This window comes from Schistocerca gregaria, chromosome 4 (assembly GCF_023897955.1).
Source record: "Schistocerca gregaria isolate iqSchGreg1 chromosome 4, iqSchGreg1.2, whole genome shotgun sequence".
Classification (NCBI taxonomy): domain Eukaryota; kingdom Metazoa; phylum Arthropoda; class Insecta; order Orthoptera; family Acrididae; genus Schistocerca; species Schistocerca gregaria.
Genome location: NC_064923.1, coordinates 732,567,724 through 732,639,812, shown reverse-complemented (window position 1 = coordinate 732,639,812; position 72,089 = coordinate 732,567,724). Strand labels below are relative to the sequence as shown.

Here is a 72,089-nt window from a genome sequence, read left to right as displayed (position 1 = left end):
TTTACGATCGAATATTACAAGACATGTCTTCTTGGAAGCGTTGGTGTAGCTCCACACATGGTGCGCCAGGTAATTTTTGTTTTGCAAGGCTATGAGAGCCATACTGCACTGTAACTGAAAGTAGGACTGCCTCGTCACGACGACAAACGGTAATCTGTGGGGTGGAATCAGAACCCGCCCATACTCACACTGTTTGCTGGAGTGGTTAAGTGTGTGGCAGTCTGTAAATAGTTGGTGTGTATGTGCAGAATAGTTTGATGAACCGTTTTTCATAGATTTTTATGTGGTGAGAGAGTATGAATGTTTCACTGCACACTATGTGTGCTAATATATTGTCTGCATACCATATGAAAATACACTGGACTCGCATTCGGGAGGACGACGGTTTAATCCTGTCTCCCGCCATTCTGATTTAGGTTTTCCGTGATTTCCCTAAAGCGCTTCAGGCAAATGCTGGGATGGTTCCTTTGAAAGGGCATGGCCGATTTCCTTCCCCATCCTTCCCTCACCCAAGCTTGCGCTCCGTCTCTAATGACCTCGTTGTCAACGGGACGTTAAACACTAATGTCCTCCTCCTCCTCCTCCTCCTCCTCTATATGAAGAACTATTGTGTGTGTGTGTGTGTGTGTGTGTGTGTGTGTGTGGTTTTACTCTTTTCCCCTGCTGCAGATAGTCACCGTTCCTCATATATGTGGATCAGAAACCGTTGATTAAATAATGGGTAAATTGAAATAACTATATATTTTATAACCAGAGTGATCAAATCTAATGTACGTATTGTATAAAAGCGTATACAGAGACAAAATGGGAAATGTATTTTAGATCTTATATGTCCTAGTCATAAGTTCTCTGAAGAAAATGCTTTGGAAGTAAGAACTACAAAAATACTGAAAATAGTTGTATATTAGAAAAATATTGCTTTGTATAAGAAAACCCACAGTTTGTGTAAAAAATAGCAAAAAATTACTACAAAAATTATTATAATAGAAAAGTATGCCATTTGTATATCAAATAGCCTTGTAAATAAAAATTTTATTAAAGAAATTACAGTAAAAAAACTATTGTAAATAAAAGATAAAACCGTTAAGAAAAAATGTTAGTAAACCATAAGTAACTTTTTATATCATTGTTATAATTTAAAAACACTTTTGCACAGAATGTTAATTAACTTACGCTGGGTGAGTCATAATAAACTTGTACCACAAATATTGTGGAAATGGAAAGAGTTATTGATGTGTGTTTTTCACAGTATGGGTTGGCAGTGAGGGGCTGACATTAATAGCCAATCAACAGATTGTAATAAAACTTAGAAAGTGTATTTTTTGTACAATTATACAATTTTTTTAAAATAAGAATGCCTAAGAGTAGGGTAATTAAGTGGTGTTTGTTGTAGCATCTAGTGTGAATCGTTCACAAGATATCGTACTTTGAAAAGTTCTCACACTGACACTTGTACAATATCTGTGGTAGCACACACTAAAGAACAGTGTGAGTGCATACACTAGTTATGTGGATTCTGGCCAGTAACGCGAGACAATTGACAATCACAGGTAGTGTTCAGAATGACCACCAGCAGCATATATATATATATATATATATATATATAATTAAACAAATTGATTGTGTACTATGGCCATATTTCATTTTTATGAGTTTTTTGCAGCGAATAAATTGTTTTCCACTTTTGAGCCAGTAGTGTCGTGAACTTATGTCTGGTGTCCTTGGTCATATTCATCTTCTTCCGCCATAAGTATTTATCTCTTGACCATGTGTATAACAGTTCATAATCGGGCTTCTTCTTCGGATGCAGGCCGCTTTTTGACCTGTCATTGAGGTGATGTGCGGAAGAAAACTTTCGTGGTTTTGCACAAAAGTAAACGAAGTTTCAGACTTAGTACTTTCATAGGATTATTATCCAGACAACACATTGACTCACAAGAAAAAGTCTTCTCTCCATGAGGACTAAAGACAGACTCTCCCTATTAATTGACAAAAATCTGAATGGAGTTTTTTTTATCATTTATTATTCCTCTACTGGTGTAGGAAAATATATCTTTATCGACGCTTACAGGGGCCACCCAGATAATTATTATCATTGGTTTTAAATTTTTGTCATAGCTTGTTGAGGCTTTTCCTTATGTACCTATACAATTTCCCCCACACTGTGCGGTGACATGCAATGGAGGTGAATAGTTTTTTGTATACACTTGTACAGCTTAAATTTAAGTTGTGCCTCAAGAGGTATAATAACCTGTATTTGTCAGCGTATTTCTCTTTGTATCTTTGGGCTGCATATGTCAGCTTGTTTCAGTTATACATTATCTTATAGGAAAACTCACAACTTACATATGGAATGATAATTTACCAAGTATTTACATGAGGGCGCTCCAAGAGAGGTTACTTGTCTCTTTGGCAACATTGCTAGTCTCTATGCACATGCGCGCTATATATGTTTGTTGACTGCCCAACAACCGTTAAATGTTCCACATATTATTGGGTATGGTCGTCCGCACTTCCACTCGAACTTTTAGTGTCATTTTCACTCTGATTGCCGTACTATCCGTCGAATAATTTGCTGTGGCGTCGTATTCCATTGTGAGTGCGGTGCATGTGCGTTTACTCTCCAAGAACTGATGCTGTGGCAGACAGTTCTACATCTTCATCTACATCCATACTCTGCAAGCCACCTGACGGCCCGGTAAGGATCTTCTCCATCGTATTCACATTTTCAGTGGGGTGAATACCGCACATCAACACCCGACGACAAGATAAGTGATGCTTGCACAATTGCTGTTTGCTGATTAATATATCAGACGTTGTGTAGCATGCTATCACCATAATTGATTCGTTGCACTATTGCACATGCGTTTGGATACCACTATCTATTTCGTTGTTCACTTTGGTGTGAGAATTGTTTTTAGTCCTTGAAGTTTTTTCCCTTTGTGTTAGTTTTTCAATTTCATCTTTAACATATGGCTCGATATACACATAAAATTCATATAAACATTTTGACATAACAATGCATATTACAGTGGCTTATATTTAAAGCTGACATTCCGTCTCCAATTACAGTTAATGGTAAGTACAGCTCAGTTTTTAACATCAAAAAATTCCTTTGTACATAAATACGAGTAACTAATTTACATTCCTTTACATCATGTTACTAAATGTGCATTTAACACATCTGCATTTTATTTTCCAGTCATGCATACATCAGTTGTGAGAGTTGAATATTTTCCTAGGATACGGGCTGCCAACTTAACTACACTTTGGCACTGCCACCTGTCTTGGAGAGGGAATACGGAATACTATTTTACTGGTTTATAGATTCCTAAGAAAATGCTATTCATCCTTTCTTTAATCACTTATCAGGGAACTCCCTTTTCATGGAACTGAAATGTATTAACGATCATGTACCATATACCATTGTGTTGCTTATAATTGTTTATGTGTAGCTTCATGTTCGTAACGCAAAAGTTTCTGCATTATGTCACGCTTACCTCTTTACAATTATAGGGAAATGTCGTTTACATTCACATATGATACGATATGAATTGATTAGTTTTATTTGAGGTCACATGTCTCCATGTTTATGTGCATTTTATAGTCAGTAGGTACAGGTAAATGTTTTGTCGTTGTACTATGACGATGTATATTCTTATTCTTCATTTGCTTGATGACCAAAATATCCACATAGACACAATAATAACTAAATCACTCCCTTGTGCTGCGGCCCATTTTTTTTCATTTGGTACTTACTGCAGCTGTCGTAATCTCTTCTGCACCGTGTCGATGCCTGGTCACTGCAATATAAAAAAAACCTTTTAACTAACTTAAAAACTAATTTTTTTCATAGCTCATAGGCCATGCACGTACTTGGTCATCACATTCGTTTGTAGATGCTTTTCATATTTCATTCTTATTTGTTTATATATTTATTTACTTACATTTTTATTCCTTTTATTCATTTACCCTGCAAAGAAAGTTACTTTGACATCTCCTATGGTATCTTATCCTTTTGTTAGCTAACACGTCCTGTATGTTTCATTGTAATGATTTCTTTGAATTCTGGTTACAATGTATATATTTTAGTATTGACGCAACTTTGTATGTTGATAAAAATTGTATTGTTTAATTCCCTGATAGTAAACATAGTTGTTACGTGTTGTTATTTATTTTGAAATTGGGCTTGATATTTGTGCAGCTATGCGTTTCTATTTGGTTGTGCTGCGAGTTAGCCTTGCACAAGGTCAAATATCTTCCCTAGTACTGATGTAAAGATGCATTGTTGAGCATGCACAGCTGAGTCGTACGCTGCTCCAGTTTGCATTTTGCTTCTTGTTAAGCTGTGTTTTTACACTTCTTTCCAGTCAAATGTTTTTCTTTGCTTACAAATCAAGGCAATTACTTAAGTCTATACATATTTCATTCAAAAATACCCATAAAAATTTTTTTTGCTTGTCTCACTACTCATGAAAAGCTTTTCGTCTTTGTGAGGGTGGAAACCTTTGTCTCTCCTCGTTTTTTCATATACCAACCTATATGTTCCAGGATAAGGTATTTTTCAATAATACATGGCCCTGAGTAGAGCAATTGCCATTTTTTGTGCAACTTACCAATCTTGTCGATTTGGGATGTGTTCTCAAGAGGACTCATTACCCTTCAAAAAAATGTGTAACTCGTTTTAACTTTTTGTTGTATATTCACTTCCTGTATTCTGCACTATTCTCCAGTAATATTATTGCTTGTTTGATTTTATCCTGTAAAGTTAACTCTATAGTAGGTAATTTTGGTATGGGGGATTCCCATTCATCAGTTTGCATTGTGTTAAACATAAGTTCATTAGGAGTGAAACCTGTGGAAGAATGGGGGAGATTGTTTACTATTTGCATAAATGGAGTCATGTATTCCGTCCATAGTGAATGTTTATTATAAGCATAAATCCTTATAAATCTATGGAATTCTTTAAACACCCTCTCCACGGGATTTGTCTCTGGGTGGAAAAAACTTACCAAGATGTGTTTAATGCCCTGTGTGTTCATGAATTGATTCCATTTTCTTCCTATGAAATAGGCTGCATTGTCTGTTAATATGACTTTGGGTTTCCCTACTCTTTGTAAATAATCCTCTTCGATTCTCCTTATGAAGATACTGGCTGTAGTGGTTTTGATGGTATAAAATTTGATGTATTTTGTGAAAATATCATAAAGAGCTATTATGTATTTGACACCACCTTTTGCTCAAGGATATGGCCTTGCCATATCGAGAGACACCGTTTCCAGTGGAGCTTTGGTTAGTATGGGGTGTAGTTCTGTAAACTTCGACATATTGGATGGTTTTGTTCTTTGGCAAACAGCATACTTTTTTTAATATTTGTGAAAAAATGTCGTTGTAAATTAGGAAAGTAATACACTTTGGAAATCTTGTCTGTACATTTTGTTACTCCATAGTGTCCCCCTACTTCATGTGTGTGTGTTTGATAAATTTGTCGATATATTCCTCTGGAAGGCATACACAACAATGGTTAGAATTTTTATGCTTCCTCTTGAACAAAACACCTTTGTATAACTGATACCATTTAGTCTTCAGTGTAACAGTATACATGTTAAGAGAAAAGATAATGATTTGTGATCACAATAGACTTTAGTGTTTTTACTGCAAAGAAAATACTCATATTTCTTAAACCGCTAAACTTTCCAGTTCTGATACAGAATATGATCTTTCCGCCTCTGATAAAGTTCTACTGGCAAAGCTAATGAATTTGGGTATGGTTTTTTCTTCTTCTTGTTGTATCTGGAACAAACATGTCCCCAGCCCTGAGACAAGGCATTCCTGCTTAAACAAACGTCTTTGGAAATGTCAGGATGACCCAAAATGTTTTCTGATATTAATGCATTTTTAATTTTGGTAAAGTCCTCCTGGCATCTCTCATCCCATAACCAAGGCTTATTCTTTCTCAACAGTTTAAGTAGGGCATCGCTATTCATAAGCTGCTGTGGTATAAATTTTCAGAAAAAGGAAGTTAGTCCTAGATATACTTTCAATTGTTTTCTGATCTTTGGCGGTGGGCTATTATGTATGGCATTTAATTTCATTGTGTCTGGTAATATACCCTGTTCTGATATGATATCTCCTAAAAATTTCACTTGTTCCTTGGCAAAGTTAGACTTCTGTAGATTTGCTGTTACTCCATACTTTGTAAATCTCTGAAATACCTTTTCTATTATACTGATGCATCCTGCCAAAGTTGATGTGGCTATTAACATATCGTTAACATAAATGGTAACTTTACTGAGCAATTGTGATCCTAAGACCTTGTCCAAAGCTGATATAAATACTCCTGTGCTAATATTTACGCCAAATGGTAGAACTTCAAATTCATAAGTCCTGCCATTGCAGACAAATGCTGTATATTTTCTGCTCTCCTCATGTAACTTCATTTGCCAGTAGGATTTTTTAAGGCCGAGGGTGCTGAAATATTTGGTGTTATGAAATTCTGGTAATTGTTCATCGAAATTATCTGGTTTTGTTCTTACTGGTACTAGGATTTTGTTTATGCCTCTAGCATCTAAAACTAGTCGTACTGATCCATCAGGTTTGCTAACTGGTACTATTGGGCTGCAATATGGTGAAAATGGTGGCTGTGTGATACCCCATTCGACAATTGTATTGATTTCCTGCTAAACTGCTTCATGCTTTGCCCATGGTATGGGGTAAGACATAATACAAAATGTTTCGTGAGGATGGACATTACATTTACGTTCATAATATTTGATTACTCCTGGATTCTTATTAAAAACACTTGCATATTTAAAAAGTAAGTCAAAAAGCTGTTGTCGTTGTGTAGCATCTAGAATATTTGATTTGTTCAATTTTTGTTCTAATTCCTGGTCAACTTCAGTGTCGTTCTCGTGTTCTATATCACATTTGTTCAACAAATACACGGTGGGACATGAATACTGTACAGTGACATGGGGTTCTCAGTTTACTTTGTCATACCTCTCTGGTGTGGTAATCAGGCTGAATCTATGGTCCTTCACAAAGAAATGGCACTTACCATTTCTTATATCTACACTCCTGGAAATGGAAAAAAGAACACATTGACACCGGTGTGTCAGACCCACCATACTTGCTCCGGACACTGCGAGAGGGCTGTACAAGCAATGATCACACGCACGGCACAGCGGACACACCAGGAACCGCGGTGTTGGCCGTCGAATGGCGCTAGCTACGCAGCATTTGTGCACCGCCGCCGTCAGTGTCAGCCAGTTTGCCGTGGCATACGGAGCTCCATAGCAGTCAACACTGGTAGCATGCCGCGACAGCGTGGACGTGAACCGTATGTGCAGTTGACGGACTTTGAGCGAGGGCGTATAGTGGGCATGCGGGAGGCCGGGTGGACGTACCGCCGAATTGCTCAACACGTGGGGCGTGAGGTCTCCACAGCACATCGATGTTGTCGCCAGTGGTCGGCGGAAGGTGCACGTACCCGTCGACCTGGGACCGAACTGCAGCGACGCACGTATGCACGCCAAGACCGTAGGATCCTACACAGTGCCGTAGGGGACCGCACCGCCACTTCCCAGCAAATTAGGGACACTGTTGCTCCTGGGGTATCGGCGAGGACCATTCGGAACCGTCTCCATGAAGCTGGGCTACGGTCCCGCACACCGTTAGGCCGTCTTCCGCTCACTCCCCAACATCGTGCAGCCCGCCTCCAGTGTTATCGCGACAGGCGTGAATGGAGAGACGAATGGAGACGTGTCGTCTTCAGCGATGAGAGTCGCTTCTGCCTTGGTGCCAATAATGGTCGTTTGCGTGTTTGGCGCCGTGCAGGTGAGCGCCACAATCAGGACTGCATACGACCGAGACACACAGGGCCAACACCCGGCATCATGGTGTGGGGAGTGATCTCCTACACTGGCCGTACACCTCTGGTGATCGTCGAGGGGTTTCGGGTTTCGCTGAATAGGTCAGGAGTTCACTACACTCAGCTGGCGGCTACACGGGTAGCGGAGGCTGTGTGGCGTGGACTGGGCGGTTTTTTAGGTTAGAAGGCCTCGGGAAAGTGCGGGATGGGCTGCAATGTCAAAGGGTGCTTGGCAATTACAGGACGTGCTTGGATCAAGGAACAGTCGGAATTATAGTTGTAAATTGTTGTAGTTGCGCTGGAAAAGTCCCTGAGCTTCAAGCGCTAATAGAAAGCACAGAAGCTGATATTGTCATAGGTACAGAAAGCTGGTTGAAGCCTGAAATAAGTTCTGCAGAATTTTTTACGAAGTCTCAGACGGTGTTCAGGAAAGATAGATTAGGCAGAATTGGTGGTGGAGTGTTTGTGTCTGTCAGTAGTGGTTTATCTTGTAGTGAAGTCGAAGTAGATACTCCGTGCGAATTGGTGTCGGTGGAGGTTATACTAAACAGCCGAATTAAGTTAATAATTGGCTCCTTCTACCGACCCCCAGACTCCGATGATACAGTTGCGGAACAGTTCAGAGAAAGTTTGAGTCTCGTAACAAATAAATACCCCACTCATACGGTTATAGTTGGTGGGGACTTCAACCTACCCTCGATATGTTGGCAAAAATACTTGTTCAAAACCGGTGGTAGGCAGAAAACGTCTTCCGAGATTGTCCTAAATGCATTCTCCGAAAATTATTTCGAGCAGTTAGTCCACGAACCCACGCGAATTGTAAATGGTTGCGAAAACACACTTGACCTCTTGGCCACAAACAATCCAGAGCTGATAGAGAGCATCATGACTGATACAGGGATTAGTGATCACAAGGTCATTGTAGCTAGGCTCAATACCATTTCTTCCAAATCCATCAGAAACAAACACAAAATAATTTTATTTAAAAAAGCGGATAAAGTGCCACTAGAAGCCTTCCTAAAAGACAATTTCCATTCCTTCCGAACTGACTACGCGAATGTAGGCGAGATGTGGCTCAAATTCAAAGATATAGTAGCAACAGCAATTGAGGTATTCATACCTCATAAATTGGTAAGAGATGGAACGGATCCCCCGTGGAACACAAAAAAGGTCCGAACCCTGTTGCAGAGGCAACGGAAAAAGCATGCGAAGTTCAGAAGAACGCGAAATCCCGAAGATGGGCTAAAATTTACAGAAGCGCGAAATTTGGCACGTACTTCGATGCGAGATGCCTTTAATAGGTTCCACAACGAAACATTGTCTCGAAATTTGGTAGAAAATCCGAAGAAATTCTGGTCGTATGTAAAGTACACAAGCGGCAAGACACAGTCAATACCTTCGCTGCGCATTGCCGATGGTACTGTTATCGACGACTGTGCCGCTAAAGCGGAGTTATTGAACGCAGTTTTCCGAAATTCCTTCACCAAGGAAGACGAATGGAATATTCCAGAATTTGAAACACGAACATCTGCTAGCATGAGTTTCTTAGAAGTAGAAACCTTAGGGGTTGCGAAGCAACTCAAATGGCTTGATACGGGCAAGTCTTCAGGTCCAGATTGTATACCGATTAGGTTCCTTTCAGATTACGCTGATACTATAGCTCCCTACTTAGCATTCATATACAACCGCTCGCTCACCGATAGATCTGTACCTACAGATTGGAAAATTGCGCAGGTCGCACCAGTGTTCAAGAAGGGTAGTAGGAGTAATCCATTTAACTACAGACCTATATCATTGACGTCGGTTTGCAGTAGGGTTTTGGAGCATATACTGTATTCAAACATTATGAATCACCTCGAAGGGAACGATCTATTGACACGTAATCAGCATGGCTTCAGAGAACATCGCTCTTGTGCAACGCAGCTAGCTCTTTATTCGCACGAAGTAATGGCCGCTATTGACAGGGGATCTCAAGTTGATTCCGTATTTCTAGATTTCCGGAAAGCTTTTGACACCGTTCCTCACAAGTGACTTCTAATCAAGCTGCGGAGCTATGGGGTATCGTTTCAGTTGTGCGACTGGATTCGTGATTTCCTGTCAGGAAGGTCGCAGTTCGTAGTAATAGACGGCAAATCATCGAGTAAAACTGAAGTGATATCAGGTGTTCCCCAGGGAAGCGTCCTGGGATCTCTACTGTTCCTGATCTATATAAATGACCTGGGTGACAATCTGAGCAGTTCTCTTAGGTTGTTCGCAGATGATGCTGTAATTTACCGTCTAGTAAGGTCATCCGAAGACCAGTATCAGCTGTGAAGCGATTTAGAAAAGATTGCTGTATGGTGTGTCAGGTGGCAGTTGACGCTAAATAACTAAAAGTGTGAGATGATCCACATAAGTTCCAAAAGAAATCCGTTGGAATTCGATTACTCGATAAATAGTACAATTCTCAAGGTTGTCAATTCAACTAAGTACCTGGGTGTTAAAATCACGAACAACTTCAGTTGGAAAGACCACATAGAGAATATTGTGGGGAAGGCGAGCCAAAGGTTGCGTTTCACTGGCAGGACACTTAGAAGATGCAACAAGTCCACTAAAGAGACAGCTTACACTACACTCGTTCGTCCTCTGTTAGAATATTGCTACGCGGTGTGGGATCCTTACCAGGTGGGATTGACGGAGGACATCAAAAGGGTGCAAAAAAGGGCAGCTCGTTTTGTATTATCGCGTTATAGGGGAGGGAGTGTGGCAGATATGATACACGAGTTGGGATGGAAGTCATTACAGCATAGACGTTTTTCGTCGCGGCGAGACCTTTTTACGAAATTTCAGTCACCAACTCTCTCTTCCGAATGCGAAAATATTTTGTTGAGCCCAACCTACATAGGAAGGAATGATCATCAAAATAAAATAAGAGAAATCAGAGCTCGAACAGAAAGGTTTAGGTGTTCGTTTTTCCCGCTCGCTGTTCGGGAGTGGAATAGTAGAGAGATAGTATGATTGTGGTTCGATGAACCCTCTGCCAAGCACTTAAATGTGAATTGCAGAGTAGTCATGTAGATGTAGATGTAGATGTAGATGTAGAATAGTGCACGGTACACCCAAACCGTCATCGAACACATCGTTCTACCATTCCTAGACCGGCAAGAGAACTTGCTGTTCCAACAGGACAATGCACGTCCGCCTGTATCCCGTGCCACCCAACGTGCTCTAGAAGGTGTAAGTCAACTACCCTGGCCAGCAAGATCTCCGGATCTGTCCCCCATTGAGCATGTTTGGGACTGGATGAAGCGTCGTCTCACGCGGTCTGCACGTCCAGCACGAACGCTGGTCCAACTGAGGCGCCAGGTGGAAATGGCATGGCAAGCCGTTCCACAGGACTACATCCAGCATCTCTACGATCGTCTCCATGGGAGAATAGCAGCCTGCATTGCTGCGAAAGGTGGATATACACTGTACTAGTGCCGACATTGCGCATGCTCTGTTGCCTGTGTCTATGTGCCTGTGGTTCTGTCAGTGTGATCATGTGATGTATCTGCCCCCTGGTATGTGTCAATAAAGTTTCCCCTTCCTGGGACAATGAATTCACGGTGTTCTTATTTCAATTTCCAGGAGTGTATTTGGATTTTGTAGGTTCTAAATGTGTCCATATCTATCAAGCAGCTGACTATAAGTTTGCCTCTTCTATAAAAAAATTACACTGCACAGAGAATTGTTCAATGTTCACTGTGAGAAGAACTTAATGTTTTACTAATTTGATTTTGCCGCCTGTAGCGGTTTGTACTTTGCAGTTTTGCACTGGAAGAATAGGAAATTTATTCCGTCTTCTTAATTCAGTGAAAAATGCTTAAGACATTAAATTAGTCATGGACTCTGTATCAGGCAGCAACTGTGTGTCTATACTAAGAATTTTCAATCTGAATTCTGCTTGCACTTGTTCTTCCAGTATATTTTTCACCGATTTTAGTTCATGTTGATATAGATCGTCATTTATGTCTCCCTGTTCATCCAATCGTATGAAACATGTTTGCAAATCCGGTTTGCTCCCATCGCTTATAATGTCTATAGTATGGGGCTCAATTACGACTGATTCAGGTTTTCTGCAGTGTAGTCTGAGCTAATTCGGTACACAGGACAACTTCTGTCAGTTGTACTGTGAGACTGTTTCTCCAGTGTGTATCATTTCCAGTTCGCAACATGCTTTCTTGTGTGTTCATATGGCTGTTGTGAAATGTTGCCGTATTGTGATTTTGCTGCGCAAAGGTTGGCTGCGGTACTGCATGTTGTATGTTGTTGTTGCCATGCGCTGGCCACCAATGCGGCTGACTGTTTTCATTTACACACAGTGCATAATTTTGAGAGGATGGATTGAAATTAGCTTATGGATGGTAATCGTTCCTGTTATATGAAAAGTTTTGTTTATGTCTCTTGTTCCTACCATTTCCATTCCCACATCCATTACCATGGTTAATGTATAAGTGGTTACACGCACCAGCTTTACTCTGTGTTCATATCTGGCTTTTTGTATTGACCATTCAAGTTACGTTGTTGTGGTGTTTGGCTGTCTGACGCCCTATTTGTTACTACTTTGTCTTCATATATTAGGTCGATTGATAGCTACCTCGGTCGCCCACAAAAGTACATCGATTTGCATGCATGCAACAACAAACCTGATATTATGTGCTTGCGTCCAATTTCTAGGAAACACATGTCGAAAAGCACTAATAAACACAACAGGGTTCATCTTCTTACCTTCACTTGTAAATGTTGGAAATTGATGGTGTCTTAATAGACCTTTGTGCACAAATGTTTGTGCTGTGTTTACAGATCTGTCCTAATTATTTACACTTCGTCTAGGTACTGATTCTGGTGTTATGCCATGTAAACTTACACTTTGTGGTCTGTCATTACTATTGGCACTGTTTGTAGGGTTTGCGGCCGGCCGTTGTGGCCGTGCGGTTTTAGGCGCTTCAGTCTGAAACCGCTACAGTCGCAGGTTCGAATCCTGCCATGGGCATGGATGTGTGTGATGTCCTTAGGTTAGTTATGTTTAAGTAGTTCTAAGTTCTTGGGGACTGATGACCACAGATGTTAAGTCCCATAGTGCTCAGAGCCATTTTTGTAGGGTTTGCAGTGATGTGTGTGCATACATTACTTTGGTTTGCTGTGGCTGGCACTTCGCTTATGTGTACAACTGGTGTCTCTGTATCAGTTTCACTGAAGTAATTGCATATCCTGTGCTCTGTAGACTGGTGTTCATTTTGGCGGTAATGTCATTTTCCCTTTGTTGTATAACCTTTTCAACTGCGGTACTGGTTTTGTCTAAAGCACCTGCTTCAGCTTGTGAAATTACCTCAGATAAATTTTTATTAATTTTGTCTCTTTCCTTTTAGGATTTCAAGTGATGCTGGTATTAAAGTGAGTTCATCTATTGCTGCTGGTATATTTTCGCAATCCTTGTGCAGTTTGTTTACTACAGTAGATATGTTCTTCACTGTCAAAGTTAAATGTGTTTGTGTAGCTTCCAGGTTAGTGTGTGTGTCTTTCATCGCTTTTACTGCCTGCTCTACTGTATCATTCTGCTCGTTAAAAGTGTCTAATTTCTGTTTTATACCTGTAATGTTATTGTTTACTTTGGACGGTACATCTTGTTTTATCTGTTTTTCCATGTCTTTAAATTTTACATTCATCTCCTCGCGAAAATTCTTTGTCAGATCATTGATCTGCTGAGTGACTGTATCCTGAAAATCTCTTAAAACTTGTTTTTGCTCTTGTTTTATGTGGTTTACGTCTTTTGTGACTATGGTAAGGTTTTGCGACCAACTGTCAAATTTTGTATTTATGTCCATTCGCAAATTGGTGTTTGTATTTTTTATTTCTGTGCTCAAGCTATCAAGTTTTTGAAGTATCGCGGCAAGTGCGCTATTTTGGCTGCTAGTTTGGTTGTTAACAACTGTACTTTGTAAATTGACATATGGATTTCGTACGATAGGTGACGGTAATGTATCATCAAAAATAATGTTATCTTCGCTTCCCATGTTTTCCTGTGCGAGCAGAATGTTGGTTGCGGAGATACGTGATGTAGTTTCATTTATTGTCATCAATGTATCATCAAAGTTAGAGCTCTGTGTGAGCTCACTAGCACTTGTCATTTCGGTCATGTTCATCTTCCGCCACTACCTCGTCTCCTACCTTACAAACTTGCCTGCAGAGTGAAAATCTCATTCTGGAAACATCCGCCAGGCTGTGGCTAAGCCATTTCTCCACAAAATCCTTTCTTTCAGGAGTGCTAGTCCTGCAAGGTTTGCAGGAGAGCTTCTGTAGGGTTTGGAAGGTAGGAGACGAGGTGTGGGTGGAAGTAGAGGTGTAAGGACGGGGCGTGAGACGTGCTTGGGTAGCTCAGTTGTTAGAGCACTAGCCCACAAAAGGCAAAGGTCCTGAGTTCGAGTCTCGCTCTGGCACACAGTTTTAATCTGCTAGGAAGTTCCATATCAGCGCAACACTGCTGCAGAGTGAAAATCTCATTCTGGAAACATTCCCCGGCTATGGCTAACCCATGTCTCCGCAATAACCTTTCTTTAAGGAGTGCTAGTCCTGCAAGGTTCACGGGAGAGCTTCTGTAAAGTTTGGGAGGTAGGAGACGACGTATTGGCGGAAGTAAAGCTGTGAGGATGGGGCGTGAGTTGTCCTTGGGTTGCTCAGTTGTTAGAGCACTTGCCCGCGAAATGCAAAGGTCCTGAGTTCGAGCCTCTGTTCAGCACACCGTTTTAATCTGACAGAGAGTGTCATATCAGGGCATACTCTGCCGCAGAGTGAAAATCTCATTCTGGAAACATCCCCCAGGTTTTGGCTAAGCCATGTCTCCACAATATCCTTTCTTTCAGGAGTGCTAGTCCTGCAAGATACGCAGGAGAGCTTCTGTAAGGTTTGGAAGGTAGGAGACGAGGTACTTGCGGAAGTCAAGCTGTGACGACGGTGTGTGAGTTGTGCTTTGGTAGCTCAGTTGTTAGAGCACTTGTCCACGAATGGCAAAGATTCCGAGTTCGAGCCTCAGTCTATCACACAGTTATAATCTGCCTGGATGTTTCATATCAGCGCACACACCGCTGCAGAGTGAAAATATCATTCTGGAAACATCCCCCAGGCTGTGGTTAAGCCATGTCTCCGCAACATCGTTTCTGTCGGAAGTGCTAGTCCTGCAAGGTTCACTGGAGACATTCTGTAAAGTTTGGAAGGTAGGAGAAGAGGTACTGGCGGAAGTAAACCTGTGAGGACGGGTCGTGAGTTGTGCTTGAGTAGCTCAGTTGTTAGATCACTTGCCCGCAAAAGGCAAAGGTCCCGAGATCGAGTCTAGGTCTGGCACACAGTTTTAATCTGCCTGGAAGTTTCAAGCTTTTAGTATTTTGTTAAAAATGCCATCAATTTCATGTGAACTTTTACTTTTGGCTAAATTTATGATTTTCCTAATTTCATTTGGAGAGATGGGTGGACTCTCAATTTTACCAAATTGCATGGGTATTGCCTCTCCATATATAGCATTACATTTTATTATGAATAGTTGGATCATATTTTCTTCACAACATTAAAAAACCGAATATTAAAAATATTTTCTATTTCTGACTTTCTGTTAACAAACTTTTTGTTGAGTTTCATAGAAATAGTCTTCCTGTGCTTTCGATTGCCTGTTTCCCTTTTATCAATGTTACTAATTGTATTAATTTCATAATGAGTGGTGCTAGTCTCAGACATAATGCACATACTTCTGGACTTTTTAATAACTTTCCTTAATACAGTCAGTAGTTTTTATAATGTTTGATGTTTCTGTATCATTACTCCTTCTAGCTTTAAGATACATTTCCCTCTTCTGTTTACAGGATAGTTTTATCTCTTTAGTAAGCCATGGCTTTTTAGATGGTTTCTTACAATTGTTATCCTATCATTAACGTCGACATGCAGCAGGATTTTGGAACATATATTGTGTTCAGATATTATGAATGACCTTGAAGAGAATGGTCTGTTGACACACTGTCAGTACATATTTAGAAAGCATCGTTCTTGTGAAACACGACTAGCTATTTGCACAAACCAAGTGTTGAGTGCTACTGCAAGGGATTTCAAATTTATTCCGTATTTCTGGATTTCTCAAAGGCTTTTCATACTATACCACACAAGTAGATTGTAGCGAAATTGCGAGCTTATGGAATATGGCCTCAGTTATGTGACTGGATTCGTGATTTCCTGTCAGAGAGGTCACAGTTCGTGGAAATTATTGGAAAGCCAACGAGTAAAACAGAAGTGATTTTTGGTGTTCCCCAAGTTAGTGTTATAGGCCCTCTGCTGTTCTTTATTACATGAATGATTTAGGAGACAATGTGAGCAGCCACCTTAGGTTGTTTTCAGATGTGCATCATCTAGTAAACTCATCAGAAGATGAAACCAAATTTGCAAAACGATTTAGAAAAGATATCTGAATGGTGCGAAAATTGCAGTTGATCCTAAATAATGAAAAGTGTGAGGTCATCCACATGAGTGCTAAAAGTAATCCGTTAAACTTCGGCTACATGTTAAATCAGTCTAACCCAAAGGATGTAAATTTAACTAAATACCTAGGAATTACAATCACAAACAGTTTAAATTCGAAAGAACACGTAGGAAATGTTGTGGGGAAGGCAAACCACAGACTGCATTTTACGGACATGACACTTAGAAAATGTAACGGAGCTACTAAAGAGACTGCCTACACTATGCTTATCCATACTCTTGGAATACTGCTGCACGATCTGAGATAATATAGGATTAACGGATTACGTCAAAAAAGTTCCATGAAGAGCAGCACGTTTTGTATTATCGCGAAACAGGGAGAGAATGTCATGGACATGATACTGGTCTTGGGATGAACACCATTAAAACAAAGGCGTGTTTCGTTATGGTAAAATCTTATTACAAAATTTCAAACACCAACTCTCTCTTGAATGCGAAAATGTTTTGTTGAAGCACGGGGAGAAAGTATCATCATTATAAAACAAGGGAAATCACAGCTCACACAGAAGAATATAGGTGTTCATTTTTTTTCTGCATGCTGTTTAAGAGAGGAATAAAAGAAAATTATTGTGGAGATGGTTTGATGAACCCCCTGCCAGCACTTTGCAGTGATTTGCAAAGTTTCCATGTGGACGTAGATGTGGATATCTTTTACTGTCTGCTTAAGGACACTCTTTCCAAAATTCTCACAGAGGTATCACGACATAGGTTAAATTTTAAATTACCATCAAGTTTCCTGTTTACCTCATCCCAGTGTAACTGTTGCAAGATTTCCCTTAAATTTGGAATTGTCATATCATTAACTGAATGCACTATTTTGGAGGATTGTTTTGCTTTACTGTATGGAGCTATTTCATATAGTGTAACTAACTGTCCATCATGGTGAAACAGACATTTCTTATCTGGAAAAGTTTTTATTTGATTACATTTATCTTGGTCTATAAAACCATTATCTATCATAGTTCTTCTTTCCTGTACCACCCGAGTAGGATCTCAATAACTGTTGTCAAATTGAAAGAACCAAGTAATACTTTAAGGTGAAGCTTCCTATTGGATTCTTTCAGAAAATCTATATTGAAATCCCGACAAATAATAATTTGCTTACCTCTATCTGACAGATAACGCAAAAAAGAATCCAAGCCTTTTGTTTTCCAAAAATAGCTGAAAATTTCTCAGTGGAGTCTTATACATGGTTACAATTACACAAGTATCATTATTTAGTTTAAGCTCACATGCACATGTTGCTCTACACAAAAATTTTTAGTTTCTAAATTTTTCACACTATGATAAATTGTAACATTATGGCAGCTTCTCCCCTCTCCATAGTGCACCTACTTACATGTGCCGAAAGCTCATATCCATCTACATTTACCTTTTCCATATCTGTGACCAATTGATGTTCAGGCAGGAAAGAAAAAGAAAAGAAATGAAATAAAAAGAAATGGTGAAAAACAATTGCCGAAGTGAGCAAACAGTAAGCTCTAAAACAGCCCACTCTGTCCCCTCAGGGAAGAGAGAGGGAAAAAAAAGTCAGAAGCGCAGTTCGTCAGCGCATTTCACGATGGCGACTTCTCTGATCACCGAAATATTGTACCCATTGAACACTATGTACCAAAAATACACCTGTGAACTCTTTGATTAAGATTAGATTACCAACAGCACACACAAAAGCATTTTGGCAATCGTTCTTGCTGTGCTCTAAAGGTGAACAGAATGGGAAAACAATCCGAATAACTAATACAATGGGACATACCCTTTGACACACACTGTGTGAATGTAAATAAAGAACTTTTGTGATGACTAAAAAGTTTTTATGGTGAAGCCAATTAAAAAAAAAACAAAAAACAATAAAGAACTCCTCTGTAATGCCAGAGAAAAAAACTCTTATAAATGTTTGAAAATTGTTGAGGATTGTCTATTACTCTACCTCCATCTTTGATTCATATATTATTGTTCTTGTGCCTACCATTTCTAATTTCATATTTTATGACATACTATACTACTTTGCTTTTAGTCTCTGCAGTGTATGTTATTTTGTCATTGAAAGGGTTTTTGCAATATAAATTACCCTCCTGTAGGTCTTTTCGTACCACTGATGGCGAAGTAGGAACTGCAAATCAGTATGATGTTTTTGCAAAGAATTGAGGAAGTTAAGTGTTTGTCAGGTCTTTTCTAATGTCTGCATTTATCCATCTATTTTCCTTTCCTAAATAAGTTTTTCACCGATTTTTACTACTCGCCGTAATATGTTCTTCTTTTATAATTCACTGAGTTTGGTAACTTGAATTTTGTGTAACTTAGCACTTAAACGATTTAAACCCTCGTTTACAATTCTATGTTACATTTCTTAGACCATTAATGCTACCTTCATGTAAGAAATGAGAACAGCCATTACAAATAATACAAATTAATCTGAACGTTTACTTTTATGCTTATTGCTTTCATTTGTGGTAGCGCATTATGTGTGTAATTTTAATTAGACGCAGTAAGTCCTCTTAGAGATAATTTATGTAACTGTTTACAGAAATTTTATAATATCTCGTAGCATTTTTTTAAAAAAATCTGTATGGAAAACTAGAGGAAGTTCGATGAAGTAATTTTATCTTCAACGTATACGCTTTGTAACGTAATGGTAGTTCTGTGAGGCAAAGCCTTAGCATGAAGTGATTGGTGTGACTCATGTAATAGCAGCAAATATGAAAAGGGAGGACCGGGGAAGTGACTATGAGTAAAGTGGACGTGAAAGTTGTTCTTTTGGGCAGTGAATATGTAGGTAAAACAAGTCTTCTTGAAAGATATGTCCACGACCGATTTAGGAGTAATCTCCCATATCAAAATGTACGTGTGTTTCAATTTATTGTTTATACACAAATGTCATTTTACTTTTGCGTATACAGTATATACGAATGTTTCATTAGGCATATTTACTTGGTATATTGTGTGTCATATGATGTTTGTTCATAACTTGAAATGACAAGATGACCTGTTGATAAATTTGTTGTTTCAAAAAATTTCTGCTGTTCAAGCTCGACAGTAATGTTTAAATTCCAGTCCGGAGGCGTTCTGCAATGTATGAGAACCGAAGAAAACTTCATAAGCCAACATCGCTTAAAAATAAAATAAATAAATAAATAAATAAAATTACTGGCTGACCGGTTTCTACAGAGCTATGTTGTCATCATCGGGTTTGAAAGCATAATCCTCTTGGTTATCCGTTGATAGCATTATTGTCGGAAACCGATCATCCAAAAAAATACTTTTCTAATTTTTCTGCATTGGATCCATGGTATACTTTGCTTACGTTCGTTACATAATGTCATACGGGATTGTTGTTTGGTTTGACTCATAAGGCGAAGCTTAAGCGTAATAAGAATTACCTGCTGTGTGAACTCAGGAAGGAACGCCTGCGAAAGCCAGTTAAGGAACTGGAAATGTTAACTCTTGCTTCTCCCAGTATATTTATTCGCTAATGAAATATTCATCTTTTTCAGACCGATAGCTCAGCTCATGGAATCAGTGCTAGAAATAAGAACAATCTTTGTACACTCAGTCACTCGCTTTAGTTCAAAATGGTCTTCGTTATTCAGAAACACGCACGTTCAGTAAGTCGCCAGGGCCATGAAAGTGTAACTGCTAATAAACTTAAGTTTGAGGATCCTAAAATATTTGTTGGTATCCAATTCCCATTACATTGATCAAATTCTTAGGTCTTGTATGTATGTGTTACTAATAATATCAAATAACTCGAGTATTATCTGACCTGAACTAACTCATTGCAGTAATAGGATTATTGTAAATTTATTATAAAATGATTTTTCGAAATGATGATACGTGGCTAAGATAGCCAAAAAATTGTACGCACTTGAGGGTAATGAACATTTGTTTTGTGACAAGTTTTTACGTTTTAAACGAAAAGGTTTAAGAATTTTTTACTTATTTCACATCCACAAATATTTCACTTGATATCTGTCGAAGATACATTACCACGCACGTTTTTCTTTGTAAACATTTGTATTTTTATCTTTCTGACATGTTCTACATCCTGGAGAATCTTCTCCCTATGAATCTTTTGGAACGAAAATTACAGCTGATCTAAGCCTAATCTAATCTCTGTTGGGTCTGTATGGAATTATCGCGATAGGTTTCTGAAGGGTTACATGTACCTATCAGGATTTTATTCTGCTATGTATAATTACACATTGGAGAAAAACCTTATACTTAGCATAGTCATGATTTTGTTTCTTGCTGGATTGAGGCAGCTAGTACTAAAAGTGTGGTGATCTGTTATAGACCATTGGTGCCGCCTTTGCAGCCAAGGTAGTGACTTTACGAGGGAAAAAATTTACTGTTGGAGTGTGGGACACAGCAGGCAGTGAACGGTATGCTATAATTGAAGCCTTTTCTTGCTGGTAGTCATTATGGTAATGTTTTGTTAATTGAATAAAAGTTATCAAAATACTTCAGCTTTTGTATGTTGTGGCAGTATCAGAACTAATTGGTAAATTCTGCATGTGAGACGATTCTATTGGTGTGGACATAATATATGTACAGTTGAAAATAAGTATTAACATGAAAAGAATTCAAATGTTGGCAGTTCTTTTAAAACGTAGGCCTTAAGGTGAACACCACACAGCCAAGCTTTTGTGAAGCAACCTGTGTAGTAATTCAGAAAAATATATAGATAAAATTCTTATATCTTTGATATTCTTCTGTGCAAAGAAATTTGTGGTACTAGATAACTTCTTGTTCCGCAGATCACTTACACAGTAAATCTTAATGGTGTTGAACAAGTCTTATAAATATGAAATACAAGGAACAGCTTTTATGAAAATACTAGATATTGAATAAGTTTAAAACAGCTATTATAAAATAAGAGTAATGCTACAGGTGTTACATTTTAGTGGTAGAGGTGTAGCACATTAATTCAACTTAGTGTCAAATTATGTACCTAACAATGTTAAAATCATTGGGTATTGATATATTTATAAATAAATGAAGAGCATTTAGGTAACAGACCACAAACTTAGCTTAAAAGGTTCAATTTCATTTCAGAGAAAATTAACCTTTCCCTAAAATCTGTGATAGCTTCTTGATGAAGCAGACACCACTTCGGAAATGTCAATTTCATTAGTATTATGCTTCTCTAGCTATACAAATTGTTCTTACACACTTACAGAATTTATCTAAAACTTCCTTTTTTTTCACAATATTCACGGGCAACTCCTCAAAGTAACTTTTGCAAATGTCCTCATTCAGATTCTAGTTTGAGTAACCCACCAAACAAGAAGACAAGGAAAAGATTTTATCACTGAACTGATTGTAAAAGAATTAGTGTTTCTTCATCAAAACTATATCCTGCAATAGATTTGATATGGAAGAGTGTACCATCTTTCCCAGACATCACATTTTAACTTGCATATTCCTGTATGGCGTGGACACTGGAGCTGTAGTTGTGGTTTGAGATCTGATATCACTCCAATGCTGCTGTAACTGGTCAGCATAGCTTTTAACCTTCTCTACCGGAACTGCTGTAATACTTTTGAGTTATTGATCTTGCACAAAAGATTATCAATCTGTAATGAGAGCTTGTCTACCTGTCACACCCATGTTGCTTCGGCATTCCTCCAATACCATCAATAGTGCTATTTGCATGGAATGTACAAACGAAATGCCAATTTACCTAAGACCACAGTCTTCTTTGCTGGAAAGCTGTATCGGCTAATTTGGAATCTTCACTAGTTCATGAGTATTTAAATCACCTTATTTTTAGGAAATTTATTTCTTTGGCTCTGAAGTATTTTTTGTTTAAAAGCTTGAGCAGCTAATTAATCGTCTTGCAGAGAATCAAATATTATAGCGTATGAAAGTGAACTGGTAAAGTGAGAGGCACTGCTGTGTCAATAGTGGTTTGTTAATTACTCCATTGTGGTCTCTGGACTTCATGCTAATAATAGTTAAGGTCCCACTGAAATCAATGTGAATAACACTCTTGCTAACTGAACCATCTTCAGCTTTTGTCAGCTTGACGAAGGCACTTTGATTTTGTTAAAACAGTGAGTATGAAACTTGGTTAACTTGTTCTCGAACATTTTGTAAACATCTGTAGATCTTACTGCATCAGTTTACGCACTCTTCCTTCTCATTATTCCATTGATAAACCACCCCGTCCCGAAGAGCTCCAAGTAAAGAGGCAAGGAGTTTCGGAATTTTTCACACTTCGTTTCTACATTTCTAGACTGTCAAATGTCTTTGACAGTTGTTTTGGAATTACTTGTTTTTATGGGAGAAAAATAGTGATGTGTGTAACAGCATTTCTGGCAACTGTGATGTATAAAATTTTTGCACTGGAATTTTGTCTTTCGTGGGTAATTAAGAGCGTGATGATTTTTCTCTCATTAGGTCTAAATATACAAGGTGTAAAACTTTGCTTCTGCCATTTTTTCGCTATCATTTGAGGCTTAAATGAAACAAATTGGTTACACGTGTACCATTCAAAGTCTTTTCCATCACTGGCCACTGCTTTCTCCCATCTTTCGGACAGTGTACGAATCCCGCATTGAAAAATTGTTTATCGTGTGAAGCAATCCATGAATCAATCCAGTTTGTGAGTTCTTCATGAGATTAGAAGTGTTGGTCAGCCAGGCCATGCGCCATTGATCTAAACAGGTGATAGTCAGAAGGAGCAATGTCTGGAGAGTACAGCAGGTGGGGTGGGACTTCCCATTTGAACATTTCCAAGTACGTTTTGACCTCTTTTGCAATGTGGGATCGAGCATTGTCATGCTGCAAAATCACTTTATCGTGCCTCTGGCTGTGTTGCGGCCGTTTGTCTTTTAATGCTTTGCTCAAATGCATTAATTGTGTTAGATAATGAGCACCTGTGATTGTTTCACTTGGTTTTAATACCTCATAGTACACGATGCCGAGCTGGTGCCACCAAATGCAGAGCATGATCTTGGAGCTGTGAATATTCAGTTTGGCTGTTGACACGAAGCATGACCGGGATATCCCCCTGATTTTTTGCGTTTAGGGTTATCGTAATGAACCCATTTTTCGTCCCTGGTCACAATGTGATGCAGAAATCCCTTCCATTTTTGCCTCTGAAGCAACTGTTCACAGATGGTGTTAAATGTCTCTTGGTTTCAGCTCACTTGTGACCCAAGTTCCTTCTTTCTGAATCATGCCCATTGCCTGGATACATTTTGGAATGGCTTGCTGTGTCACTCCCACTAATTGTGCCAATATTTCTTGAATTTGACGCTGAGTCTTCACTGAGCAATGTGTCAAGTTCTGCATCTTCGAAAACATTCTCTCTTCCATCACTATGCCGGTGTACAACGTTAAAATCTCTGTCCTTGAAGCATTGAAACCAATCGTGACACATCGTTTCACTAATAGTGCCCTTACCATACATACTTGATCATTCAATGAGACTCGGATGTTTTCTTCGTATTGAAGCAAAACAGTAACACCTCCCGCAAATGATGACTTAGGCTAGTAAATGGACATTTTCTATCAAGAACAACTTTATGATGCAGACACAAATCGACTGATGTTTGAATGAGATTATGTTGACAGAGGTCCAAACTAACTGGCTGACATCTGCGATCTGTTTCTTTCCACTGCTACTCACCGTTGTTGCCACCTGTCGGCAAATGGTGGAAGCAAGACAAACTTTTCCATTTAATTTGTGGCTGCTGTGACAGTAAACAGGACTGAGGAGTTAGGCTGATGTGTGGATGCCCAGTGGAAGTAACAGAAAAATGTATAAAATACATTGCCTAGTTTATTGCATAATTGGAAGTATATAAGATGCAGCTGGGAAAGACATAGTGTTCGCAGGGAGCCAATACAGCTAAAAGATGTAGTGGATCAAGGAGATGAAGGAAGGTGTGTGTTATAGCCGGTTGCAGAGGGTGCAATACCAATCCAGCCCAGCATTCTGCTCCCATCTACTGCGGCCGCACTCAGTCATCCTCCCACAATTCCACTATTTGAGGGCTGTAAATGAATATTTGCTAGATGTCTGTCAGCAGGCTTCCAATGTGGAAGCTCTGTCAAGCCAACTATATTGACCTGTACAGGGCAGTGAGCAATGGGAGCAGTCTAGTAACAAGAAGAATCTTTCCAGCCAAAAATTTTGTAAGTACTTATTCCCTTTAAACTGTGGCCTCATGCACATTTATTTTGCTTTCTGTGGGAATGACTCCACAAGGTGTTTCTGTTGAACTGTCCCTTGGACAGGTAGTGCACACTAATAGGGACCGTACAGACTAAATGATGTTGAATGATTGCAACCTTTTTGGAGTGTTAAGGGATGTAAATTTACATTGCTGGGTAGCAGTCGGTGACAGGGCTATTTACATTGTGTCCTGCCTTTACAAGCAAAGTTTTGAAGATCAGTGGAGAGGTACTGTGAGGCGATGCGATGTGGTGAGTACACCGACGAGGTGGCTGCACATTTGCTGGAGGTAGGTTTCCCCCTCCCTTGTTGCTCATGTCTCGTGAGCTATGGTCCGGAACTTCATTACGTGTGCATTATAGGTGGTGTATGATGGTGTTTTAAACAGTAAAAAAATGACGGTTTAGTAGGGGTTTTAGACTGATGTGGATTATTTCTGTTATGTCAATATCAGCTCCAAGTGTCTCAGTGAATTAAAATTTGGAGGGTAAAATGTATGTTTCTTTTTTAAATGGCAAAGTAATTAAGCTTCTTATCAGTTGTTGTCGTTATTGTGGTCTCTATCCTGAGCCAGTTTCATCACCTCCCAGTACCTACTGCAACCTACATCCTTCTGAATCTGCTTAGTGTATTCACCTTTTGGTCTCCCTCTACGATTTTTACCCTCCACGCTGCCCTCCAATACTAAATTGGTGATCCTTTAATGCCTCAGATCATGTCCTACCAACCGATCCCTTCTTCTGGTCAAGTTGTGCCTCAAACTCCTCTTCTCCCCAATCTTATTCAATACTTCCTCATTAGTTATGTGATCTACCCATCTAATCCTCAGCATTCTACTGTAGCACCACTTTTCAAAAGCTTCTATTACCTTCTTGTCTAAACTATTTATTGACCACATTTCACTTCCATACATGCCTACACTCCATATGAATACTTTCGGAAACGACTTCCTGGCACTTAAATCTATATTCGATGTTAACAAATTTCTCTTCTTCAGAAATGCTTTCCTTGCCATTGCCAGTCTACATTTTATATCCTCTCTACTTCGACCATCATCAGTTATTTTGCTCCCCAAATAGCAAAACTCCTTTACTACTTTCAGTGTCTCATTTCCTAATCTAATTCCCTCAGCATCACCCGACTTAATTCGACTACATTTCGCTATCCTCATTTTGCTTTTGTTGAGGTTCATCTTATATCCTCCCTTCAAGACACTATCCATTCCGTTCCACTGCTCTTCCAATTCCTTTGCTGTCTCTGATATAATTAAAATGTCATCGGCAATCCACAAAGTTTTTATTTCTTCTCCATGGATTTTAATACCTACCCCGAATTTTTCTTTTGTTTCCTTCACTGCTTGCTCAATATACAGATTGAACAACATTGGGGAAAGGCTACAACCCTGTCTCACTCCCTTCCCAACTACTGCTTCCTTTGATGTCCCTCGACTCTTACAACTGCCATTTGGTTTCTGTAAAAATTGTAAATAGCTTTTCGCTCCCTATATTTTACCCCTGCCACCTTCAGTATTTGAAAGAGAGTATTCCAATCAACATTGTCAAAAGTTTTCTCTAAGTCTACAAATGCTAGAAACGTAGGTTTGCCTTTCCTTACTCTAGCTTCTAAGATAAGTCTTAGGGTCAGTATTGCCTAACGTGTTCTAGTATTTTTACGGAATCCAAACTGATCTTCCCCGAGGTCTGCTTCTACCAGTTTTTCCATTCGTCTGTAAAGAACCGTGACTTACCAAACTGATAGTTTGGTAATTTTCACATCTGTCAACCTATGCTTTCTTTGGGATTGGAATTATGTTCTTCTTGAAGTCTGAGGGTATTTCTCCTGTCTCATACACGCTCCCCCAAGGCCATCAGTAGTTCTAATGGAATGTTGTCTACTGCCGGAGCCTTGTTTCGACTCAGGTCTTTCAGTGCTCTGTCAAACTCTTCACGCAGTATCGTATCTCCCATTTCATCTTCATCTACATCCTCTTCCATTTTCATAATATTGTCCTCAAATACATCGCCCTTGTATAGACCCTCTATATACTTCCTCCACCTTTCTGCTTTCTCTTCTTTTCTTAGAACTGGGTTTCCATCTACGCTATTGATATTAATACCAGTGGTTCTCTTTTCTCCTCGCCTTCTTCCCTACTTGATCCTCTGCTGCCTTCACTATTTCATCCCTCAAAGCTACCCATTCTTCTTCTACTGTGTTTCTTTCCCCCATTCTTGTCAATTGTTCCCTTATGCTCTCCCTGAAACTCTGTACAACCTCTGGTTTAGTCAGTTTGTCCAGGTCCCATCTCCTTGGAACTTTTTGTAGTTTCTTCAGTTTTAATCTACAGCTCATAACCAATAGATTGTGGTCAGTCCACATCTGCCCCTGGAAATGTCTTACAATTTAATACCTGGTTCCTAAATCTGTCTTACCATTATATAATCTATCTGATACCTTTTAGTATTTCCAGGATTCTTCCATGTATACATCCTTCTTTTATGATTCTTGAACCAAGTGTTAGCTATGATTAAGTTGTGCTCTGTGCAAAATTCTACTAGGCGGCTTCCTCTTTCATTTCTTAGCCCCAGTCCATATTCACCTATGTTTCCTTCTCTCCCTTTTCCTACTGACTAATTCCAGTCACCCATGACTATTAAATTTTCGTCTCCCTTCACTATCTGAATAATTTCTTTTATTTCATCGTACATTTCTTCAATTTCTTCGTCATCTGCAGAGCTAGTTGGCGTATAAACTTGTACTACTGTAGTAGGTGTGGGCTTCGTATCTATCTTGGCCACAATAATGCGTTCACTATGCTGTTTGTAGTGGCTTACCTGCATTCCTATTTTCCTATTCATTATTAAACCTACTCCTGCGTTACCCCTATTTGATTTTGTGTTAATAACCCTATAGTCACCTGACCAGAAGTCTTGTTCCTCCTGCCACCAAACTTCTAATTCCCACTATATCTAACTTTAACCTATCCATTTCCCTTTTTAAATTTCTTAACCTACCTGCCCAATTAAGGGATCTGACATTCCACACTTAGATCCACAGTTTTCTTTCTCCTGATAACGATGTCATCTTGATTAGTATCTGTCCGGAGATCTGAATGGGGGACTATTTTACCTCCGGAATATTTTACCCAAGAGGACGCCATCATCATTTAACCATACAGTAAAGCTGCATGGCCTTGGGAAAATTACGGCTGTAGTTTCCCCTTGCTTTCAGCCGTTTGCAGTACCAGCATAGCAAGGCCGTGTTGGTTAGTGTTAAAAGGCCAGATCAATCATCCAGGCTGTTGCCCCTGCAATTACTGAAAAGGCTGCTTGCCCTCTTCAGAAACCACACGTTTGTCTGGACTCTCAACAGATACCCCTCCTCATGGGGGGGGGGGGGGGCTTATCAGAATAACTAAAAAATTGAGGAAACTGAGCTTCACATGAGGTAGAAGGAATAGCATGACAGACCTTACATTCAGTGTAATCTTAATGACCAATGCAGTAGAACATGAGTTCAGTTTGTTCCACAAAAATAATTAATGAAATTACCAAGTAAGGCTGAAGGCAATCTAGTCTAAACTCTGTCCTGTGATGTCAATAGGCATTTTGCCCCATATAATTGTTCTGTGTAAAGTAAAGTTAACACATTACTAAACATCTAAGAGATTTTATTACATTAAAATAGGAGACTAGTGTGCTACTAAACTGTGCTGTCATTAACAGAATGATTTGAGATTCATCCTATTTGCTTGAACATGTAATCAGATAGAGAGATTGCAGCTGTTACGACATCTCGGTCGGGCACACAGTTTTAATCTGCCAGGAAGTTTCATATCAGCGCACACTCCGCTGCAGAGTGAAAATCTCATTCTGTTACGACAACCTTTAATTTCTAAATTCTAGATAAATGTATGTGTGAGGTATGTGCAAGATCTTTTCTTGCCCTCTAAGGTATTCCCTCAAGATTTATTTTCCTATGGTCTGCGACCGTGGCCTGGTTTTAAGTTTCTCATTTAGTACCTGCAGCTATTCCACGAAATACCTAAATGTTGGTAAACAAATACAAAAAAGTAGGCTAATTAGTAAGTGTATATATGAGCCATGTGGGTAGTCAAATGAAAAGCAGAGTTATAGTAGGTGGAACTAGGTAAGATTACTGCCACCATATACCTTTGGTGAAGCTGGTCATTTGCATGTGCTGCAGTGCGAGCCACACCAGTGCCCCCATTCGTGGACTATGGGCTGCTCATTTGCTGGTAGCATGGTTAATACCATATATGCGGAAGCCTATAGTTAAATGATCTGTAAGATTACACTACAGTGGTAATTATTGAATAATAGGTCACTGTTCTTCAAGGGAACCTTCTAAGACTGAGAAACAAGGTGGTCATTAAAACAAATTACACTAAAAGTTAATTGTGCAGGTATGGAGTACAGACAGCTGTTGCTAACTATGTTACAGAATCCTGGGCTGTAGTTATCACTCCGGGGAGGAAAGCTGGAGATATTGGTTTGGAAAGTTAAGTCGGAACACAAATAATTCATAATTTGAAGTGTTGAAGGTCAGATAGTGACAAAGTGGAATTGGTTAGGCAGTCTTTGCTAATGATGTAGAGCTCATTAGTGTGCCTAGTAATATACATCTGCAAAGTGTCCCTTGCAATGGAGAAGTTGTGCAGTTGCTAACACTCATTCACAGTTAGTGCAGGTGATTGGTAAGCACATCTTCATGCTAAAGATACCAGAAAGTCAAGACATTTATATCTGCAGAGCTGAATAATAGGAGTGTAGGGAAAAATCTTGTATTGGATAAAGTGTTTGCAAAGGTCCCACTACTATGGTTCTGAAACACTGGGATTACCTAGCAGGACGACTCCACAAGCTGTCAGGTTCGTCTTATAAATCCTGCCACAGTGACCCCATTCCAGAAATCCAGAAGGATCTCCAGTCTCTCATCAAACCTGTAGGACCATCCCTAACGTCTCCCCTGAATCTAACTTTTTCCTCACCATACCACTTCCCACTCTACCAACTTCTATCTATGACGTCCATAAACCCAACTGCTCAGGATGCTCTGTTGTGGATGGTTACTGTGTTCTCACCGAGAGAATCTCTGCTCTTGTAGACCAACACTCAGTGTCTTACTCATAGCCTACCCTCCCATCTAAAACCTCCTTCCAGGTCAACTTGGCTAACTGTATCCTCGACCATAATTACTTCACCTTTGAAAGCATCACCCAAAAATAAATTCATGGTGTGGTAATGGGGCACCCACATTGCACCATCCTGTGCCAGCCTATTCAAGGTTGATGTAGAGGAATCCTTCCTCACTTCCACGAATCCACATCCCTCATCTGGTTCAGGATCATTGATGATCTTGGCTGAGGGTGAAGACATCTTGGCCACATTCCTACAGATCCCCAACACCTTCTCCCCTTTTCATGTCAACTGGTCCTCGTCAGCCCAACAAGCCACCTTCGTCAGTGCTGACCGCCACCTCAAAGATGGGTACATCAGTACCTCTATCCATATGAAACCTACGAACAACAGCAGTACCTCCACTTAAGCAGCTGTCAACCATACCATACCAAGAAGTCCCTTTCATGTGGCCTAGCCACATGTGGCAGTTGCATGTAGGGATCAGCAATTCCTCTCCAAATATACCAAAGGTCTCACTGCAGCCTTCACAGATCAAAGTTACCCTCCCAACCTTTTACAAAAACAATTTCCCATGCTTATCTGTCAAGTCATCCACCACCTTCCGAAGTCCCACTGTCAGCCACAAAGGAGCATTCCCCTCTGACTCAGTACCACCCACAACTGGAGCAACTGAAGTGCATTCTTTGCCAGGATTTTGACTACCTTTTGTCATGCCCTGAAATAAGAAATGTCCAGATAAGACTCACTAGCTGTCCTCACACTTTTACTTGTGCTAGTACCTCGTCTCTTCCCTTCCAAACTTCACAGAAACTGTCACCTTCCATCCTTGCATCTTCCCTAATACAGTCACACCTGCCACCTGTTGTGGCCAAAGAAAGTTAATGGGGTTAACAGCTCTTACTGAGAGCTGGGACGGATGATCACACCTGTCCAATTGTCTCGCTGGTTTATTCTCCCACTGCCTCTGTAGTTCAGGGATCTGCCATGACCATGGTTTGCTCTGCTCCATGACTGAGGGCAGTTAATACCCAAGTGTCAAATTTTTGTACCATTACAATGAGGAGCGCTACATATGTCGACACTGTGACCTGTCTGCAATTTGTGTCATTAGTAACTTGTGACACAGATCACTATTGTGTGAAGGTGTGGAGATGAATTGCCAGCTTCCTCACAGCATCACTAAATGGACTGCTTTATGAGGACTATGACACCACTGTGACTTTACTGCTAGTTTGTGGATTGATACCATCAATAATTATATCCAGTGCTGAGACAGCATTACATGCCCTTCCCTTCCTGAATTATAAGTACCACACACAATCATTCACACTGTCAGCAAATACCTCAGTCATCTCCTCGCCTTTACCAGAGTGTGGACACCTTTTCACAATAACTACAAATTCTTCTTTTATCAAGAGTATTATTCTGCTAAGCCCTGTGTCATGGTTTCAGATCTTTGTGTTCTTCATTGTGTAGACTGATTAGATGTGAGTGCCTGTGCAACCTTTTAACTTCAAACATGCCACTTTCAACACAAAATTGTCTGCTTGCAAGCAAATGTGACCAACATAAAAATATTTTGCAAGAAAATCAATGCCTTCACAGTAGATTCCTTCATGATAGAAAGGATGAATGTAATTGCCAGAAATATGCTAACAATAGTGGATTGTTAGGCTTCAGCTTCTCTAGACCCCTCAAGGGTGGCCTGTTTGAATGTTCTGCCTCAGTGTGCAGCTTGTACAGCTGCCTGCATGCCCTGATGGGATCATTGCTACTGCTTTCAGCAGGGCCTTTCTGCTGGATGCATATCTGAGGCATAGTTACAAGCAAAGGGACCCAAAACTTAATGGGTAACTGTAAAATAAAAATAAAACAGATAAGGAACAGTGCCTTTAAACGAAAAGCTCTCTCTTCTTCTGTGCTATTATGCTTGAGAGACCATGTGCTGGCAGGTCGGTAACAAGAGGCAAAATGGTGAAGACTAGTGACACAGTATGTGCAGTGCTTTCAGACAGTGGTGTGATGAAGCGGAGAACCCGTAATCCTAGGGTAGATGGTGGAACAGCAACAACTAAGATGGAAACTGCAATGTCAAAGTAGTAACTACCCTAGTGTCAATGTTCGGATCAGTACTGGAATGAGAGCAGCAGGAAGTGGCAGTAGCAAGGACAGGCTTCACTTTCTATGGTATTACGTTTGGATAGTTGAAATATGGCTAGAAACTGTGGGAACAAATATTGTTGGTTGGTTAATTGGTAATGGAGTGTTTCACTGCCTTCTCACTTGCAGTGGAGTTGATTAGTGTCTGATGTGTATTTGATGCTTTAAATAGTGAGAGATAAATCAAAATAAATGCTTGAAAAAAAAAAGGTGCACCATTTGTGTGATACTGTAAAAAGCTTATTTTGGTTGTGTTATGATATTATTGTTGCAAAGATTTTGAACATTAAAAAGCAGACTTTTTAATTGAATGAAAAGTGATCATTTAACTCCACAGAGAGTATAAATCATTAAAAGAATAATCCCTTGAGTTTAATGACGAATTCATGAATGTCAGTCTGTGGTCTCATTAATTGTAAAACTTTTGATTTAGTTGGTTGTCGTATGTGTTCTTCAAATCAAGTGCTTCCATGGGTATCTTGTTTTAATCATAAGAGAAAAGCTTTTAAATTCTTAAGTGGTTAATCTGTGATCAACTGTTGAAATTAAATTTTGAAAACTCAGTATTTCAGAATGTTGAAAGCTGTCACCTTAAAAATACAAGCTTCAGCTCTAGTGTTAGGTATTTATGCAGTAGTTGAGAATATGTCTGTGTGCACCTGATTATTTTTGTAAGCTAGCCATTGTTTAGCATTATTTTTCTTTGTGAGAGACGGGCTGTGTTTCTTTTCTTTGCCCCTTGTCCTCCTTTCTCTCTTTTTAAAGGATGTAGAAAAAGTCAAGGGATATGTAAGCAAAAGAGAAGCAACAACTCTCTGAGACTTAATGTGCTCTACAGTAAACAAACATTCTACTGCCTAATACGAGGGTGATTCAAATGGAAACCTTAAGTGTTATTGGTAACAATGAACAAAAAACTTAAATGTCATTTTTTGACATAGACTCCTTGACATTGAAAGGACATTTTCCACCACTTTGGAAGTGCATAGAAACCGTGATGAAAGAATTCATCTGGTCACGTGTGTAGCCTGTTGCGCACCATGGTTTTCACATCTTTGCCACTTCTGAAATGCCTGCTTCCAACAGATGAGTCTCTAGGAGCTAGGTTTGGATAATGATGATGATAAATGTCCTTCGTTAGTACAGCAAGTTGGAATGCTAATCACACACACACACACACACACACACACACACACACACACACACACACACACTGAAGAGCGAAAGAAACTGTGACACCTGTCTAATATCGTGTAGAGCCCCCATGAGCACACAGAAGTGCCACAACATGAGGTGGCATGGACTTCACTAATGCTTGCAGTACTGCTGGAGGAATTGACACCATGAATCCTGCAGGGCTGTTCAAAAATCCATGAGAGTAAAACGTTCATGTTTAGTGGCCAGCGAAAGAACTCAAAATCAGAAGTGTGTTCCTGGAGCCACTCTGTAGCAATTCTGGGCATGTGGAGTGTCGCATTGTCCTGCTGGAATTGCCAAAGTGTGTTGGAATGCACAGTGGACAGAAATAGATGCAGGTGATCAGACAAGATCCTTCAGGACGTGTCAGTTGTCAGCCATATCGAGATGTATCAGGGATCCATATCACTCCAACTGCACAGGCCCCACACCATTACAGAATCTCCACTAGCTTAAACAGTGCCCTGCTGACATGCAGGGTCCGTGGAGTAATGAGATTGCCTCTATACCTGTACATCTCCATCTGTTTGATACAGTTTGAAATGAGACTTGTCAACCAGGCAACATGTTTGCAGTCATAAACAATCCAATGTTGGTGTTGATGGCCCCAGGTGAGGCGTGAACCTTTGTGTCCTGCAATCAAGGACAGCTCCAAAAGCCCATATTGATGATGTTGCATTGAATGTCTCACATGCTGACACCTTTTGACGGCCCAGCAATGAAATTTGCTGCAATTTACGGAAGAGTTGCACTTATGTCAGTTTGAACATTTCTCTTCAGTTGTTGTTGGTCCTGTTCTTGCAGGATCTTTTTCTAGAAACAGCGATGTCGCAGATTTGACTTTTCACTGGATTCCTGTTGTTCACGATACACTCGTTAAATGGTCGTATAGGAAAATTCCCACTTCATTGCTACCTCAAAGATCCTGTACCCCATCGCTTATATGCTGACTGTAACACCATGTTCAAACTCGCTTCAATCTTGATAACCTGCCACTGTAGCAACAGTAACTGATCTAACTGCACCAGATAGTTGTCTTATATAGGCATTGCTGACCACAGCATTGTGTTTTGCCAGTTTACATCTCTCTGTATTTGAATACGCATTTACTAACTTTCAATATCGGGACTATTGTCCCATCCATTATTTTAACTATTAAATTATGCATTTAGTGGTAAAGACTAAAAGGTACTTTTTCATAAATGCTTAAATTTTGGGCATTTAAAACTGCTTTGGGAATGTCCTGTCCACTGGGCATTTGCCCGGCCCACATAACTGTGGCACTGTTCCTTTACCTTTTCATTTCTGCTTTGTTATAGTGGACCCAAGTCTCATTGTCTGCAACGATTTTTGCCAGGAATCAGTCACGTTTGACATGGAAACAGTGCAAAAGTTCCAATGTCATTGGCACAACGGTATTTTATTTTGGCAATTAACTGACATGGCACCCATCTTGCAGACACATTATTGGAATGCGATACTGTTAACAATATTCTGCTCCGTACCGGTACTAATCTTCAAACCTGTGCTACTTTGTTCAGAGTTACGCATTTGTTATCCTGTACCTGTTCCTCCACTACCACTATGTTCTCATCAGTCATTATGCAGTGAGCCTTCCCTGAATTTTGGGGCATCCTCCACAAGTTATATTGCTTTTAAACTTCCTACACCACTCATAAACTTGCTGCTATGACAAACACAATCACTGTACTGTGTGTCATTCTGCTTGTTGTGGCTGCTTCTGCCTTTTCCTGCATTGCAGCACACTCTGCCACCTGTCGGTCACTTTCTGATTCTCAAGGAGCACTCCTGCCACGAACCAGCTCAATCATACAACTTTTCAAATTTTCATGGAACTTCTTAAGATTTTTGTTTGAATTACCCTCATAGTATTGTGCTTGAGTCAGTTAAATTAGTGTAAAGGCTATTATTTCAGAGAAAGCTGCTACTTTCTCAGCTAAGTTAAGTAGCTGCCATCTATCAGCTTAATATTTACAGGAATAGACTGTTATTTTATGAAGAAAATTTCTACAGGCACCTCTGATAAGATATTTGTTTACAGTATGAGGTAATCATATAATATATGGTGGTAGTAACTAATAAATGGTTTTTAATTTTCTATAAAATTGATACAAATTCCCAATTTCTTGCTATATTTTAGATACTCCTTCTGCATCTCAGTACATAACCCCTCTGAACCTCTGGCAACTACAGGTTTTTTACTTTTTTTAAGTGTATGACTGTTGCCTGCTTCTGATGCCAGCAGGATATTTTAGCTTGTTCGAAAATTTGAGTGCCAGACATTTAATCCTGCAGTTGTCTGACTTACCACTAGTAGCAATAGAAACCTGAAAGTCATTTAAGTAAAACTGGTTTTAAAAGTGCTAAAGGGATGAGAAAAAAGTCTGACCATTCATGAAATTCCCAGGTGGCCCTCAGCTGGACTTGGGCAGGTGTAGCCTGTACACAGGTTAACTGCTAAGTGACTCAATTGCACACACTCTGTGCGAGTGCAAAACTTTTGGCCATCTTGCTCATATGCCCTCGGCTGGTGCAGTGGGGTTGCATATGCTCCGCCCCAGCTGCCTGGGTGCATGTGTCTGGCTGATAATCAACCAGGAAATTTTTAATCTTCAGCAGTAACTTAACTAATAGTAGACAAAGGAACTGAAGTTTAACATAATTCATATACATCTGCCATAGACTCGTGAACAAAAAAAAAAATTCATTAAATAATGTCAAGACTTCAGTCATATAGAAAGGTACTGATAAATTCATTGTACTGTAGAACAGGATCAAATTTATGATCCACTGGATAATGTTACCAGTAGGCTACCTCAATTTTCAGTATTATATTCCTTGTTATAGACACTAAGAATTTATTTGTAATAAACTAGTTGTTGACTTACAGAGTGGATAAGTTATTAATAAAAAATTATTTAACCTGGTGCTGTTTAAGGAATCAGTTTTAAACAAGTGTCTTTAATAATGTAACCCATTTGAGGGAGTTTAAGGGACGGATACATATACATATTAAAGTACAGTAACTATACTTATAAATTCATTGGCTTGCTCATACAAATCCTGTTCAAATGAAAATTAGTATGTAGTGTTTTCAAGTATTCCGCATTTTTAACTCTACCCAAGTGTTTTACAAATATTTAACTGAAAGTTTCTCTACTTTGACTACATCATATTGTCATTTGCAAGTACATCATCTGATTTGTAAGTAAGACCCTAAGCACCTCTGCGTAAAATAATCTGCATGCAAATGTAATATTAACTAACGATTTGATTTTTCTATGTCACACATTCAAGGTACGAGGCCATGAGTCGCATATATTACCGTGGAGCCAAAGCTGCTATTGTATGTTATGATATTACTAACCGTGCTTCATGGGATAGAGCCAAATTTTGGGTTAATGAGTTAAGAAGATTTGAAGAGGTAAGTGTTAATAAATGGCCACTGAACTCTATGCAACTAAAGCTAAGCTGTTCTTTGTAGAGGTGTTGCAAAGGTAATATAACATTAGACCGTATAATCCTAGTTTGATAGTTAAGTATAAGTGCAAGATACAGATTCATGTGTGTTGAACAAATTGGTTAGAATAACATTTCGTGAAGAAATTGATCCATTACACTGAGGGTTCTAAAAACTGAAACCCCATGAAACACCATGAGACTGAAATGAGCTCTATATTATGGATTTGATAGATTAGATCCGCGGCCATAAATAATTATGACAACAAAACTGTACACTATCTCTGGCTTAAGGAATTCAGCAGTTTGTGAAGCTATACTACGTGCAATCAGACCATAAAAATTGTAGTATGGAATCTGAGGATGGGATGTGTTTTTGAAGAGTTCCATCCTAATTATTTCTCAAAAGTTAGCCAAGTGTGAACAGTGGTTGCTGCAAGACACTGGGGAACAATTTGACAACTAAGTGTATCAGAAATGTTTGATGAGTGAGATGTTGGTGTACACACAAACCAAACAAGCAGCAGTAGTCGTCGTTCTTCAGAGATGCTTTGCACATCTGTCACATACGGCCAGACATTTCCATTGTGAACTGCCACATGTTTATAGTTGTAATTAAAGTGCAGCCCCTCCTGGAGGTCTAGTGTAGGCTCTAATTATCATATGGCAGTGAAACTTGGTCAGGATGATGGTTCTTTGGAAAACAAGAAATTCACAGGACCTTAGATTTTACCTGGAAAAATCGGGGAATTTGAGCAATTTCGTAAAATCTTGAGGAATTCTGCATTTTTAACCTAGCATTGAAATTGAGTTTTATAAAGCACAGATTTTAAAATACTTAATATTTCAAAGTGCGTTTATTATGAGAGTATTATTCCATATACATTGATTTTTAAAAACTGTGTTTTAATTACTGCTTCTGGTTGGTATATAGCTCAGCTGAGAGTGACAGGGAATGAGTCATTGTGGTATGTGGCTTCCCACCCCCTAAAAAAATTATCAAGAGCTTCTTGACAGTATCTGCCACTTCGTGGATGTAAACAAAAATAGTTCCTATTTTAACCACCAGGTGCAGATCTGGCACTGTATACTGTTTGTATGATACTAAAGGTCATTCGATTAGCCATAACAAGAACAGGATGGCTACAGGTAAAAGACCATGAGTTGTTAGTGAAAATCTTTCATACGAAGGGCAACAATTATAGTGCTGCAACGAGAGTATCATCGACTGAAAGTCCTGAGGAGAGGCCCAATATCATTAAATTATTTGATGATGATGATGATGATGAGCTTGTTGTGGCATCCGAAAGAGAAAGGTATCCCATCCCAGTGGAAGTTACTGAAGAAGTTGCTGTTGCTGTAACTGACCATGTAATAGATTCCCCAGGTAGTGCTAGTGGACATGCAGTGCCACAAGAATTGTCCATCCCGTGGTCAACTGTACGAAAAGTTTAGTGGTCTACAGCACACTGGTATGCATACCAGATGTAAATGGTGCAGCAGTGGAAACCTCATGATCCACACCAAGTTCTGAATTTGCTCTTTGGTTTCTGACAGATTGAAGTTGCTGAAATGTGACCAGATAATATTCTATGGAGTGACAGGACACATTTTATACTAAAGGATGCAATGAATACATAAAACTGTGAAATTTGGGATACTGTTAAGTTTTGTATTGTGCACGAAGAGCCACTGCATTCGTCATATGTGACTGTGTTGTGTGGCTTCCCAAGCACCTACATTCTCGATCTGTTCCTCTTCGAAGAGGATACACCCACAGGGTCTGTCAGGGGTGTCGTGATGCCCACACATTATCAAGATTTGATTCCTGCTTTGGAAGATCGCAACTGTGTGGGAACAGTTTTCATACAGGATGGAGCAATACCTCATGTCCCTCATCCAGTGGAAGATCTGCTTCATGGAACCTTTCATGAACGTATTATCCACAGAGGTTTTCCAGATGTATGGCGTGCAGGATCACCTGATCTGAATCCATGTTACTTTCGGCTTTGGGATGTTTAAAAAAATGTTTTCACCCAGGATACCTTCAGTATCTACCTCATCTGAAGGCCAGTATAGTGGAACACATTGCTCAGATTCCATCGGAACTGCTGCAAGCAACTGTAGATCATGTCGTTTGACAGATGCAGCAACTCGGTGTCTCTGGTGCTCGTATTGAACAAATTGGGTAAGCGGTGGTTAATAATAGCATGAACATTATGCCCTTCTGATTTGTTTGACTTTTTCTGCCAATGTCCCGTTCCTAAACTATTACATATGGAAACGTTTCTACACATCTTTCTTGCATGAACAATGCCAGATTTGCAACTGGTGGTCAAAATCGGAACTATTTTTTCCAGTATAAATTCATTCTGCATTAATTTATTAATATATGTACCAAGTTTTTCTGTCATGATAATCACTGTCCACACTGGACCTCTGTCAGTAGCAGCACTTTTAATTGTAACCAACCAGTACAGCATGTGAAAGTGACGGAAGGAGATGCTGTACATCCAGTTATATAAAATTTGCTGCAGTGGAGCTGGTTGTTCATATGAGTTGTGATTGGAAATTTTTAAGAATGGGCTTGTAATTATTCAATGGTGGTACTTACATGCTACTGTGGTACATCTCCTTCAAAATAGTCCTTCTGACTGAACACACGGACTCTACTGTGATACATCTCCTTCAAAATAGTCCTTCTGACTGAACACACGGACTCTAACAGGGATTCCACTTTTGGAAAAATTCCTGGAATTTTCCTGAAGTGCGATTGTCGTGGTGTAATACCCAACTACTGTCTTTACAGAATGCAGGCCTTTTCTTCAGCACCAGTGCTCAAGGACACATTTGTAGTATTCCTGGTTAATTCTCTGTCCTCCAGGGCTAAATTCATGATGCGCAATAGTGGTAGAGTTGAAAAAAAATCGCCAACATTGACTTCACCCTCGACCAAATTTGCTGTGCTTTTTTCGGTCGCGGTGAACCTGGAGCCTTCCACTGCGAATACTGCATTTTGGTTTCAGGTTCATATCCATATACTGACGATTTCACCTGTAATTACCCTATTCAACAAATCTGGATCATTTTTAGTCTGATTGATCAAATCTTGGCACTCTTCAAAGTCAATATTGTCTCTGGTCACTTGACAAATTGCATAGAATTAAAGTTCATCAACCATCTCCCTAATTGTAAGTATATAAGAGCGCACTAAGTCGCGAACATTCACAACATTTTCATTCATTTCTGATATGGAAGGAAGGCTAGATTGTGGTTCATCTTCAAATGATTTGCAGCCATTTTTAAATCTTTTGAACAGGACAAAAACATTTGACTGGCTCATACAATGATCTCTGAAAGCTGTTTTTTAATAGTTCATAAGTCTGTTATTTTAAAAGCTCTCTGAAGCATTATGCTTTACATATATCTGGTATGTTGTTCAGAAATGCTGGCTCACAAACTGTGATCACAATGCTAGAATGAAGTGCACATGTAGCCATAACTGTAGAACTGGCTGAGGTTGAAAATATCAGAAACACTGTCACTTTGAATGACAGAGCACAGACAACCTGGTTGGAACCTGAGATGTTTCCATTTTCTGGACAATGGATGCTGGCACAGCGGTATGTATAGTGTCCTAGTGCAGCCCTCAGAAAACAGTGTTATGCTTTCAATCTGAGCACAGATTCACACATCTTTCACTGCCAAGTAAACAATTACAGTCAAATAGGCAAGATTAGTTAACCTAAACTGTGGTCCAATACCTACTCAACACTGCCTTTTCTAACAATTGATCTCTCTCTCTCTCTCTCTCTCTCTCTCTCTCTCTCTCTCTCTCTCTCTCTCTCTCTCTCTCTCTCTCTCTCTCTCTCTCTCACACACGCGCGCTGGCAGCTGAAGCAGACTATGAACAGCAGTGCATGATTGGAGAGGCAACCGGGTTTGGATGAAGGGGATTGTTGGATGGTGGAGACAAGGTAAAATAAAAAGGGAGAGACGTAAAGAGAATTGGCATTTTGGTGGAGTAGAATGCTTGAGTAGTGCTGGAGTGAGAACAGGGATGGAGCTTGATGGATAGCAACAATGGCTAATGAAGGATGAGACCAGGAGAGTTACAGGAACGTAGGAAATATTGCAGGGAGAGTTCCATCCTGCACACTTCAGGGAAGGATCCAGATGGCAAAGGGTATGAAGCAGTCATTGAAATGATCATGTTGGACAGTGTGCTCAGCAATAGGCTGCTCCAGTTGTTTTCTGGCCAGTTTTTCAGTGGCTATTCATGCAGACTGACAGATGGTCGTTCGTTGTGCCCACGTAGAATGCAGCACAGTGGTTGCACCTTAGCTTATAGATCACATGGTTGGTGTCACAGGTAGCCCTGCATTTGATGGGATGGGTGACGTTTGTGACCGGAGTGGAGTAGTTGGTAGTGGTGGGAGTATGTATGGCACACGGTCTTGCATCTAGATATATCACAGGGATATGAGCCATTGTGATCAGTTACTGTGTCCCACTGAGGGACGCTCTGCTCTCATAGACCAACACCTTCAGCATATTAACTGCAACCTACCCACCTATATAAAAGATACCATTTCCTTCACTGACTTTCCAAAGTCACATGGTGCCCTGATTTTCACTGTCACCTCCCTTTACACTTTCATCCCCAATGCCCAACAGATTCCAAACCATCAACCTCCTTCCTAGTCCCCATGAACAATTATATCTTCACCTACAATTACTTCTCCTTTGAAGTCATTACCTACAAATAAATCAAGGGTACGGCTGTGGCACCTACATGGCACCATCCTATGCAAACATATTCATGAACTGTCTAGAGGAATCCTAAACCCCTCACATGGTTCATATTCATTGATGACATCTTTGTGAAATGGATCAAGGGACACCCTATCCACATTCTTCAGAACCTCAACACCTTCCCCCATTCACTTCACCTTGTCCTATTCAACCCAGCTTCCACAATGTTGACCTCCATCTCAAAGATATCTACGTCAGTACCTCTGTCTGTATCAGACCTACAAACTACCAGCAATACCTGCACTTCAACTGCCACCCATTCCATACCAAAAGTTGCCCCCATACAGCCTAGCCACCTGTGGCCATTGCATATGCAGTTACCAGCAGTCCATTTCAAAATACACCAAGGGTCTCACTTAGGCCATTATGGACCATAACCCCCCCCCCCCCCCCAAAACCTAGTACAAGAGTCATATCTGCTGTGCCCTATTTTATTTTTCCAGTCGCCCAGTGTCCAGCCACCGAAGGAAGAGCATTCCCCTCGTGACACAGTACCACCCAGGATTGGAGCAACAGAATTACATTCTGTCTTTGTTTAGACTACCTTTCGTCATGCCCTGAAATGAAAAAATGTCCTACCCACTATCCTTACAACCCTTCCAACGGTGATATTCTGCTGGCTACTGAACATACACAATATTGTCATCCATCCCTACACAACCCCTGCTCCCAACCCCCTTGGTTCATGGCTCATATCCCTGTAATAGTCCTAGATGCAAGACCTGCCCTACACATCCTCCCACTACCACCTCCTACAGTCCTGTCACAATCATCACCCATCCCGTCAAAGGCAGGACTATCTGTGAAACCAGTTGTGCGATGTAAAAGCTAAGCTGCAACCATTGTGCTGTATTCTACGTGAGCATGACAACCAACAAGTTGTCAGTACAAATGACCATTGAAAAACTGTGGCCAGAAAACTGGACTACCTGGATGCTGAGCATGCCTCCCAAAACAATGTTCATTCCAATGACTGCTTCATAGCCTGTGTCATCCGGATCCTTCCCACCAACACCAGCTTTTGAACTGCAAGGGCGGGAACTGTCCCTGCAGTATATCCTACATTCCTGGTCTCAACCTCTGTTAGTCATTGTCTTTACCCATATAGCTCCTTCCCTTTTCCCATTCCACTGCTACACAGCTCTCTATTCCACCAATGCACCCAGTCTCTTCACTTCTATCCCTGTTCTGATACCATCTCCCCATCCTCTGTTTAACCTCCCAACTGCATGTAGCTGCCTTACCCTCTCCCCACTTCATCCCTGCATGTTCACAGCTGCACTTGACTGTCCTCCCAACTGTACCCTGCTATCTATCCCCATTCCTACCCCAGCCTCTTCATCACCCCCACCCTGTTGCCTCTTCCATAATGCACTGCTCTGCTGTTCAGCCAGGCTTCAGCTGCCTGAGACTGTGTGTGTGTGTGTGTGTGTGTGTGTGTGTGTGTGTGTGTCACAAAGTTCCTGTTTGTCAAAAACTTATTGGGTGACAATCTTTTTGTTGTACTTCTCTGTGATATGGTGAGTAGCAACTATCCTTACCATAAAAAAATATTTATGTAGAATACAGAGTGCAAAACTAACACTTTTAAGAAGGATAACACTTTACTGTAGATCAGGTCACACAAGAATGAAACAATATGACAAGAACTAGATGTGTAGACAGACCAGGAGCAAATTTAAAAAAAAGTTGGTGAGAATACATGCAAAGGATGTGCAAGACGTCCTCACACACTAGCTTTAGATTATAAAATATAAGTATGGAGAAACCTAGAAAGGCAGGAGAGGAGATGAAAGGAGTTTATGAAGTTAAATCTGTGTACAAGTAGTCATAATGTTATGACTCATAAGTGGGTCATTCTGTGCCTAGTGGTCTAAAGGTTCATGCATGAACATCATGGATTTACTAAAATTTTGTGTGAAAATTCACACATGTTCCAAATAAACACTGGTAAAGTTTCACGATCACTGATTCAATACTTGTGAAGATACACACTTGACCCCATAGCACACCTTTCAACAATGCATCCATGAGTTTCTGGAAGCTTTGAGATATATAATCTCCAGCAAAATTTTCTTCAGAGAAACAAAACTAGGCTATCTTGCGCATTTTTTTGCACTCTCTTAAGCGAAATAATGAAGATTTATTGGGCAGTGTTCATACTGATAATTTGAAGCAACGTAGCCTGAAAAAAAATACATGTGAAAAAAGTGAAGTTCAGCTCTTCATGTCCCCAGAAGTAACTGAAGAATAAACAGGAGACTTTGCAAACAAAAACTTGGCGATAAAAGGTCTTAGAATATCAAATTTAATTCTCCTATTGTTTTCCAGTAGTTGACAAATTGAGGGTTAAGTTGACAATTGTCAAAAGGCCAAACTCTTTTAAAATGTTCTATTAGAAAGGCCATGCTCTGAACCATCTAAAAACTAGATTTGGTTTTGCAATGTGAGCATTTAAGTCCCTGACCTGAAAAACACAGGTGAAGACACATTGAAAATACACCTTGTATATTCAGCTGGTACTCAAAATAAATCTGACACATTCTGTTGTGTTCTAAAATTATGTAGTACTATATGCGGAAGGTAATACGAAGTCCTGATGATGACTAGGAAATAAAATTGAGCTGGAAGAACTCATAAAATTTTTTTAAGAAAAGGTGTCTGTCATGTCTCATCATGACATATTATAGCTTTTTTTTTTTGCTGTAAGAACTACAGACTCAAACTGGTTATAAACTTCAAAATTTAACTGTGCTTTATCAAGGCACTGGACATAACAGTATTAAAATAGTTGCACATACAAACAGCCTTCAAATGGAAATTTTGGTGAAGTTCATGGCAGTCTGTCTGACATTTTTGGAAATGGTTTGTATTATAAAGAACTTTGAATTTCTTTTTATTGTGCAATGCTATTTATGTGCTAGTTAGATTTTATTTTAAAGTACAGGGGGGGGGGGGGGTGTCCATTATTAAAGTTCATTTCCAAATGCTGCAGAAAAAGAACCACTGCTCAAAATATCAGATTTGACAAGTGTATTATTGATGCAGGGGGAAAGATCATAGAACAAAAATAATCAACAAATTATACCAGTAGATGGCACTGTAAGCATCTTACTGTTAATGGGATCAGATACAAATGACAGATGCTCTCAGTACAACAGCTATGGTTTGAGTTGCACATTACACCACCTGTAATGTTCACTCTATATGACTGCACAAGTTTGGCAGTCAACAGTTACTGTAGTTGTAGTCAATCCCATCCACCATGGCAAGGTCATAGTGTGGGTAAAATTGGTTTTTAGTTGTGTGGAGCCCAAAAACCAACTAAAAACAAAATGACATCAGTTTCTAATTGTCTTGAGACTGGTGCAAGACATCTTCAACATGTTACCCACTACTTTGTGCCACCGGTTGAAATCAAGAAACAGTATGCCCCCAACAGATAGTGTCTCTAGGGACACAGTCACTGGATTGTGAAATGCATGCCTTCAATTTAGCTCAGTTTGTAACTGGAACACTAAACATAAAATCTTTCAGATAAACCGACAACCATAGGTTATGCAGATGATCAGATAATGTGGATGGCCAGGGTGTAGGGAAAGGATGACTGGTTATTCTAGCATCTCCTAAATGCCGATGATGCAGCAGCCAATTCACTGGGCGTGTCGTGTGTAGTAGTCATCTTACATAAAAATGATCCTACCAACATATCAACACTGTGGAAGAGTTGGAATGATGTTGGTGCACAGAAAACTCTCATAGCTTGTACCAGTGATGATACAGGTAACAGGACCCACACGGCTCACCTCCTAGAAAAAATACAGCCCTGCAATAAACAATGCCCACAGTGTGCACCACAGTCACCATTTTCAGAATGAAATGGTACTGGTTGCTATGGTGTCTATTTCCTGTTGCCCATATTTTGCAAGTCTGCATGTTGACTTGTTCTTGGAGATGGACATTAGCATCTATCCACAGAATTGTCCATTGCAATTCATTGACCGCTTCCAAATGAGGAAGAAGTTCCAGAGCAAATGTTTGTCATCTAGAATGAGATTTTCACACTGCAGCAGTGTGTGCGCTGATATGAAACTCCCTTGCAGATTAAAACTGTGTACCGGACCGGGTCTCGCAGAAGAGCTTCTATGAAGTTTGGAAGATAGGAGATAAGGTACTGGCAGAACTGAAGCTGTGAGGATGGGTTGAGAGTCTTGCTGGGGTAGCTCAGATGGTAGAATGTCTTGCTGGCAGGTTAGCAGAAAGCAACTCCAGAACAATGGTGATTTGTACAGATAACAATGCAGGATGTTTCATAGGATTTTATGCATTGTGCTCACACATGACACTCTACAACAAATTAATAAAATGTTTAAAAACTTTACAGTAGCTTGAAGTAAACATAAGGGCTCTTCTAACTTCAGCTTTTATCACTTACAGATGTATCATTAGGCTTGGGATCTTGTGTAAAGAAACCCACCCATGGTTTTTGTTCCACAGCTATTAGGCATTGCTCCTGTGGCAATGGGGATGCTATAATCCATTCATCATAAGAACAAACCTGATGTAAACACACAAACATGATGATTGATCAGAAGCCATAGCACACCTACAGTTATGCTCTTGGAAGTAGGTCCTACTTATGTATTAGATATATTATTAAGAAGTTGTGTTAAATGGAACTTTAAGGTATTTAAATGTATTAACAGCCATCTACTTTTTTTCTTGATCATGCTTTAGCTACGTAGGTGTTATTTCAAACATTGTGTACAGTCACAGCCTCTGAAGCATTGTGCTCTGATTGTCACATTGTTAATGTGCAGTTTGAAAATGGCTGAGGGTGCTTTCTGGTCTGTAGTAAAACATGCACGTGGAACACAGTTGAAAAGTGCCAAGAAATATGCTGTTCTTGATGTTTTTCATAAATTTACAGAGATTATCAGCTTTGAAGTTTTCCCAGTGATGTGTATATTGCGGTTGATACAAAAACCCACTGCGAACGTGTAGCACATTTGGTAGCATAATGGAATGTGAACTAAATGCAGTTATCCGTGTGTTGGTTCAGATCTCCCCGGTGACTGTAAGTAATACCTGCAGTGGCTTCAATATTTAACTATACAGTGAAATCCTTCAATACTCTCTTACGTTACTTACAAAATATGCAGAAAAATTACCATGTGGTTAAGTCAGGAATTTTCATAATTCTTGTTTTTAATTACAGTAGTATGTTAGCTAAAAATAAAATGTTGTGGTTTTCGTCTAGTCAGCTGAGTGTATTGTGGAAGATTTGCGGTGTATTATTTCTTTCTGCTGAAAAATTGACATTCGAAGCTGTATTGCTCCTCTGCTTGTGTCTGTTTGTGTGAACTGTAGCTGGCCACGTCACTGCAGGCTAGCTATACCAGCTAACCACCCAGTGCTGTCAAGTTCAATGTGCCAGTAAAGCTGTTATCCCGTATTATCGCTGTTGTCCCGTATTATCGCTAAGTTGATGTGCGTGTAACACACAGCACAAAACATACCCTTATTATTGTACTTGACACTACTCGAGACAGCTTGGCTGCAGTCCCACGTGAAAAGGAAATCTAATGAGGTTCCAGCAAATGCGGAAGAATACATAGTGCAATGTTTGCATCAGGTTTATTCGTATGATGAACAGATTATTGTTTTCTCACTTCGAAAGAAACTAGCAATGGTTAAGCCACCAGGGACCACAGCAAAAAATTATAGTTTTTCATCACTGTACTACTGTTCCATATAAAGCACAAACTATCTGTAAGCAAAATATGCTGTACTTTAAAACCATAATCAAACTATCACATCAGCAGCATTGATAAAAATAGTCATTCACAAAACTGTCTATAACTTGAGCTGCTAAAATTCAGGCACACTGCTGTGAAATTCACTAAAATTTACAATGTGACCGTGTAAAACACGGGCAGTTCATATGCCGTGTGTTGCACCTGTTAATTAACCATTTTACTGCTGTGATGTGAAGTACCTGGATAACGTACAGTTAACTATTGAAGTTTATAATGTGTATGTGCGGATGGATATATGTGTGTGTGTGTGTGTGTGTGTGTGCGCGCGAGTGTACACCTGTCCTTTTTTTCCCCTAAGGGAAGTCTTTCCGCTCCCGGGATTGGAATGACTCCTTACCCTCTCCCTTAAAACCCACATCCTTTCATTTTTCCCTCTCCCTCCCTCTTTCCTGACGAAGCAACTGCCAGTTGCGAAAGCTCGTAATTCTGTGTGTGTGTTTGTGTGTTTTGTTCATGTGCCTGTCTGCCGGCGCTTTCCCGCTTGGTAAGTCTTGGAATCTTTGTTTTTAATATAGAAGTTTATAATCAGTTAGATTCTGTTTTTCTAGCAGAAAAACGGACTGCAATATATCTTGAGGTGAGAAGACAGCCCTTTTGTTAAGTTTGAATTCTTCTTACTGTTTTACTTCGTAGGTATCAGGACTTCAGATATTACATTCCCCAGGTAGTACTTAAGTTTCAGAACATAATTGTCATATTTAATTTGGGTACCAGCAAAATAAGGGTGCATTTTCAATGCTCCTCCACCTTCTCATTTAAAAACCAAATCTAGTTTCTTGGGTGGTTTAGAGCATGATCATTATAATAAAAACAGTTGGAGAGTTTTCAAGAAGCTTTTTTTTTTCTAAAAGTGGGCAAAAATAAATTTGTAAACTACAGAAAAGTAGTAGGAGAAGGAAATTTCATGTTCTGAGACCTATGATTCGTAAGTTGTTATGTGCAAAGTTGGAAGTTTATTCTGCAGTTACAAAAAGCTAAATTTCATTTATTCAAGCATCTATTTTTTGGCAGACTTTGCTGCAACTTATCCATGTGAAAGTTTCACAGCAAATCTTTATCTTCTCACTTAAGAGAGCCCAAAAAGTTGTAAAACAAGCCTAATTATATTTCTTGCAAGAAAATATTGTTGGAGAAATTATCTCTCAAAGTTGGTGAGAATTCAGTGGAGTGCATTTCATAGCTGCAGCATTAAGTCAAATAAATAACTATCTCTGCAAGTATCACAGTGGTGAAAGTAAAACTTTACCAATCTTCACAGAAATGTGTGTGAATGCTCACGCGCAATTTCAGCAAAAGCTGTGCTGATCATGTGGGAGCTTTATCCATAATTAGAGCACTTGGCATGGAATGGACTGAGTGTATAATATAGAAGTGACTCCCTTTATTATCAGTGATATTATCAGTGAGAGGAGATTAGCACAAATCAGAATTTGTTAATCTAGCCTGTAATGAAGCAGTCATCAGGCATATAGGTACCAGTCAATTTTAAATAGTAACAGGAAGAAACTGTCACTGCCGGTTGATTTTGTAAATAAACTTAACAATAAACATTCATATACCTGTAGAGTGATGCGGCAAATTTGCTGAGGTCAGGGTTTGAACACAGGTCCCACTTTCACTAGACAGATGTGTATAACCTGTGTGCCACCCTGGCAGAGTGGCTTCATACAACTGCACATGCTACCTAGCACGCTTCCCTCCTCAGTCCAAATTCCCATTCACGCCTCAGCCCATTGCCCACTTTGAATCCCGACCTTACTACAAATTTTCATTCATAACTTCAGTCTGCATACATATGTCATAGACATTTGGGACTTGAAAATGTCTCTGGAACCATATAGTTTCATTTGAATTAATATTTGATGATAATCTAATCACTTTTTTTTGTCAGTCCACCATTGGAATGCAATACCACAACTGAGCATGTGATGTATCCATGAAGTCGTAGTTAGGTTTCCAGAGGTATGTGCCAGTAGACATAGATGCAGGTTATGCAATTCTCATAAATCAAGGGTTGATGGTTTGTGAGCACACAGCCAGTACACAGTAGCTTCCCAGATGTGTGCTATTAGATTCAGATCAAGCAAATATTGTGAGAGACATTTCAGCGCAAGTTCACTGTCATGATTGTCAAATGACTGTAGCATAATTATGGCCTTGACACAGATAGTTATCTGGCTGCTAGATGTCATCACTGTCAGGGAAGACATTGAGCTTGAAGGGATGCAGGTGGTCCATAGTAATTTTTATGTAGCTCACAGATGGCATTGTGCCTTTTAGAAAATTACAGCAAATGGCTTGGAAACTTGGGTGAATATCCCCTATAGCATAATACCATACCCACCAGCCTGCCTTTGTGGCACTGTGACAAGTGTATCTGGGCACGACAGTTGACCTGGTGTAACAAGAAATGTGGCCCATCTGACCAGGCAGTACATTTCCATTGATCCACATTCCAATTTAGGTTTACACACACACACACACACACACACACACACACACACACACACCACAGGGAGGGGGAGGAATAGCAGGGCAGGAGTTTGGGACAGTACTGCTGCTAGTGGGAGCATGCAGTGACAAGGTGGAGAGAGGCTAGGCCAGCTAGGTGCTGTCAGGAAGTTAGATGGAGGGTAGGGGTAGCAGAAAATGAGAAGTAAAAACACTTGGTGTGTTCATGGAATAGATCGTTGTGTAGTGCTAGAGAGGGAACAGGGGAAGGAGATAGACGGGTAAGGACAATGACAAACAAAGGAGGGTTAAGAGTGTTCCCACCTGTACAATTCAGAAAAGCTAGTGTAGGTGGGAAGGGGATAGATGGCACTGGCTGTGAAGCAGTCATTGAAATGAAGAATGTCGTGTTGGATGTTCTGCTCAGCAACAGGATGGTCCAGTGGTTTTTTGGCCACAGTTTTAGTGGCTTTCATGCAGACTCACAGCTTCTTGGGTATCATCCCCAGGTAGACTGCAGCACAGTGATTGCAGCTTAGGTTATGGCTCACATGACTGGTTTCACAGGTAGCCGTGCCTTTAATGGGATAGGTAATGTTTGTGATGGGACTGGAGTGGGTGGTGGTGGTGGTGGTGGGAGGATATATGGGACAGGTCTTGCATTTAGGTCTAATAAAAGAATGAGGTCTGAGGCGAAGGGGGGTTGGGAGCATGGGATGTGTAGGGATGGACAAGGATATCGTGTAGGTTTGGTTGGCGGTGGAATACCAATGGGGGGGGAGGATAGTGGGTAGGACATCTCTAATTACAGGGCACAAGTAGTAGTCGTAAACCTGACGGAGGATGTAATTCAGTTGCTCCTGTCCTGGATGGTACTGAGTCACAATGGGAATGCTTCTCTATGGTCGGACAGTGTGACTCTGGGAGGTGGTGGGTGACTGGAAAGAGCAGGCACAGGAGATTTGTTTTTGTACAAGGTTGGGAGGATAATTAGAATCTTTAAAGGCATCAGTGAGACTGTCGGTGTATTTTGAGAGGGACCGCACATCACTGCAGATGCAGCAACAACCACGGTTGGATAGACTGTATGGAAGGGACTTCTTGGTATGGAATGGGTGGCAGCTGGTTGAAGTGGAGGTATTGCTGGTGGTTCTAGGTGTGATATGGATAGAGCTCCTGGTGTAGCCATCTTTAAGGTGGGGGTAAATATCTGGGAAGGTAGTATGGTGGGTTGAATAGCACCAGGTGAAGCGAATGGGGAGAAGGTGTTGAGGTTCTGGAGGAATGTGGATATGGTGTCATTGCCCTCAGTTGAGATCATGGAGATGTCATCAGTGAATCTGAACCAGGTGAGGGTTCAGGATTCTGGATGTTTCAGGAGGATTCCTCTAGATGGCCCATCAGTGGGTTTGAATGGGACTGTCCATACTAGTGCCCATAGCTGTACCCTGGATTTGTTTGTAATTAATGCCTTCAAAGGAGAAATAATTGTAGGTGAGGACATAGTTGTTTGTGGCAACTAGGAAGGAGCTTGTTGATTTGGAATTAGTCGGGTTTTGGAAAAGGTAGTGTTCAATAGTGGTAAGGCCATGGGCATTAGGGATGTTAGTGTAAATGTTGGTGGTGTTAATAGCGACAAGCAGGGCACTGAGTGGTGAAGGAACAGGAACTGTGGAGTCAGTGGAGGAAATTGTTGGTATCTTTTATATAGGAGGGTAGGTTTTGTCTATTATACTGAAGGTGTTGGTCTAAGAACAGAGATTTTCAGTGGGGCATAGTAATCAGCCACAATGAGGTGTCCTGGGTGATTGGGTTTATAAGGGAGTGTAGGGAGTGGTAAGGTTGAGGAGAGGTGGACTGTGGATTGAGATTCTGGGGTGGGCCTAATGATTTGAGGAGAGACTGGCAATTATGCTGGCAGGATCCTTCTGCCAAGTAATCTTTGCAGTTAAAGACAATAGGGGTGTAGCCTTTGTCAGCATATAGGATTCTAAGGGTAGGATCAGTTTTAGGTGGTGGATTGCAGTTATTTCTGTGGGTGTAAGATTAGTTTGCATGTTACGGGTTTGGGGAATGATGATGAAGTGAGATTAGAAGTAAAGAAATTCTGTTAACAGGGGTTGTTTTGAGGGCAGTGTAGGTAGATCACAGTTGGATGGAGTTGTCAACTGAGTTAGGCAGGGTTCAACATTGGTTTCTGGTTAAGTCTGATTATTAGTTAGTGGCGAAAGTGTTTCTGCTATACGGACTGGGAGGAAAGATGGTCTTTACCAATCCTAAATGATGGGATTAAGAGTGGGGCAAAAAGTGGCGCCTTTAAAAGTACCAATATTTCTGTGGGGCTAAGGCTTTTGGAGCAAAGGTTCTTAACTGTGTTTTTGATGCTGTGTGGTGGTGGGAGTGAGTTTTGGAGGGTGAGGGTTAACCATGCAGAAAGAACCTCAATCCACTGTCTAAACTCTGATTCTGACATGATCTTTACATGCTGACAAAGGCTACGTCATTGTTTTGAACCACAAGTCCTTTCTCGCCAAAAGGACTCCACCAGCCATAGATTCATCCTCCCACAAAACCTGCCACAGTGACCCCATTCCAGAAATCCAGCAGGATCTCTAGTCTCTCCTCAAATCCTTAGACCAACACCGACCTCTCCCCAGAGTTCATCTGTCTATTCACTCCTATCACTCCCTGTGCTCCAACCTCCTACGTGCTTCCTAAAGTCTATAAACCTAACTGCCCAGGACACCACATTGTGATTGGTTACTATGCCACCACTGAGGGGAATCTCTCATCCCATAGACAAACTCCTTTCATCTGTTACCTGGAATCAACCCTCGTATATAAAACATACCAATCATATGCTGCACACTCCAGTTCCTGTTCCTTTACCACACAGTGCCCTGCTCATCACTATTGATGCCGCCTCCCTTTACACTAACATCCCTAATGCCCTTGACCTTACAGCTATTGAACAGTACTTTTCCCAACACCCAATGGATTCAAACTAACCACCTCCTTTTCTAGTAAACATGAACAACTATACCTCACCACAGTTACTTCTCCTTTGAAGGTATTACCTACAAACAAATCCAGGATACAGCTATTGGGACCCATATGGCACCACCTATTCATGGGCCATCTAGATGAATCCTTCCTAAATATACAGAATCCTAAACCCCTCACTTGATTTAGATTCATTGACATCTTTGTGATCTGGCTGTAAGGTGAGGAAACCTTATCCACATTCTTCCAGAACCTGAACAACTTCTCCCCATTTGCTTCATCTTGTCTGGCTAAACCCAACAAGCCACCTTCCTTGATGTTTACCTCCATCTCAGAGATGGCTGCATCAGTAGCTCTTCCATATTGGACCTAAAAACTAATAGCAATACCTCCACTTCGACAATGCTACTCATTCCATACCAAGAAGTCCTTTCCAGACAGCCTAGTCACCCATGGCAATCGCATCTGCAGTGACAAGGAAGCAGTCACTCTCAAAATACACAAAGGATCTCACTGAGGTCTTTACAGACTGTAGTTACCCCCCCCCCCCCTCCTCCCGACCTTATCTTTCCAGTTACCCACCACCTCAGTCCCACTGTCCATCCAAGGAGGAGATCTCCCATCTTCACTCAGTAGCAACCAGAATTGGAGCAAATTAATTAAATTCCGTACCAGGGTTTCGGCTAAATCTCGTCGGGCCCTGAGATGAGAAATGTTCTGCCTGCTATACTGCCCACCTCTCCCACAGTGGTATTCTGCAGCGTTCCAAACCTACACGATATCCATGTCCATCCCTACACATCCCTTGCTCCCAACCCCCTTGCCTCCTGGCTCATATTGCTGTAGTAGCCCTAAATGCAAGACCTGTCCCATACATCCTCACACTGCCACCCACTCCAGTCCAGTCACAAACATCACCTATCAAAGGCAGGCCTATCTGTGAAACCAATCATGTGATCTACAAGCTAAGCTGCAAACACTATGATGCATTCTACATGGGCATGGCAACCAACAAGCTGTCAATCTGCATGATTGGCTGCCGACAAACTGTGGCAAAAAAACTTGACCACCCTGAGGCTGAGAATGATGCTCAACACTGTTCTTTATTTCAATAACTGCTTCACAGCCTGTGCCATGTGGATCCTTCCCTCCAACACAAGCTTTTTGAATTGTACAGTTGGGGAACTCTCCCTATGTTCCTGTAACCGTCCTGGCCACAGCCTTCGTTAGTCATTGTCCTTACCCATCTAGCCCCTGCCCTGTTTCCATTTGAGGACTGTGCAGCCTTTTTTCCACCAGCACACAGTCTTTCTCCTTTACCCCCCACCCCCACCCTCTCTTCGCATCCTCCATCTACCTCCTGGCTGCTCTCTCTCTCTCTCTCTCTCTCTCTCTCTCTCTCTCTCTCTCTCTCTCTCTGTGTGTGTGTGTGTGTGTGTGTGTGTGTGTGTGTGTGTGTGTGTGTGTGTGTGTGTTCAATGAAGGACTTGACTCAGCATCTCTGCTATATTGCTATATAGTGAGTATCATATATATATATATATATATATATATATATATATATATATAAGATTCCAAGACTTACCGGTGCTTTCCCGCTTGGTAAGTCTTGGAATCTTTGTTTTTAATATATTTTTCCCATGTGGAAGTTTCTTTCTATATATATAATGTAAGCAGTCATTCACTCCTAAAATGCAGAGATTTTCCTCTTTGTTGCTGTTGATCTAAATTACTTTCGTCATTTTATGTATATATATTTTTTATGTTTGCTTAGGACTGCAAAGTATATTTGTGTGGTACCAAATATGACACCGTTTCGGAAGGCACACCCCGACAAGTTGAAATCGGGATGGCTGAAAAATATGCAGAGGGCCTGCAAGCAAATTTTATAGAAACATCAAGCAAAACTGGGTATAATGTTGGTATGTAATATTAGTGGTGTACTTGGGAATTATGAAATTTATGATTAATACTCATCATAAGTCATGTTTCCCCACATAAAAAGTTCATTCTGTCCTGTTTGCCCCTTGTAGGTGGATTTTTGTATGGCTTGTGCTTTTGTTTGTTTAAAAGTCTTATTACAAATGGTCACACTGTTTTTCTGTACTGATCCAAAAAGCATTAGAATTAATCAGTAAGTAAATAAAATCAGCCAGACCTATATATCTTTTTTGTAGAGAAACTATTTATTCCTACACTCATATAAAGGGTGCATTTAAGAAAATTCCAACATACTGTAAACAGGGAAACAGAAATAATGTGTAAACTGAACAATTCATATGTTGTTCGGTTATTGAATTTTTGCCAAGTACAAACATAGATGGAATCTGTTTTGGAATAATTTTGACAAAAGAAATTATTCGGAACCAGAAGGTAGGTAGTATATTCACTAACTAAACAGTGTGAAATTCATAGACGCCTCACTGATTTTGTTAGGGAATTTTGAAATGGTATCAATACTTACATTGCCACCTTGATCAGTGTGTGACATGATTGAAGATAACATTGAAGTACAAATATCAATAAGAAGTTTAGCATCACTCCAGTTTCCAGAACTCCTGAAGACAGACGTTGACTGTGGATATTGTATCACAGACATTGTCCCTTTGACTGTTCAGAGATGTCACTAAACGTTCCCAAAGATGTAAGCAACCATGCATGAGCAGGGGGGGGGGGGGGGGGTGATGGAGGGTGTAAACTGGTCAACTTCCTAGGGTGGCAATATTCATGGAAAATTATTCCTAAAATTTAAATCTCCCTCTCACGAGGAAAAATTAGTTCATGCAAAATACATAAGTGTGTTATGTAGTGTCATTTACTCTTGATATTATTAGCAAAGATAAGAAATAGCTCAATATACTAGTACTGGAGTTTATTAGTTCTTGGTTTTTTGATTGATGATTGCTACAAAGTAGTTAAAATGGTGTTAATTAATTCCAATGAAAATATTCGTGTATATTTTTTCATCTTCATAAACAAGACATATTTCCTGAAATTTTCATAGTGTTTGTTGCTAGAATAGTAAAGTGTAGCAGATGCTCTCTATATGATTTTCATACAGACGACTGAATATAGTTTGCGTTAGTTGGTTAAATGAAGTGGCAACTGACTTACGTAATTTCTGCTTTGTCATTAATGGATGCTACTTAGCGGTATTTTGATAATCACTGAAGAAAGTTGTAGGAAGAAAGCAACTAAGTGGAACTCAGTGCTAATCTTGGGCAGAAGAAAAAGAGAAAGTTTCACACTTTGATGTTTTAATAAAATCTTCAAAGAATTCTTATAGAGAAGAAATGCACTAAAGTGAAATTGTAGAAGACAAGGAAGAAGCACTTATCCCGAATAAGCCCGAAGATGAACGAGCACTTCCAAGCAAACTTAGTTTTATTTTTTGCCCCCCCCCCCCCCCCCCCCACCACCACCACCACCACCACCACCACAATATCTGAAAGAGCTGGCAAGTAATGAAATTGTGGAGAGATTTAGTGTATTTGAAGAGTCAGGGAAATCAATCATATCCCAGTGTATTTTGTGCCTTTCTGTACTCAGTATTAGAGAATAAGCCATTATTGCATACAAACCAAAAAGACTGGTATGACATTCCAGTTTCATTTACCATCATCAGTCTCAGATGTTTATATGAATAAATGTGTGTTCAAGTCAATAAATAAATTGCAAAAGAGGATAGAGGCAATAATAAAGTAACTTGCTGAAATTTATTCCACTCTTCTACATATGCACCCTGTACATTTAGACTCTCTACCATCTCTTTACATGTTATTGATAACCAGAAGTAAAGAAGTCTTTTGGTTGCAGTTACAGCCAATGTGTGTGTAACCTTTTCAGCTGTACCACACTTTCAAAATGATAGAAACCCAAATTATGTATGTTTTAGGAACCTGAATAGATGAGTCACTGGATGCTAAGTTGGAACAGTAGGATGGATGTTCAAAGTACTTCTAATGAAGTGTTTGTAACAACTACCACATTTGCTTCACTATAAGGGCAGGCATTGTCATCAAGAACAATAACTCCCTTTGTTAGGTGGCTAGGTCACTTGTAGCGAATGGCCTGTCGGAGTTCCCAGTGTTGCAGTACAACGCACCTTCAGTCTCACCATGTGGCTGAAATTTCATCTGTATGACCCATTGGATGTCCCAAACTGCGATGAACACAGCCCTGTTGTCTGATGGAATGTTTCCATTCCACAGACAGTTGTTCAGTTTTGGTTGAAAGTTGTGAACATCACCCACCCTCTATAAATTCATATCTCGAAGCCCTCTACTTCCTTAGAGTTCCAAGTAAGGTGCTGCAAAGGCAGAAAAATCCTGTTCATGCAGTCAACATTCAGGGCACCCAGTTAATGGATCTTGCATTGCTTGTGCACAGTGTTAAATGGTTTCATGTGAACAGCCTACAGCTGTTATGTGAAGTCATAATGATACGTTCCATATACCTTTTGTGGTTTCAGTTGTCACTGCCACAAGATGGCTATGACACTCTCGATCTGATAGTTTCCCTTTCCCTGCTAAACTCCTATATCGTCTGAACACTGTTTTCCATGATAAACAGTAGTCACCATACGTGGGATGCATTTTGATGGACATTCTTCTGGCTCACAAATACCACACAACCGAACTCTATACTGCTCATGTACACTTGAGCTTTGTACTGACTGTCACATGATGTCCCACATCATCCTATGACAAGCATACCATATGCTATTAATTATTCACAAACCTATATACATAACTTAAAACATGGTATAAGGTAAATTGATATTTGCAATGTTGTGACTTACCCTTGTAACAATATGACTGTAGTTCACTTTGTGATAGCTGAAGAGTGCAGTTGTACTTGGAGTGAGGGAGGGTGTTGAGTGAGTAGTGGTAAAATGCCAGTTGCCACAATGGAAATGTTTTTGACGGTAAAGAACATACTGTTCCAATTCAGTACTCAATTTACACAGTTGAGTGGGGCAAATAAACCTTATTCCATTGTCCCTGGCTGACACTTAGGCAATGGCTTCAGCACTGGGTTCTGCATAGGTGCCTTGTGATGCAGACAGAAAGCCTGTGGCACGCCAGTGGTGTCCAGAGGCCATAGCCATGACATCAGTGCCATCCAATTTCTCTTGGCGGCATGGAATCATGGTGGTCCCTTGGCTTAGCACATATGTGCTGCAGTGGTGCCTGGAGACCTGGAGATAGCAGTGTGTGGGCTTCAGCTGCTGCCCACTTAGGAATCAGTGGCTGGCACAGAGGCATTAAGTCCCACGTTAAGCTCAGAGCTGGAGGCAGCAAGGACGGATGGAAGGTTGGCGAGGCAGTGGCACTAAGTCCATTAGGAACTTTGTGCTGGTGGTGCAGGTGCAGCCCAGTCATGCTGCTGGTGATGCCCATTTGTCTCGCTACCTGGTGTGGCCCTTGGTGGCATGGTGATGCTGCTGAACTTTGGTGACGACAGAATGCTTCTGCCTCCAAATCAAAATGTATTTATACCACTCTGAAGTGCATTTGCTTTGCTAAAACCTGACCCTAAGTCATCTTACCCACAAGAAGACACATCCCTTGGTGTGATGCCATTGACCTGCCTACTGTGGCTATTACTGCTGTGTGGTGCAGTTTTCTGCTGAGTTCGGCGAGACCCGTCTTGCAGTCGCCTTATGTGTATGTTATTCTGACCCATGTTGGCTACTGGCCTGCCCCCGCTAATGCAATGTTTCCCTGCAGCTTTCTCACATCTTATGATTTTTTATCCAAAAACTGGGTAGTGGTATTACATAGCCTTAATTATACTTCCCATGTTGCTATGCAATGCTTTCTGAGTTTTTATTTATGTTGAGTAATCTATCCTCGTTCGTAAATTGTTCCCCACAAAAACTACTTACGTCTATCTTTAATAAGTGGATGTGCTGTACCAACAGCTAAAAATTATTGTAACTATATTTAATGTTTTGTTAATAGGCAGTACTTAACATATGTTCATTCTGTTTTAAATTTTCAGATAAGCTTTTTCAGATGATCGCTGAGGATTATCTAGACAGTCCGGAACCCAATAAAATTGAGGAGACAATTACTCTCAGTCAACTGAACAAGCGAAGAAACTGTTGTCCCTAAGCGTCAAGAAATTTTCAAATCCTCTGTCAGAAGAATCCGTCTGTTTTTATCATAAAGGCTGTGAAAAATTACATATTTTATTACTGTATATGGAAGAGACATTTTATGTACCGCATTATGCAATATTTGTTCTAAAAGAGACTAATGTGGATGGTACTTCAGAAGTTTTTGCTTTAAATAGTATTTTTAACAATTGTTATTCACATGTTATTTATAAAAAGATATTTATTAAAATTGTTTTGCACATTATACTTGAAACATTTTTCCATATTGTTCATTCCTATTCCATCTTTCAGTGATTGTCATAATCCAGATTCTACTGGGTGTATCTCCTATGAGTCTTGAGACAAATTTTTCTGTTGGTTCACCAGATATTTGCAGCTGCATTTCTGCAAAATGTAGGTGAATTTAGCCCAAACAAATAGTGCTTATGCAACACCCAGTGTTGGGAAATATTAGGTGGTTTATCCATAACAGCTGAAATAGCTTTTAAAATGAAATCGTGTGTTGATTAGGTAGTGGTACCGAATTAGTCTAGTACAATAGTCAGCTTATTGATGTCTAGATAGATACGGCACTATGCAAAGAATATCCATAATTCCGACAGTGACTGACTAGGGTTGGTGCATGAGGTTGCAAACTCATTGCAGCACGAGACAGGACAAGTTGAGCAAGGAAGATGTGGTTAACAAGTATTCACTGAGCTTTTGCTGTCTATTGTAGTAATAAAACGATAAAGAATACAATATCCTCTTGTCAACTAAACTTCCAGGTATTATGAGAAGTGATAGATCTTATCTAAAAAGAGATTAACAAATATGTGTATTCTGTTTCCTTAAGCTGATATCAAAGTAGGGGTGGGTGTCGGTAAGGTGCTGTTTGTGGGGGAGCATACAGGGAAGATGTAGAGAGAGAGAGAGAGAGAGAGAGAGAGAGAGAGAGAGAGAGAGGGGGGGGGGGGGGGTGTTAGGTGCAGTCAGGATGTTAGACAGAGAGCAGTGTGGGAGTGGAAAAAAGAAGTGAAATGAAGACTGTGGGTGTGTTTGAGGAATAGGCCATGGAGTGGGAACAGCAAAGGGATAGATAGGTGAAGAACAATGACTAATGAAGGTTGAGGCCAGGAGGATTACGGGAATGTAGGATAAATTGCAGGAGAGTTCCCACCCATGCAGTTCAGAAAAGCTGGTGTTAAGTAGGAAGGGCCCATGGCACAGGCTGTGAAAATCATTAAAATAAACATTGTGATGGACAGCGTGCTCAGCAACTGGATGGTCCAGCTGTTTCTTGGCCAGTTTTGTGCCATTCATGTGGACAGACAGCTTGTTGGTTGTCATGCCCATGTAGAATGAAGTGCAGTGGTTGCAGCTTTGTTTGTAGATCACATGACTTGTTCCATAAGTAACCCTGCCTTTGGTGGGATAGGTGCTTGTGATCGTGGTGGTGGTGGTGGTGGTGGTGGTGGTGGAGGAGGATGTGTGGTAGACATACGTTGCATCCAGGTCTATTACTGGGATATGCGCCATAGGCAAGGGGTTGTGGAGGGATGGAAGAGGATATTGTGTAGGTTGGGTGGGCTCTAAAATACCACTGTGGGAGAGGTGGGAAGGATAGTGGGTAGGATGTTCCTCATTCCAAGACACAAGAGATAGTTGAAACCCTGACAGAGAATGCGATTCAGTTGCTCCAGTCCTGGATGGTACAGAGTCGCAACAGGAATTCTTATCTATGGCCGGACAGTGAGACTTCGGGAGGTGGTGGGCAACTGGAAAGATCAGGCACAGGTGATTTGTTTCTGTACAAGGTTGAGGGGGATAATTACAATCTGTAAAGGCCTCAATGAGACTGCCAGTGTATTTAGAGAGGGACCACTCGTCACTGCAGTTGTGAAAACCATGGTTGGAGAGGCTGTATGGAAGGGACCTCTTGGTATGGAAAATGTGTGCAGCTGTTGAATTGGAGGTATTGCTGATGGTTTGTAGGTGTGATATGAACAGAGGTGCTGCTGTAGCTGTCCTAGAGGCAGGGGTCAACATCTAAGAAGGTAGTATGTTGGGTTGAGGAGCACCTGGTGAAGCGAATGGGGAGAAGGTGTTAAGGTTCCGGAGGAATGTGGATTTGATGTCATCACCCTCAATCGAGATCATGGAGATGTCGTCAGTGAATCTGAACCAAGTGAGGGTTCGAGATTCTGGATGTTTCATGGTCCATCAGTGGGTTGGAATGGGACTGTCCATACTAGTGTGCATACCTGTAACCTGGATTTGTTTGTAGGTAATGCCTTCAAAAGAGGTGTAATTGTAGGTGAGGACATAGTTGTTCATGGCAACTAGGAAGGAGGTTGTTGGTTTGGAATCCATTGGGCATTTGGAACGTTATTGTTCAATAGCAGCTAGGCCATGGGTGTTAGATGTTGGTGTAAATGGAGGTGGAACCAATATTCACAAGTAGGGCAATGTGTGGTAAAGAAACAGGAATTGTAGTGTGTCAGTGGAGGAAATGGTTGGTATCTTATGTTGGAGGGTAGGTAGCATATATTAGGCAGAAGCTGTTTGTCTGTGAGAGCAGAGATTCTCTGTGGGGCACAGTAAATGGTCACAATGGGGCGTTCTAGGTGGTTGCTTTTTTTATTTAAGAAGCATGTAAAAAGTTGGAGTGCAGGTAGTGATAGTGGCGGGGAGAGAGAGAGATGGACTATAGGGAAAGTTTTTGGAATGGGCCTAAGAGTTTGAGGAGAGATTGGTGATGTTGGATTTCTGGAAAGAGGTCACTGAAGGGATTTGTTGGTGGACTAATTTGCTAGATGTTAGAATCCTAGTGCCTGGTAGTCCTTGCAGTTCAAAACAGTGGTGGAGCCTTTCTTAGCAGGTAGGCTAATAACATCAGAATCTGGTTTTAGAGGGTGTATTGTAGTTCTTTCTGAAGATGTAAAGTTAGCTTGCATGTGGAGGTATTTGGGGAATTCTGATGAGGCAAGGTTTGAGATTAAGAAATTCTGGTATGTTAACAGGGAGTGATTTTGGGTGTAGTGAGAGTGGATCAGAGTTGGATGGAGAAGTGAACAGTCGGGTAGGTTTCAATATAGGTTTTGGGTTGAGTCTGATTGGGAGGGTTGGTGGCAGGTGTTCAGACAGTAGGGACAGGGAGAAACCAAGGTGGTCTTTAACAAGTCCCTCGTGACTGAATTTGGGAGTGGGCAAAAGGTAAGGCCTTTGGAAAGACTTATACTACTGTGGCGATAAGTCTTGTGGTGGAAAGGTTCATAACTGTTTCAGGTCTCTTTAGGTTCTGAATTCGGTACGGCGCTGGGAGGAAGTTTTTGAAGGTGTGGCAAATGTAGTAGGTCTGCAACACCAGATTTCAGCTATGACGAAATGTGGAGAGGTTTGGAGGTTGTTGTTTTATTTTTTACACGTCAAGTTCCATAGGACCTAATTGAGGAGCAACTCTGAGGTCATGGAATGTATCAGTACATGAAATTATAACATAGAAGTAATAACAGATAAAAAATAAACGTTCATGAACGTGAAAAAATTAGTCCACAAGTTTAAGTAAAAGCTATCAGCAATCCAATAAGAATCAGCTTAATTCTTAAAGGAACTCCTCGTCAGAATAGGAGTGATCCATGAGGAAACTCTTCAGTTTCGATTTGAAAGTGTGTGGATTACTGCTAAGATTTTTGAATTTGATTGACAGCTTATTGAAAATGGATGGAGCAGTATACTGTACACATTTTCGCACTAGAGTTAACACTTTGAGGACTGAGCGTGAGTGTGGACACTCAACCGGCTGGTACTGAGTGATTTCAGTTTTTCTGAATTTTCTGCAGCAGATTCTATACCACAGAAAATAGATTGCTCTTTTGCATTTAAAAACTACGTCCATTTCATTCAGAGTACTGCAAATAAACATTTACGTTAGTGACGAGTTGTACAGGGTGCGTTCCGAAAGTAATGCAATTATTTTTTTTTAAAGTAATTTATTGAACAGATTTGCACAAACACTTAAAATTCTTCAAAGTACTGTCCTTGGGCCTCTACACATTTTTTCCAGCGACTCTGCCATGACCGGTACACGCCCTGGAAGGCGTCTTCTGGGACCTCTCGCAAGGTCTTCGTCACGGCGGATTGGATCTCGTCTATGGACGAAAAACGGGTTCCTTTCAGGGCTGACTTAATCCTAGGAAACAAAAAGTCAGCTGGGGCGAGGTCAGGATTATGGGGGGGGGGGGGGGGGGGGGGCAGCGTTGGCACCTGGTGTTTGGCCAGGAACTCGCAGACTCGTAGCGCGTTGTGGCAAGGTGCGTTGTCGTGATGGAGTTGCCAGGTAGCGGAGATGTCCTTTCTTGTCCTGACGACCCTTTTGTAGAGTCTTTCCAGCACATCCACGTAGTAGGCAGTGTTAACTGTCTGTCCTTGAGGAACAAACTCCTTATGGACCACTCCTTTGCTGTCGAAAAAGACAATGAGCATTGTTTTTACTTTTGATTTGCTCATTCTTGCCTTTTTGGGCTTGGGGGACTGATCAGTGTGCCACTCAGAGCTTTGGCGTTTTGTTTCTGGGTCGTATTCAAAAACCCAGGTTTCATCACCAGTGATGACGTTGTCCAAATAATCGGGGTCAATTTCAACATGTTGCAAAAGTTCACTTGAAATTTCCGCTCGGTTGGTCTTTTCGTCGTCTGACAACACCTTGGGCACGAGCTTGGCGCACACTTTTCTCATCGCTAAATCTTCAGTAACAATGCGAAAAACAACAGTAGACGACAAGTTCAGTTCGTTGGCAACCATCCTGATACTCAATCGTCGATCAGAGTCCAACAGTTGTCGCACTCGAGCCACATTGTTGTTGGTTTTGCTGGTTGACGGCCGCCAAGAGCGTTGTTCGCCGTGAACCTCTTCCCGGCCTTCCTTAAAGGCCTTTAACCACCTCGAAACTTGTAAGTAGGACAGCGCAGAGTCCCCGTAAGTCTCACGAATCATTTTGTTAGTCTCCTCAAAAGATTTGTTCAGTTTAGCACAAAACTTAATCGCGTAACGTTGCTCAATCGTCGATTCCATTTTTTCCATGACATGGTCGGCGCGCAGAGGTTTACAATAACAGACGTCCTGCCGCTTCCACAGCTCGGAGAGCACTGAAACCGGTTTCGCGGCAAAGCTTAGCGTCCACCCCACCTACTCCATGTGGCCCGCTCCCACTCCGACTACTAGGAGCGGCGCGGGAAATTCAATTGCATTACTTTCAGAACGTACCCTGTATATTAATATGAGAGTATGCTGTTACCACAGTGACAATTTTTTTTAGGTTTTAGTACCTCTAAGGGACATAGGATTGAAGTTATTAGTTTTAAATGAATAACTGTTGAAATAGAACTTGTATTTTATTAATAATCACACAGTTACATTGGCTTTTGTATGAAACATTTTGGAAAACAAAGCCCTATGTCACAGGTTTCACAAAAGTATCGCGTGTCTTTCCTTGAAACTTAACCATATCTGGCCTTGCTTGTTTCTGCGCATACTTTGCACCTTCTCTGAGGCCACTTAGACAATTTTGTGGGTGGAATTAATTTTGGAAAATGTCTTCCGCTTAGTCTGTTGATGGGTGAATTATTCTGTGAAGTGAATGTGTATAAGAGACCAACTTTGTGAACCAAGTTCTGTGCTTTACTCCGTAATGTATTCAATCAGATGTTTGCTTGTATTCTGCGTCGTTTTGTACAAAATGTATGAATTTAGTCGTGAGCATCAAAATGTGAAAACTTTTTTCCACCACATTGTTTTCGTTCAAAAGGATAGTACGCAATTAGCTGGCCGCTATGATCCATACAAGCTTTTTTTTACTACTGTAGTCCAAACCACAGTCTGGCTTCCGTTTTTCCACCATTCCAAATTTAGTTCTTACACTGACATTTGTTACCGTCATCTTATACTTTATCAAAAGAAAAACGTCTCTGTGGTCCTTCCGTTTTACAAACAGTAAGTGATCTCATCTGCGAAACGAACGTTGTTGTTGCTGTTGTCGTTGGTTCCCCCCCCCCCCCCCCCCCCCCTCCCCCCCGGCCAACAAGATCCCTTGGTAGTTCTTTTCTATTTTTTTGCACAGTACCAACTGCCTTAGTTCTTTTCTCCCCACAAATAATCCAGTAAATCAGGGCTGGTGTAAAACTGGTCCATGAATAATATGTGACCTTTATTGTGAAATGAATGAGGCAATCTGTCTACAGTGTGTAAAATGCTGTTATCAGCATTAGACAGTTACCCAGAATAAATTTCACAGTTCAGGACGTACCCACTTTCACATAGCATAAAAAATCTTACGCTATATTTATTAGGCTTATTTTTCACACACACTCTAAAATCACTTCGGGATCTCCTAAATCACAAATTTTGGTAACTTGGCCAATAAAATGAACTTTCTTACATTTTGTTGCAAAAGCTACCAGAACATAGTTTCCAACTGTAATTTTATCTTTGGCTTCAAAAAAAGTTTCTCTCTTTCTTCTTCACAGTTTATCATTTCTTTCCTGAGATCAACCAGTGTTATTATGGTCCCATTTTCTTCGTCACTACTTATTACAGATAGGCCTCCTTCAGTTTCACTTTCTTCACTTGTTGATTCAACTTCCAGTCCTTTTTTCTTGTTACCCACATGAGCACTCGGGGATTTTTTTCCACAACATTCCGAGATGCCATTTCAGATAAAGTAACAGTACTTTGTTTGGAAGATTTACTTTTCATTACCAAGCCCTTTTTTATGTCGATAATGCTTTTTCGTTTTGCTTTCTCCTTATTATTCTTGTTTCCTTTAAAATCTTTTTCTTTGTGGATGGCATCTTGAAAAGTGATAACTTCAGCTCCTGGTGCAATCCTTTTCTTCTTTGTTTTACCAGTGGGACTTCACTGTCAGGCTGTGTCACATTTTATAAAAGGAAATGTGGTTTAAAAATAGAGTAGACTTATATAAAAAATAAACTATATCTCGCACAAACTCAGTAGGCCTAGAAATCCAGCACATCAGGTATTCTGGTATCCATATGCACAGGAAGGCCAGTTTAGTCGATCTAGTGTGATAGCAAAAACAAGGTTATGGCTGAAATAAATAAATCTGTTCCGGTAAGTTTGTTTGGGGCAAGTGTAAACCCCCCCCCCCCCCCCCCCCCGGTTACACTTGCCCCTCATAGGAAAAAGTTGGGGTAAGTGTAACCATGCCTGGCACATCAAGAGCTTTATCAGTAGAGTAAAATGAATCTCATATTTGAAATTTTCATTCAAAAGTTAGTTTGTAACCAAAAAATTGTGCAGTTATCTTTAAAACTGCAAAAATGACAGACCACCAAATTTGGAGCATGTCACTCACTCGCAGAGTGAAAATGTAGATGTCATTTCAAGTCCAAAAATTAATTACCAATTTATGTCAGATTTGATAGCTTATGGTTAAATGTAACAAAGAATGGAGTAAATTAATATGTGTGATAGGTCAGAGGTAAAAATACAGCTTCTTTAAGGCACCATAAGCCGTGGTTACACTAACCCCGTGGTTACACTAACCCCGTGGTTACACTAACCCCGTGGTTACACTAACCCCGTGGTTACACTAACCCCGTGGTTACACTAACCCCGTGGTTACACTAACCCCGTGGTTACACTAACCCACTTCACCCTAGTGAGTAAATGGTTTAGGATGTAAGTATTGAATTTCAATGTTAGAATGGACAATTTTTGGATCTTAGCTGGGCTGCTTAAAAAGGAAATGCTGTAGGACAGATTGAATAAAAGTAGTCTATTTGTGGGCCAGTACAGTCATAATGATCTCCTAAGTGCAAAGCATGCAGTACTGACCTTTTGGGTTGTACCAAAACGATGCAGACTCCGAACAAATGTTCCAACAGTAATTAAGTTTCATTCTTGATAATTTAATCCTGTTTTCTTATCAATTGGCAGTCATAGCCTCAGGTGATGAGGCAAACGTGAGGTTATTCGCACAAGAGCAGGTGCTGATGCTACACCCATCTACTTTGACCTGTAATGTCATGGTGAGCCTTGATGTTATTGAGTCTTTGTGTGTGTTGTTGTATCTGGCGGCACTCTGTTGTGCAGTATTTTTGTTAGTGAATAGTTTGACATGAATTGAATGTTTCATGTTGGCATTGAAAGAATTTGTGCTGGCTTTCTGGTGAGCTACTGCATATTTTGGCTGATGGATTCATTTTTATGTTTGGAAATAGTAGTGTGTGTTTCTTGTGGTCGGAGATTTACTGTTTTTCTTTTTTCTTCTGTGGTGAAGAAGCTATAGATATTTATGAGTAGCTCACTGCATGTTGCAATGGGCGAAGTTGTTAGTGTATATTGTAATTTGTGGTGGTGACGAATGTTATTGGTAGGTATCATGGGTACTGATGTACCATCGTTTGGTTTATTGTACTGAAAACTTTGGTTTAGATAGAGTAAGTGAAAGTGTTGTATCTAGGGCTTTCTTTGAGCTATCTGAGTGAAGTGAAATTTGCAACACCATGTTTTAGAGGTGTTGGTTTGTGGTTATCAAGGGCTTTGTTGGAGCTGTGTAGCACAAGTGAAAATTGTGTTGAGTTTTTGAGTTCTGTATGGGTTACTGGTATTGAGGTCTTCATTTGAGATTCATAGGTCACATGAAATTTACAACACCAATAGTTTACATTTTTGTAATTTTTTTGTTAGATTTTGAGTATTTTGTGTGCATGATTTTTGGGTGAATACTTGTTTTGCAGTGATGTCATTACTGCCAGTGAGTGGAGGAAATGACTGTTCTTTTGAAATTGCGATTGTTTGTTTATGTCATGCCACATTAGTAAATATATATATTGTGAAGGTGCTGTGAGAATTCTTAATGCCTTGAAGATGCACCCACAAAATGACAGTTGTTAAACACTAGTGTCTATCTCCAGCTTCTCACTTACAATTTGATGCAATATGTGATCATATTAGCTGGATATATGTTTCAGTATTTGACAACTTGTTTTTTGTTCAGATGTAGATGATTTTTCTCATGAGTACTTCATTGGATGTTGATTTGTATCTCGTGGGCGACAGAGTGGTGTACTCTACATACAAAATCCATGTTACTAATCAGTACGTACTTAATACTTTTCTAATTTGACACGTAGTGATGATATTCTACTTATGTTTGATCTTTTCTATACTGCCAGGTTCTATAAAGAAGTATTTGATAGTTCATTCAAGTATACCTTTGATTTATTTTCAGAAACACATCACAAATCCAGTACCACACCAGGACTACAGGATTGTTCAACCAAATATTCTCTGCCAGAACCCTATATTTTTTGGGATGGTTACTAAGGATAGGCCATGGTGTACACCGAAGATCATTATTTTATATTTTACCATCTGTGCCATATTATTGTGTCTGTTTAATATAGGCCTATTATAGTTATGGCACTGTCAATAGCAGTTTCACATATACACTTTAAGAAAATGAAACAGTTTACATTCCACTGTGAAAACCCACTGCCATATAATTTTATTCAAGTGGATGACACTTGTATCTCTTGTGTTGGAGTTACTGATGCAATGAATGCGATTCTTTTATTTATTTAACCTGATCAGATTAGGGCCATCAGGCCTTCTCTTACATCGGACCAGTGTTCCACACATGCAGCATTTCACATGTCAGAGTTACATCATGACCATAGTTTAAATGAGAATATTAGCTTACTCCAGTGACAATATGAATAAAGAGTAGTGACTAAGACCTAATAAAGTAAATGCGGCAGTATTTTTACAACAGGTGCTATACATACAGATTATGATAAAAGCAATAATAATAACAGTAAAAAAATGTAATGATAAACATTACTAAGACCTAATAAATTAAATGCTGGCAGTATTTTTACAACAGGTGCTATACATACAGATTATGATAAAAGCAATAATAAGCAATAATAATAACAGTAAAAAAAATCAAATAATAATGACAAACATGAGAAGGATTGGTAATAGTAATGAAGGTTTGTGCAGATGTACATAATATCTTGGTGTGTAAAGTAGATGTTTACTAGTTTAGCGTGTTTTGGGGAATGGAGATTTAAGGCGGGGGAAAGAGGGAAGTAATGAGGTGAAGTGCATTCACGTACAGAGGAAGGCATTACTGTTGCTTAAGTAGATACATCATTAACTGTTTTTTGAAGCTGGACATGTTTTTAAGTTCTCTAGCATAACGAGGGAGGTTATTCCAGAGTCGGCTTCCCGCTACTGTAAATGACTTGGAGAAGGTGACTGAGCGATGCAGTGGAACGGAGAGGATTTTATTATAATGGGAACGTGTGTTTCTGTCATGTTGTTCCAACATGAGCGTTAGGGACGAGGAGAGATATGAGGGACAGTGTACATTTATAAGGCAGTAGATGAGACAGAGTGTATGGAAATCTCTGCGTTTGTCTGCACGCAGCCAGGACAATTTTGCATATGCTGGTGAAATGAGATCAAAAAGTCGAAAGTCACAGATATATCGGACGCAGGCATCCATGACCAGTTCTAGACGTCGGGAATTTTCCTGAGAGAGGCCTTGTGGGATAATATCGCTGTAGTCAATGATTGGGAGTATAAGCGTTCGTACTAATTTCTTTTTCAGATCGAAAGGGAAGAGTTTTTTATATTTTTGTAGGACATGAAGGGATGCTGATGCTTTTTTGCACACTGCAGTTACGTGCTCTGTCCAATTTAGATTTTCATCTATTATTACTCCCAAACTCTTTGCTGAGGGAGAGAAGTTAATATTTGTTCCATTTAGGGTAAGAGGTGGTAAAGATTCCCGATGTTTTGGGCTAATGAGCTTAGAGTGACCAAGTACCGCTTGGGTTTTAGATGGGTTTAGTTTTAGACCTATGTCCTGTGCCCATTTTGACAGTGCATCAAGGTCATTATTGAAATTTTCAATAGCTTTCTTGAGATTGCTTGGTTTCGCACTTAGATACAACTGAAGGTCATCAGCATACATATGGTATTTGCAATAGGTCAGAACCGATGACACATCGTTGACATACAGAGAGAAGAGTATAGGACATAATACTGAGCCTTGGGGAATGCCTGACACTACCTGCCGCCATTGTGATTTAATATTCCTGGACAGGACGCGTTGCTGACAAGACGTCATGTATGAACGAAACCATTGCACTGCACTTGGTGAGAAATTTAGACCGCTAAGTTTGGCCAGTAAGATGTCGAAGTCGACAGTATCAAATGCTTTGCTGAAATCTAAGAAGCAAATGATAGTCGCTTCTTGTCTATCCATGGCAAGTTTCAGGTCATCTGTCACCTTTATCAGAGCAGATGTTGTGCTTCGATGTTTACGGAAACCTGATTGGTATTCGTCTAGTAGGTTGTTAGTAGTGAGGTAGATGGTGAGCTGGTCATGAACTATATATTCTAAGGCCTTTGATAGTGCAGGAAGAAGGCAGATGGGGCGGTAGTCAGAGGGTGCTGTGGCTACGTCCTTTTTAGGCAGTGGCTTAATTTGTCCCAGTTTCCAGGTCTCAGGGAAAACACTTGTGATTAATGAATCATTGAAAATGTCTGTTTATAGAGGGCAGTAGTTGGTCAATAATAAGCTTTACCATCTGGATAGTGATACCATCATGTCCAGTAGATGCTGATCTAATCCACATTATGGCTTTCTTGACAGTACTGCAAGTGACGTGCTGTAGATAGAATTTTTCTTTGCTACAGTTGTTCAACCCCATGAAGTAATCAATGATTCTCTGTTGTTTTTTTTTTTTCGGTACAGTTTGGGTTGTAGGTAACGTGAAGAATCGGTTTAGTTCTTCAGCTGGGACCATGTGATTTTCTGCAACTTTTATTTTGTCTAAACCGAGACTACAAAGATTTTTCCACAGGATAGCTGGTCTACATCTATTGTCAGCTAATGTACGGGCATGTCTGAGCTTAGCGTTTCTCACTGCTTGACTAACTTTGTTTCGTTTCTGCTTGTATACAGCATGATTTTCAGGTGTAGGGTGTATCTTGTATGCTCGATGTGCAGCATCTCTGAGATTCATGAGCTGTTTTAGTTCATCAGTCAGCCAGGGTGCAGTTTGCCTTTTTACTTTTCTGGTCTTTATTGGAGCATATTTGTCATATAATTGAGTAATTTTGTTAGCGAAATCCTGGAGTTTGTCATTTATGTCCATGAGGGGAGTAGAGGTCATCCCCCAAATTATTTCTTTTGCCTCAGTTTCGAGTTCAGGCAAATTTATGCATTCGAGGTCTCGTTATGTAGACAGTTTTTGTTTCTTTCTAGGACATTCTAGTGAATACGTCATGAAAATGATGTCATGGGCAGACATGCCAGGTGCAGATATTTGAGAGGTGCGGATTATTCTGTTCGGAAATTTCGTTGTGAATATATCAATGAGAGTGTGACCGGTAGACATGTGATGAGTAGGTGCCAGCTGAAGTAGCGTCATATTTGAGGAAGAAGGCATCCTCTTAAATTTCCCAGTGGAAGGACTATTGCACAGAAAATTAATGTTAGTGTCACCTGCTATAATTACATGTTCATATGACAATTCGAGACTAGAGAGGGCAGTATCGAAGCAGGCGAACCCACCTACTTTAGGAGGTTTGTAAAGGACACACATTAAGCACTTTCTGTTAAGTGATTTGATCTCTATGAACATATATTCCACTTGTTTATCTACATTGTTGTCAGATTTGTGTAGTACTGTAGGTGACAAATCAGAGCGTATGTACGCCCGTACTCCACCCCCTCGTCTGTTGCATCTGTCGTGCCTGAGAAAGATATAGCCATCTAGGTTTACGGAAGTTGTAGGAATACTTGGTCTGAGCCAAGTCTCTGACAGAAGTATTATGTGTATATCAGCAGTTTGAAATATATATTTGAACTCGTCGAAGTGAGCTGGCAGAGACTGGACATTTGCATGTGCAATGTGCAGCTTGGTGCGTTCGGGTGTTGATTGCCCAAGGAGGCTGCCGACCCATGTTTGCGGTCGTGGTTGGCGGTGACTAGAGGGTCTGGCATGAGAAATGCGGAAGGCGTGTGAAGGAGAGGGGTGAAGGAGTGTCCTCCCAGTTCTGTGCAGTGAAAGCGATCGGGAAGGGGAGGGGGTAGGTCCCCGGGGAGGCAACGGGATTTGCGGCCAAGGTTAGCAAGGTCTGCAACGGTTCTGGAAATAGCCGTTGGCTGGCAGGGGAAGGAATTTCGCTAAACACAACGGGAGTAATCTGCACGTTACGACAGAGTGTGATATTAATTTCACTTATGAGGATTACAACTAAAGTATGATGG

General features: G+C 40.3%; 1 protein-coding gene across 1 annotated transcript; it reads left to right on the top strand.

The window, feature by feature from the left end:
- The first annotated feature begins 19,024 nt into the window (after window positions 1–19,024).
- LOC126267202 (ras-related protein Rab-24-like) lies at window positions 19,025–59,042 on the top strand. Its single transcript, XM_049972172.1, has 5 exons — window positions 19,025–19,246; window positions 20,699–20,787; window positions 36,425–36,551; window positions 54,449–54,596; window positions 58,681–59,042. Exons 1-5 carry the CDS (start codon window positions 19,133–19,135, stop codon window positions 58,791–58,793), a joined length of 591 nt encoding a protein of 196 aa, XP_049828129.1. The 5' UTR covers window positions 19,025–19,132; the 3' UTR covers window positions 58,794–59,042.
- Window positions 59,043–72,089: the final 13,047 nt, after the last annotated feature.

Bases quoted from the DNA above. Each gene is read 5' to 3' on its own strand.
- LOC126267202 (XM_049972172.1), top strand. From the start codon at position 19,133: ATGAGTAAAGTGGACGTGAAAGTTGTTCTTTTGGGCAGTGAATATGTA. The intron at 36,552-54,448 runs GTAAGTGTTAAT...ATGTTTGCTTAG, and splicing joins AGTTAAGAAGATTTGAAGAG to GACTGCAAAGTATATTTGTG. The intron at 54,597-58,680 runs GTATGTAATATT...TTAAATTTTCAG, and splicing joins CAAAACTGGGTATAATGTTG to ATAAGCTTTTTCAGATGATC.